The sequence below is a fragment of the Sceloporus occidentalis genome, unplaced genomic scaffold (genome assembly GCF_023333645.1).
Source record: "Sceloporus occidentalis isolate IW3139 unplaced genomic scaffold, rSceOcc1.0.p SCAF_28, whole genome shotgun sequence".
NCBI classification, from domain to species: domain Eukaryota; kingdom Metazoa; phylum Chordata; class Lepidosauria; order Squamata; family Phrynosomatidae; genus Sceloporus; species Sceloporus occidentalis.
This window is the reverse complement of record NW_028317008.1, coordinates 9,883,169-9,955,257: the sequence shown is the minus strand read 5'-3', so window position 1 is coordinate 9,955,257 and position 72,089 is coordinate 9,883,169. Positions and strand designations below refer to the sequence as shown.

The following is a 72,089-nucleotide window of genomic DNA, read 5'->3' as shown; positions in this document are numbered from 1 at the left end:
TTGAATCCCCATTGATTTGGATAACAAGGCTGAACTTAAAGGAACATTTCATGGACCCTAATTTCCAAATCTCAGTTTGTCAAGTTATAAAAGCCTAACAGGGGACCCGGCAAGTTTTGTCTCTCTTATGTGTACAATAACTCTTTTAAAAACTGGGAAATTTTAAATAAATATATCCCCAATAGGCTGCCATAAGGTGTTTTAGAACTTATTACTGAACGTTTTTACAGGTTGAACCAATACCACAAGTGCGTGATCGATAAATTTAGATCTATAAGAAATGCCAAATTTGTATTTATCTGTTCATTTTGTAGTGTAAACATGATTTTTTTCAATACGTTGTCTTTCATGTTACAAACTGCATTAGTGCCTATTCAGCTCATTTGCGACCTCACCCAGACAGGTAAAAAAGATTTCCTGTTAAAATCCTATTATGTACATTGCATGTCAAGAGTGTTAACTCAATGCAAAACAATGTAAAAAAAAATACATTACACGGCACTATGTGTAAAGTGCAACCCTTTAAACTGTCCACTCTGTTTCAGAGCCTCGTTTCAAAATTTTGCAGTGTTCTATGCTATAGAAGTTGCTGCTTTAGGGAATTATCCCTACTTAGCTCAGACTCCGATACTTAATATTGATACATTGGATACTTAGCTTTCATTGGTATTCAGCATTAACAACTCACTTAACCCGTTTGAAACAAGAGAAAAAAACGGTTTTATGAAAATCTCGTAAAAAATTTTCTCACCATAAAGGTTTACTAATTAAACTAGGGATCTGCATGTGAAAAGAAAAACTCACTTTATTATTTATTGTTTAATATATAGCTGAATCATATTAAATAGAACTTTATCATAAGGGTAAACACTGTGATAAGCTTGTCCTCCAAGAAGGGCTTACTCTTCATAATACATTGTTTAAGTAACTTCGTAAAGATTTTTTTTTTGTTATTATTATTATCTGCCCCAGAGTGGTCATTTGGCACTTTTGGCAAATGCCTGGTAGGCGGCTGGCTGACAGCACCCTATTGCTTACAGAACCTTCAAAAGTTACCCAATCTCTGCACGAGTATTAAAATGTGACACATACCCAGGCAATTCAGGTACCAACCTATCTCAGTAGGCGGCCACTGGCCATAAAGTGCCAGGGCTGCATAGTCAACCCCAGTCTGGTCCTTGCTATTATTAGTTATTTAAACAAAACCTGAACATATTTGCCAGTGAGACTTTCCTATGTAGCCTCACCTTTCCCATTTAAGGAAATAATATATACAGTCTAGCAAGAAAAGCAAAAGCTGTGCAATTATTTTACATAGTTCTAATGAAGCTATTGTTTGGCTGCCAAGTTTAAGGGAATATTCTTTTCCACATGTGAGACACTCAGATTTACTCACAAAGAAAAATCACTTCAAAGTTTGCTTCCTTCCTGCATGCTACGTGTATGAGTATTTGTAGAACATGACATAATACAAAAATGTCAACAAATGTAATCATCACAATCTCATCAGCTCACAATGAGCATTGCCTCATAAATGGACGACAATGTATTGTATTCAAATGTATTGCGCACACCTTTGCTTCCTTAGCAAATGCACCTCAGGGCTTTCTACAAGGGTTTTTAGGCCCTCCAGGGGGAAGAGGCACATGACCAGTGGCTTAACATAGAATTCAGGGTTCCCTCCATATGTTATGCTTAGTGGTCCATGTATATATCTTATTTTAGGTTTAATTGGCTGTGTTTTGGAAAAAAAATAATTTGTTTCTCCTGGAACTTTCAAGTACCTCCCGGGAAGTGGAGGCAAGAGAAAAAATCATCAGAGAAGGCTTGAAAGGTTGGTGCAAAGTATGGAAAAAACACCACATAAGACATCCACACAGCATAAGTCTGTTCTTAAATTAAATCAATAAGGAATTCTTGGGTGAGGCCACTGCTCAAAGCCAAACATAAAAAGTCACAGATAGATCTTTGCTAAAACCAACCTAGTGAAGCCACAATCATTTTAGGAAAATGTTCTACGGACAGATAAAACCAAAGTAGTGCTCTTTGGTTGTGCAGATCATTGCTATGTTTATAGGCAACACAGTGAAGCTTATAAGGAAACAAATATCCTACCTAATGGTAAATATGGTGGAGGATCCATAATGTTGTGGGGCTACCTTGCTGCCTCTGGTACTGGAGACCTTGAATGTATTAATAGAATCATGAGGTCAAAGGATTAACAAGGCATTGTTAGGTGAAATTAGTTACCCAATGTCAGAAACCTAGATATGTGTTGAAGATCATTGGTCCCCCAGCAGGACAATGATCCAGAGCACACATTCAAAAGCACAAAAGAATGGTTGAAAAGGAAAAATAGACTGTTTAAGATTAGCCATCAATGAGTCTTGATATAAAATAACATTGAAAACCTTTGAAAAGAGATTAAATCTGCCATTGGGAATTGTGGCACTGGGTGTCACAATAATCCATACAGTACAGTAGCTTCAGTGGCAGAACATTGTCGACAATTTTACTGGCACATATTCAGCTTCAGATATCAAATCAGAGCTGATGTTGCTGATTTGACAATTTCATAACTATATTCCATGGATTTCGGGCTTCAAATCTCTTTAATCTTTAATTTAATATTTTTAAATTTTTATTAAGTGTTCAGTGTATGAAGAACTAAAACAAAATGTAGTTTTCTCTCCTATCTTTTTACATTTATGAATCCTAGCTATATAATATAAAAATAATAAGGTGGGGCATATTTTAAATGTGTTGAGGCATACTGAGGAAAGCATTTTCGCAAGAGTTTGAGAAAACGGTGAAAAGTATAGGCATATTTGGATGGTTTGCTACAATATTCAAATAAAGATTCTAAGTATATTGAGAAGTTGAGGATATGGAAAGGTTTTAGACAGGATTCTTTCATGAATTTGACAGGTTCGTTTAAGAAATGTTAATGCAAATGTGTCAATTATCCAAATCCTAGATGATTTGCTTTCTTAAAGTAACTTGTCTGGTAGGTTTTCTTTCCTTGCTGGATAAACTGATTTCTAGAGATTTGCCAATTCAGTTGAGCAACTGTATTGCTTTAAAGAAAAATTCTGCCTAAGGAAATGTCATGTTTTCTTTGGATAAAATATACTTTTGCAACTCTTCTGAATATCAAAGACTTTACTCTGTCATGACACTAAACAGTAGGAAACTAGATTTACTTCAAAGCTTATTAAGAGTACAACAAGTACTCGTAACTCTTTGGTTTTATTATACATGTATGCTGTCAAACGACCCTTTTTATATTGTTGTTCATTAATTTTACATTTTTACATAATGATTGTTTGTTTGTTTTTTTGTTCATTTCATATACAGCTTCACACATATGCTGATCACTGAACTACGCACCGGAATACAATAAACACACATTGCTATACCATTCTTTGACAAATATACAAAATAAAGTACCTCATTTATGCCTAAAATAATATATAATCCCCAACTTGACCACCAGCTCAACGGAAAATGTGACTCAATAAAGTTTTGTGAATTAACTAAGGACAGCAGCCGCAGAAAGGACCAACGGCAATGCTGAAGATAAATGCATTGCTGACTGTCCAAGCTTGGGCTTTTCAATATGGCACTTTAACTATTCTCTCCTTCACCTTCTAATTCTATCCATTTTATCTAATCTAACAAGGTAATTCTAACATAGACTGCTCCAACAGGATAGCATATCACATCATCAGTCCTTCTCTTCATTCAGACCAAGAGAGATCAAAAGCATGAGGAAGAGCAAAAGCATGAGGTGCAGGACATGTGTCAGGAGCCCCACTTCTTCCTGTTTAAAGGGGGTTTGCAGTGCATAATATGTGATAGACAGTTGCCATGCAAGACTGGGCGTGCTTTAAGTCCTACATTCAATTTTAAGTATGTAATTGATTACCATCGTTGTGAAGCATGGCACATTAAAGTCATTTAGTGTAGTAATATGGCAACAAGTAACTGTGCAGACATAAATTTGATATGTCTAATGTCATTTTAAAAGAGGTTGAAGTAATAAAGTTTTAGAGTTTAGTAACAATGTATAAAGAGCTTAAATGTATCAACGTCTGCAGGTGGTGAACCTCCTTTAAGTCTCATTTATTGAAAAAGGAATTAAGAAGTGCCTGATCTAACCATCTCGCAATAATTCTGCTTTAAAATGAAGACATAAATACACAAGTGACATATAGGAGACATTTTAATATGCTGCGAAAGGTGTTTTACATCAGTGATGTTTTACTTTGTTATTGTACAGAACCCATTTATCTGTTTGAAATAAGGCACCGTAGAGTAACAATGTCTTGTTGCACAACCACATCCTTGAGAGCCATGCATATTAACCCATTAGTGAAAATGTTATTTCCTGGCATAATGAAATGAGCTTTTTTGGTATTTTAACTACATATTTATATAACCATAAGTTAGCTTTTTCATGTTTAGTTTACACCATAGTTTTTTACATTACATTTTATTTATGAAGCACCAGCCGATTCAGTAGTGGTTTTATAGTAGGAGAGAGAAAATATTAATTACACTAACACTAACAAAATATAAAACAGACAATAACATTAAAGGGACAGTATAATGTCCCATATAGCCTCCCAATGAAAAATACTTTGTGAGAACATTAAAATTAATTCTTTATGTGTAAAATTTATAAAAGATTTACATTGTTAAAAGTACCTCCGCTGTCCACATTTCTCAAAATCTCATACCAACCAGTAGGGTCGTAACTAGATACCACAGGGCCCTGAAGCAAAAATTCCCCCAGGCCCCCAACTTCAACAGCTAGTCTGTGCCATCATTGCCCCTTGCCCCACACACATCCATGCTCACATACACACAATTACACATCCATGCTCACATACACACAATTACACATCTATGCTCACATATACACACAATTACACATCCGTGCTCACACACACAATTACACATCCATGCTCACACATACACACAATTACACATCTATGCTCACACAATTACACATCCGTGCTCACACACACAAAAGTACACATCCATGCTCACACACACAAAAGTACACATCCATGCTCACACACACAATTACACATCCATGCTCACACACACAATTACACATCCATGCTCATACACACAAAAGTACACATTCATGCTCACACACAATTACACATTCATTCTCATACACACAAAAGTACACATTCATGCTCACACACAATTACGCATTCATGCTCAAACACACGTACACATCCATGCTCACACACACAAGTGCACATCCTTGCTCAAACACACACATAAAGATATACATACATCCCATACATCATACATACATCCCATCTCCCGCCCCGCTTATATTTTACTGATCCTGCAGCTTTCCCTCTGGCTGCTCGCGCAGCGTAATTTGTTATGCGTGCTTCCCATATATCTCTGCTGTTTAGTGTCCAATAAGCCTCTCACTGGAGAAGTATCTTGGATCAGTCCACACGTCTAAATTACAGTCTAGTGATCATTTGGGACATAATAGTACATCTTATCTTTATTAAGTAATTCCCTAGTTAACACGTTATGTACAGGAAGAGGATTTTGTATAACTAATGTGAACAGTTTTTCATGTTTAGTTTTCATGCCATACTCTGTACAAAGTATATCTAGTTTTCTAATTTTCTGATTGTCAGTCCTTATCATCTTTCATTTCTCTCTCTCTCTCTCTCTCTCTACAGTGTTTAACCTTTAAATCCATTTCACAGTTATTTTAGATTTTCATTTACTCCTCATCCTCATTTATCTTCCATTTTACTCAAGTCAAAAGTACTACTGTTGCAAATATCAAGTAAAGAGGAAAATAGATTAAAATTGCTGTAATTTCGTTTTCTCCTTTACATTATCTACTTTTAATTATTACAGTATTTATTTTACAGATTTGTTCATCTAAAAGCAGTTCATTAATGTTTGTTTTCAATTTATATCTTTCTTTGCATTCTTGCAATTAGTTTGGGAATGACATCTATTATTAATGAAAAATTGCACTTCCCAGCGTTTAATTCATATAAAATGTCTTCACGATTTAATGTACAGGAGCAACAGGTCAATGAAAGCAGATCCTAATAGCTAGTAGATGGAAATTAAAAATGATTCAGCACTCAAAGAATACGTGTGATTGAGGAGGTAAAATGTGTGCACCTGCCCAAATATTCAATTGTATAAAATAAAATAAAAAGAGAAGAGAGTATAAAACAACTACTTCTAAGCAGAAGCTCCCAGTGACATATAACATGGTATATAAGTAGAGGCAGATGTGTCAAACCAGTCCTCAGAAAGACCAACTTTATCCCAAGTCCAATAAGCCCTACCAGATATAATCAATACTCTTCAGTGTTAATACAGTGTTAGAGACTAATTCCCATAGTCTGCATCTAGGAATGATTAAGATATTGTACAATTATGACATGTTGTGGCTTTTACAGCATTGCTGTTTACATGCAATTACTGTTCGTAATCGTACAAGCAAAACTACATCTGAAGCTGTTACTATTGAAACCAGATTAATGTTACCAATAATATAACTTTCAATATAACCTTATTATTATCCATATATGTAAGAATTAAGTAAATAAAATACATGGAAGGAAGAACCATGTTAAAGGTGACAATATCTGAATTAATATTTGACATTCAAATTCAAATAAAGATCCTAAGACTGATGTACTGACATAATCTGTAACTAGACATAGCAGTTATTTCCAGACCACACATATGAAAACTATGCATGTAGATGAATGAAATATTATTTCAAATTAAATTTGCAAGTTGATACAAGAGGGTTATGTGGAAAGAGCAATTCTGATGCACAACATAAAAGTGGAGCAATTAGAATTAATAGTCCACTGGTTGCTATAGTGACTATACCAATTTGACCACTTCATGCCCCCCAACTGTCCTTATTTAGGCAGGGGCAATGGAAGGGTGAGGCAAGATCTGTACTCACCTAAGGTGCAGCTGGGGGGGGGGCACACAGCCTCCTGATCAGCAGCTGCAGTCTGCAGACTAGCTAGGAAATCTCAATCTCCCTCTAGTCAGCTCAACATTAGGGAGCACGAGGTCCGTCACTTCAGACCTCACTTTACTGCTCCCTAATCAGTACCCGCCGGCAAATAATGCCGAGCGCGGGGATATGACATCATCCCTGCGCTCTGCAGCAATAGCCGGCATGTATTGATTAGGGAGTAAGTGACAGACCTCGGGTTCCCACCAGGACAGTGTACGTTTATATATGTATGTGTGTGTGTGTAAGGGCAGTGTATGTGTATATGTGTGTTTATGGGCAGTGTGTAAGGGTCCTGGGAGGGAGGCTAACATTGGCCTTTTTTAATTTAAAAAAATCTCTGCTGCTGTGTACTACTCTTCCAATGATGCTCAGCCAGCTTTATGGTAGACACCTGGCTGGCTGAGAACCATGGGAATTTTAGTTCACAGCTAGCATCTGCAGCTTTACTGTTGCTGCACTTCCCAAGACGCTTAGCCAGCATCATGGAAGTAGTATGTCTGGCTGAGCCTCCTGGGAATTTTAAATATGCATGACTGTGCTGACAAAAACGAAGCGATGCATTGTAAAGTGCAATTTCTATCGGTGAGTTCTGTGAGAGCGGAAGTGTCCCTCTTTTACATTTTTAAATGTTGGGAGGTATGCCACTTTGCACCAGAAATGTTTTTTCTATGCCTAAGTTCTTATTTTTTAAAGCAACAGCTAACAGAGCCTCTTCTAAAGTTTTCCCTATGACAACTTCTATCAATTCTATGAAATCATGTGCAAAATATCTACCCTGTAGCCCCATTAAATGAGAGAGGCAAAGACATTTCGGTAACATATTTCTACAGAACGATTAGTAATTGGAGGCAAAAAAATCAGATTTTTCTTTAAACAAAAGTATATGATTTTGGCAACAAAATCTTACAACCGAGCTACTTTTATATCAGTCTGACTAATAATTATACCATTATAGCGAGTTACATTTTCATCAATTCTTAAAGCGGTCAAATACTTTTTCAAGAAAAAGTATGGCAAACTATTTAGCTTAACACTCAATGGGAGAGCTTTCTGCACACGCACATAGGGCCTTCTTAGACCCCTGCGACTTTCACAGAGCTAGTGCTGAAGCTGACTAAAGGTAAGTATATAACATGCAGATGTGTTTAGCTAACCACATCTCCTTCACAGAAAATACCAAGGGGTGGGGAAAGGGGAAAATGAATATGAATGTTTTCTGCAGAAACAAGGACCCCATGTAACTTTAAAATGGCCCATCAGCTATTATTAAAGTGCATATGATGGCTGGAGTGTCCCTTTAACTCGCTGTACTCAAAAAGTGTCCTTAAATAAAAATAGTTGTTTTTTGCTAATGTTTTTTCACCAAGTACCTGCAGTTATTGGTTAATTCAGTTTGCAAATTCATTTCTAAGCTTTTAGGACACAACAAATAAACCATAAAGCTTTTTGAATGTCACCTTGGAAGATTTCGAAAGGTGCTATAAATCTGTCAGTGTTGCTCAGGGTGTGAAGGCCAGGTGAAGATTTCCCTTTTCCATGACCCTAGGCAGGTGGCAGATGCACTGTAACCTAATGCACTGCTGACTCTACTGGCATGTTGAATGAGGAAATTGGTAAAAACTTCCTTAAACAAGTATAACTGAATTTATGGAGCTCCCAGTTATAGACTGAATAGATATCAGTTCAATGTGCAAGAGACCCAAAATGTTAAGTAGTGTATCTACTGAGTATATATGTACAGTATATTCTAATTAAGAGATATATATATGTACTGGGACACCTGACCATTAAACAAACACAGTGGTGACCTCCATGACATTGCATTTGTCCCTCCTTTGTAGCAATAACAGCTTCCACTCTTCTGGGAAGGCTTTTGAAGTGTTTCTGTTGGAATTCATCCAGCAGAGTATATATGAAGCCGGGCACTGATGTTGAACAAGAAGGGTAGCTCACAATCTCTGTTCCAGTTCATCCCAAAGGTGTTGGATCGGGTTGAGGGGCAGCCCCATAACATTATCTCTTCTTTACCAAACATTAGTTGGCATAATACAGTCAGGCAGGTAACCTTGACTCGCCCATCAGACTTACAAACAGAGAAGCACGATTCGTCACTCCACAGAACACAAGAGCCCAGTGGCAGCATGCTTTACACCACTCGAGCCAACACTTTATTATTATGATATAGCGCCATCAAATTCCGTAGTGCTGTACAATGGGTAGACAGGACATAACAAGTAGTATGTAACATAACAAATTGACTTACAGAGACAACAGATGAGGAGGGCCCTGCTCAAACAAGCTTACAATCTTGGCATTGTACTTGGTGATGTGAGGCCTGCATGCAGCTGCTCGACTATGGAAACCCATTCCATGAAGCACCCATTGTACAGTTTTGGTGCTGATATTAATGCCAGTGTAAGTTTGGATCCCTCAAGATTGTAAGCTTGCAAGCTGGGCCCTCTACACCTAATGTATCGGTTGTCTTAGTCTGTCAATTCTTGTGTTGTCATACCTCTTAAATCTATGTATTGTAAGAAGCACTGTGTAAAAAGATAATAATAACTCTTCCGCTATGGAATCAGAAGATCGCTGGCGACTTTTAGCACCATGGGCCTCAGCACTCGGTGACCCCACTCTGTGGCTTTAAGTGGTCTTCCTCTTTGTGGTCTTCCTCTTCTGTTCCTAAACGCCTCCATTTCCATCAATAATAACAATTACAGTTGACCGTGGAATATCACTAAACTTTTGTTACTTCCATCTGAATGGCTAGGTGCTTGATTTTAGACACCTGTGGCAATGAGTCTGATTGAAACACCTGAATTCAATAATTCAATCCTAATACTTTTGTCCATATAGTGTGTATATATATATATATATATATATATATATATATATATACGCATTGTACATGTCATCTAATGCAAATGAAAATGAGACTAGCTCAGCCAAAAACAGGTAACACTAGATAGCTTGACTCTGCTTGGATATGTGATTTTTACTCGCTTGCCATTACAGAGAAAATAATTCCCATGAGATTATCAAACTAATACCAGCTACAGCACTCTAGAACTGAAATGTGAGCCATATTCCCCTTACGCTAGTGAACCAACAACCCAGACAGACATTGAGACAAAAATGTCATCTAAAGCTTATTTCTGGATATTCTAAAACCACAATGGATTTGAACAAATAATACATCTTTAGACACTAAAAACAAACAGTGCTCTTTTAGCTCATGGCAGTATATCCTCAACAATGTTGCATTTGACACTGGCATTAGCACATCATGTGATATAACAACAAGAGCCAGTGCCCACTTGTACATGTATAGGCTCAGTTTTCATGTATACTGGCCAAAGTGTTGCTCAAGTTAAACAAACCTTTTACACCCAGCTTTTAGGAACCCCAGCTGCCAGTACACATATGCCTAGTTTTAAAAAAAAGCGTATTTTTACCTTAAATAATGACAGCAAATAAACTATAATATACATGAATTTCTAATATACAACTTAAAGTACACATTAATTTTGATAACACAAAAAGCCATTGGGATAACAGAAATCTCTTATTCACACTCCTGTTGCCTGACCATATAATTAAAACGATCGAAACACAAAAACAAAATAGGCTTGTACGTTATTTGAAAAAGAAAATTAAAATTGGTTAATACAGGAAACCTATCCTGATTAAAGAAATAAATCAGATCAGTTCAGTGACTCAAGCAGTTTCTTTTTAAGTCATGGATTCAATTTAAGTCCAGGTGTTGTAATATTATATGTTCAGGGTTGGAATCTTTGCAAGTTAAAATAAAGGAAATTATAGGGGCAACATATAAAGGTAAAGGCCACCTTTGGTGGAACTTAGATCTGTTTTACTAATGGTTCTATACACACAGGTGCAAAACAAAAGGCTTACATATGGCTTTGGGAAACAAGCCTTAGAATGTCAGTCCAAAACTATTATGTATGTTAGGTAATGTTTTAACTGCATACATTGGTAGTGTGGATTACCTAATAAAACCTTATATTCACTCATAGCGTGCTACATCAGTCAAATGTTACATGCCTGAGAAGGAGAGCAAGAAACTAAAACATCTGAAAAACAATGATACCACTAAGCATTACGACTATTTCAAAGACAAATGTAGGGTATTGAACACAGTAACTGTGAACAAACAGAATCAAAAAAGTCAATTTGTCCTTTGAGGCCTTCAAAGGGTAACAAGCAAAGATAGCCTAATGAATGGATTTATAACTCAGGCTTGAAGCTCTTAAGGACAGAATATTCATTAAAGACAAAGGAACAGCTTCATCAAAGTGTGATCACATGCCTCGCACTGTAACTGCAAATAAGGTTAATAACAGAACTGCCGTGGCGCTGTGATACATGTGGCTGCGCTTTGAACGTTGATATAGGAGAACTTCAGGAAGTTTGTTTTCAAGGATGAGTCCGAAATATTGTCAGTCGAAAAGGGTTTCCTAGAATATGAAATTCGCTAAGGAATCCAGCCTAATTGGTTACGTGATGTTCGGCTACTTATCTGTAATGAAAAGGGGAACAACACAAATCAGGATAAGCAATGCTTTATCTAGAAGGCACGACTTTATAAAGATGTCTCTGTTGTTGTACATTTTTTAAGAGAGCCTTTGTAAGGCTTTGGTGAAGATAACACCAGGACAGGAAACTGTTGTGCTAGTTCTATCACCTGTAGTCACATGCGTCACATTCTATAGGATTTTAAGTAAAATGTCTCCAAAACAATTACACTTATTGCAAAATGTAAAACAATTGCAAGCTTTAGGAATATCAATGAATTGGAATATGCTAAAATTAGTAAAGAAAACATATCCCCTCTGCTGCATGTTGACATTTTATGGTCTGTTGGAAAACGATTGCAGTTGAGCATTTTGTATAAAATACAGCAAATAAAATATTTATTGTATATATACCATAGAATGTATTTATATGTGTCTAAAGATCTGAAAATAGTTCATAAGAATCTGATTCCAAATTAGGCTACACAAAGTTATAACAGTCCTCTCTCACAGGCAGACTTGTGTCTAGCATAAACTTTATCTAGTGAAAGATATCAAGGGTTCCATTTGTCATTCTTTTAGAGCAATCTCCTTCTTCGCTTTAAGCCCATTTCTCTGATTAACACATCAAAGGATATAACTTGCAAACCAGGAAAAACCGCTTATTACTGGAAGCCATATTTTAAAGTGTTACACAAGAAACCTAAGGCTGAATTTAAATTTGATCTACCCAAACATCTATCAAAGCAAGAAAACAACCCACCATATATTCTTGTAGGAATACTGGGGACATTCAATGTTCTCTCTAATGTCCCGATTCGCAGTTTTTTAAAGCCAAAATACACAAAGACAGGCGTTGAAGCACATTTTACAGCTAACGTGAAAGTGGGTCACACTGCAGGATACCTGTAAAACATGTGAGATATGCAGTCATCAAATAAAACTAAAAACGTGGGTGAATACGTTGAAAACATTGTCCTAAAGTATTGACTGTTTGTGAGTTTTGGGGTTTTATGTTTTGGTTGTCTATGCGTGAGTGTTGGCATTAGACTAAGTTCACTCAGTGGCTACCTCCCACAAACAGAAGAGAGCTGACATAGCATTGAGACAAATTGTACATAAAATATGTCTGCACAGATGGAGCCAGAAAGGGAAAGCAATGAATCTGCTCCTTGTGAGGCAGCTGGAGCAAGACCCCAAACAACATTAATTTAACTTAAGTTACAAATAAACTATCTTAAATCCAGGATTTGACATCTATCCAGCAAAAGGAATCTGAGAACAAACAAACACATTTGATGCAATAAAACCTTTGAGAAAGAAAGAAAGAGCAGTGCTGTATGCAGAAATGTATATTGATAAAAACTTGGTTTTATTTCATTTTGCTCCAATAAGCTTACTGACCCAGAGGCTGCCATTGTTGCCAATCCTGAAAGTTTGAATGGCTTTCCATGTGCAAAGACCACACATCTCCAAATCTTTATGGCAATGCTAATGAAGCCCTGCTTGTACAATGCCTTCATAGATTTTCATTAGTCAATAAAACCAAGTATATGATTAAGACTGAGCCATTCTATTATTTACCAAACTGCAGTATGAATTGGAGTCAGGCTTAAAGGACTCTTCGACTCATGCACTATTGGGTCACTTCATGATAGGCAAACAAAACTATGATTAAAATCATAAATGAAACTTAAATTGTGCTGCTGGAAATACTTTCCTTAATATACTGGACAAGATATTAACTTACTGTTACTAACAGCCTTAGCCATAAAGACATAAAGTGTCCATTTTTTTTAAGGATTGTTGTGAAGTAAGGGTGAATTGTAGTATATTTATACAGAATATTCTGCTAGGAAGAGTGAAAGGATATTCACAATTTCTAGATATAGACATAAGAATATTAGGATACAATATTCAAACATATTCTCATTCAAAACTTTTATTTTATTAACATGCTAATTTTTGAAAGGATTCTTCATTTGCAGCATTTTTTCTCACCTTCCAAAAACTTTAGCACAGTACAATATGTCCTGTTTATGCGTTGTAGCATGCTTAAGAACATCAAGGGGATAAATAAGTCAATAAATATATTTTTACAAAAGGTGAAATGACACAATAAATAAGTAAGATAAGGCTAACCATTACTTAACTATTTCCTAGACAGAGCTCACTACCCATAATAATGATTTAAATTGTGTTACTAGGGGACTGTGCTTTACTGCAACCTTTCATGTAACTTTATTACCTATTGATAGCTACCTAAGTGTTTCAATAATGCATTGAATACACACTACATATTTTATGTTAATATAGAAAAAGGACAGCAAGATTTTGGGTTCAAAGTAGGACTGTTCTTTGTAAATAGGGACATATGCTGGTATATGCATTGGAAGGAACAGAAAACCAACAATCTGACAAATGTTCACTCATTCAAAGTAAAGTCATCACAAGTAATGAGTAAAGATACTGGCCTGGTTAAAAATCCATCTTTGGATATCATATTTTGCTTTACCCACAAAACCTGCTCTAGACCCCAAAGTGACTGTTGGGGCGATAGCTGCAGTGAGAAAGACGTTAAGGGGCAGATGTGGCAATGCCACTTACACTGGCAGAACCAGGATACAGAAAATATTTTAATAGACACTCCAGATTAGATCTGGAAAGGAAAAACAAGGTTAATCCCTAAACAAACATGCATCATTCAGATGTCCCAATTGTTTAATTAGTGTATAATTGGGTTTTGCTGTCCTATTAAGGAACACAAAAAGGTTAAGTTTTTCTTTCAGATTAAGCAATTATTAGAATGGAATTGATGATTAAAAACACTCACTACTGGGTCAGATGGTAAAGACTGATATATGCATATTGGCCCCTAGCAATGTTAAAGCTCATGCTATCAGAAAACATAGCCATATACAGGCTTCCAAGGAAAATAAGGATGTTCTAGAACTTCCTTTTTTGAACAATTGATTTAACATATTTATTCTAGGGTGAGCAGAATCTAAAGTTTGTTTTGACTCCAATCCCAAATCCAGCTTGACAGTAAAAATAAGTGTTAAACTGAGAAAGAATTTCACATTATCTTATAAATCTAATATAAATGTATGTACCTATGTTAGGATGTAGGTATGTATCTTTTTTATATTATTTACGCATTTTCATTTTATTTGCTGTCCTATTGTTATTTCACCCAATTAGAATTGATCATTTTGACAACAGCATCGTTTATCTTTCTCAGTATGACTGATGTTCTGGTATCCAGCACATATCTACCTTCTGCGCTGCCCCATCTCCTCGTCGCTGTCACAGCGTCTTCTAATGCAGACTGTATAACCGGCCCATTGGGGAGCAGGAAACCCGAAAGCCTGATCGCCTAAGAGGTCAAGAAGATACATCACTTCTGGTATGACCTTGTCTTTGATATTTGTGGTCTGTCTACCTCTGTTACGAATAATTACAAACTTATATACACATGTTTTAGAAACACTGATTGTTCCATCATGCTGCTCTACATCATCATTCATCAAGCCTTAGTCTTCTTATTGTAAGGTTTTTCTTGTTTGCTCAAATACATATATCAGACATTCTGAGTTTGAAAATACTTGTTAATTCTAAGTTTGCAATGCTAAACTCAAGACTACCAACAACTGTCCTCATTTGTACATAGAGCATGTATATACGTATGGCCTCCAATCCCAGTTGGTTTTGGATGTTATTAACTATGGGGAGGAGTAAAAAGACACAAACAAATAAAAACAGATTTGATAGCAGATAATAAAAAATAAAAATAATAGTCTGCTCATATTACCTGGTGTAAAGCCACAAACCTTAATCAGTGCTTGGTATTTTCTTACATTGAGGATACCTATATGCCTGTCCCATGAATTTTAAAATTTGCTCACTGTATTAACCTCTACCATTTCTGTTGTAAGGCTGTTCCATTTATCTTCCAGCCTCTCCGTAAAGTTAAACTCTCTTACATTAAATCTAAGACTCGGATCCACTAGTTGTAGTTTATGACATCTTGTTCTAACTGTTCTCCTGTTTCTATCACATTAATTTCCTTTATCTCCTTCAAGCTATACATATCGAAATCCCTTAGTCTTTGCTGGTCATTTCTATCCTGCAAATCATTCATCATTTTAGAGATAACTAGTCAGATATAAAGGGCACCAAAGTGACATTTAATCCTCTCTTCCTTTGTGCAGGTTTACGTCGGCATGTTATACTGTGTTGGTGTCTGTGTGTGTGAGTGTATGTGTGAATACAAGCTTTTCAGATATCGATGCTGGCAGCTTGTTTCAATTATTTTGTATGGAAACATTTGTGTATCAGCTGCCATGTGCTACATGTATTTTAACTACAATGACAAGAAGCAAAATCACACTAAGTTTTAAAAAAAAAAAGACCAAGGGTGTAAGCGTAAGTGTGATTTCTGCAGACAACTTTTGATTTTAAGCTGCCAGACACCTTAAAAAAATACAAATAAAACATCTGCGAATGTAATCATTCATTTATAGCCTCTCAAGGGCATTTAGTCACAGTAAGGTATTGACTTTACTATAAAAAAACACTATAGATAAAGGTTTAATAATCAAACTTAATTTGACACCTTGGGTTTAATAACAACATAAAAACACGCCTATTTTAGAACACTTGAAAATTACTGTCAATAGGAAACAAAGAGTTTGTTCCAGTTAGAGAAATCTCTCCACTACCTATGTTATACTATGGAATAAAAAAATAGTTTTAGCTATTGTTTGGTTGCTGGTTCACTAGGAGCCTAGCATCGCATGTTGATATCCTAGCATCTATCCTAGTATCTCAGGGCATGATTCTGGGGTCAAGTAACATGGACAACTGAACAATATGGACACCCTACCCTAAGCAAGAGCTGTGGATCAAACAAGTACAACATATGTCACTCTATAAATACTATTAAATAATAATATTAAATAATAATAAGTATATTATTATTTAATATTATTATTTAATAATAATATTAAATAATAATAAGTATATTTATAAAGCCATATAGATTGATATGTAGATGGTTATTTTCGAACACACCATATTATGCAAGGTTTTACTCATTAAATTAAGCATGTGTGCCAGCAAAGCACATTTCAAATTGTCTGTGTGTGTGTGTGCCTGTAGGTTTGCCTATAGGTTTGTCATTGTTGATTTTCATGAACTGAATTTACATTTATGTGTGTGCAGTCAACAAAAAAAAAATAATTTTTAGGTCACAATATGCCGTATTTTCAGCCCTCTGTATGTTAAGTATGCAGTGGTCTACATGGACATTGGATGTTAAAGAGTTAAGCAATGTCCAAATACCTGCCAGTGTCCTGCAAATATATATATGCTTTCTGTTTTGGGCTGCAGCCACATTCCTTTCCTGTGTTAATTCAGGCTAGGTCCAGAAGAACAATAAAAAGCATTTAGTAACAATGAGTTGTTTATAAGGCCTAAAAAGCACTCTAACAAAAAGCTACCTTTTTTCTATGCAGCTCTGGTAGCTATCATTCTTAGAGCTCCAAACTAGATTCCCATGATCCAAATCAATGTTTCTAATGCATATAAATCCATTAACAGATGAAGTTCCTTCTGTTCTTGTGGTATCCCTGGACTACCGTAACGTGCATTTGTCCATGTTAACCATTTTAATAGTTTTTAACAAACTTGCTGTGTATGTACCGTATATATTGAATACGCATACCTCTAAACATTCCACCTGGCCAAAGAGGGACACAAAGAGAGACACTTTGGTTTTAAGGGCTGTGGTTAGAGATGTGGCCAAAAGACAGGTCTACAAGATTGTGTTTTGACTGAAGGTCCATTCCCAATAACCTGCTGTTAGCCTTGATTAATGCATAGTTAAATCAATGAATCAAATAAATTATTCATTATCCAGGACCAACTCAGACCTTCTAGCTGGAGGAACCTGTTTGTGTTAGCTTTTCATTATATACAGCAAAGTAAACGAGTTGAAACCACAACTCTACTGCAAACTTCAACCAGGGGCCAGGGAGGCTGACCTGGACAGGCTCTTTGTGAAGACTTTTGGACTGTCTGGAGAGCCAGAAATGCAGCAGGGGCATGCAATATTATGTGACCTCCGGTAAAAGCTAGGCTGCTTGTGCACTGTGCAAGCAGCGAGAAAGAAAGCTGCAACTACGGGTAAGAGGTGAGAGAGGGAAGGAGAGAGGGTCGGAGTGAGTGAGTATGTGAGTATGTATATTAGAGTGAAAGTGTATGTATAAGTGTGTGTGTGTGTGTGTGTGTGTGTGCCAGCATGAATGGATAAGTGTGTGTTTAAGGGGGAGTTTGTATTAGCATGAATGTGTATGTATAAATGTGTATGTGTAAGTGTATGTGAGGATGAATGTATATGTGTGTGAGCGTGAATGTATAAATATGTGTGAGCATGAATGTGTTTGTGTAAGTATAAATGTGTTTGTGTAAGTGTGTATGTGAGGATGAATGTATATGTGTGTGAGTGTGAATGTATAAATATGTGTGAGCATGAATGTGTTTGTGTGTAAGCATGAATGTGTACGTGTAAGTGTGTGTTAGCTTGAAAGTGAATGCGCACGTGAGCATGAATGTGAATGTATGTTTGTGTGTTAGCCCTGAATGTGTAAGTGTATTGTATGTGAGAGCATGAATGCGAATGCGTATGTGCCAGTGCATATATATGAGTTACTGTGGAGGGTGAGCACAAGGGGCCGATGGGGCCCGGGCCAAAAGGTGCCAGCCCTCTCCTGTCTCTATGTCTTCCTTTAGTGAACTTTTATGCCTGTTGAACACTTTGACTTGCAGATACCCACCAAATACTCCAGGCTCCTCTTCTCGGAGGAAAGATGGACAGAGGAATTAGATTCCTAAAGAGACACTGACCCTCTTACTAAAAGTAAATACTAAACATTCAACTGTGAATTTCTTCTTCCAAGATTTCTTTGATGTTTCTTTTTACCACCCTCCCCCACCCCAGAGGCTATGAGTGTATGATATGATATCTTGATACAGTAAAACAATACAAACCTAAAAAAATAAAAAAGCAAGACCTGTAATAAGCAATAATAAGTGGAAAATAATAGCTTTTTTGAAACAAGATAGTGTGCTGTATCTGCACAATTCTCACCTTAAAAGGCTACAGGGCTTCTGTTACTTTTCAAAGCATCCGGAATCTCCATGTAAATATATATTTGCTTTTATATCCTGAGTTTAAATTATCCAATATAGTTTCAAAACCATGTGTGCAATATGAACTTGTTTTCATTTACTTTTTGTGTCCATGAACAACTGTCAGGTTGGGAGAGAATTTTATATAGTTTTTATGTTTTATTTTGGTTATTAACTGGAAAGGAAAATGTTTAGTTCAGTAAAAATGGAAATTGCACCAGTTCCAGAGAAACCAAATTGATATGCATTTTAAGTCATATACCGTATTGGCTCGAATATAGGCCGCACTTTTCCCCCCCACTTTAAGTCTTTAAAGTGGGGGTGCGGCCTATATTCGGGGTCTAGCCCCCGACGCCCGGGACATGCAGTCCCGGGCGCCGGGCAGGCAGCGGGGTTAGGATACAGATCCCCCGCAGCGGTGCAGGGGACCTGCATCCTACTCCCCGATACGCTCAGACAGCCTCCCCTGCCAGCACTTCCCACGGGGAGGGGGTGCCGGCACGGGAGGTTGTCTAAGCGCACCGTCCGCACGATGCGTTTTACCTCTGCCCCCCCCCGACTTACCGGAGCAGACTCCCGGGTGTCTTGCGGGGCCGGCGGGGGACATCTTCGCAATACGCGTATACAACTTCCGGTGCCGGCACATCCAGTACTAATGTTTGGTATCATAGTATTGATGTTACTTTAAAAAGGACTAAACCATTGGCTTTTATCCGGGGAGGTAATGATATGATATCATTATAACCAGTTAGAATTTTAGCTAGCGCTCCCACGAGGGGTGTCAGTAGGCTAATAGAAAATGTTGAGTTCATACTGGCTTCAACAAAACATCCACAACCGTATACAGATTTCATATGAATGTGATCAAGCCCTTTTCAGACAAATTTCCGACTGGAAAGGGATGCTCAAGAGCAGCGAATAAGGGATTTACTGCTTGTTTTATGATACATTAAGCAAGTAGCTAATTAATACACTTAACTTCATAGATAACTTGAGTAAAGAAGAATAAACCTTTGTTTCTTAATCACTAGACCAGGGGCGTCCAAGTTTTTTCTGCAGTGCGCCACTTCATCAAAATTGTATACGTGCGCGGGCTGCACTCAGGGCCGGACTGGCCCACCGGGATACCGGGAAATTTCCCGGTGGGCCGGCAGATTCCTAGGCCGGGCGGCTGCCCGAAATCTAATCTAAACGGCCGGCGCTACTTCAATTCTTTTTTTATTAAAGTATTAAAGCAGCGCCGGCCGGCGGCATCAGCACTCAGCGGCCGTGCGCGATGGCCGCCTACTGATGGGAGCAGCGTGAGGGGTGAAAGCCCCGCCCCCTCGCACGGACCTTTCACCTCTCATGTTGCTCCCATCACTATGCGGCCATCAGATTAATGGAAATTTTATCGAAACGGCCGATGCGTGCTGACACCGCCGGCCGGAGCTACTTTAATACTTTTTTAATTTTACTTTATATGGCAAGCCGATCCAGCATATTCAATTTAAAAAAAAAAGAATTAAAGTAGCTCCGGCCGGCGGTGTCAGCACGCATCGGCCGTTTCGATTAAATTTCCATTAATCTGATGGCCGCATAGTGATGGGAGGAGCGTGAAGGGTGAAAGCTCCGCCCCCTCACACTCAGACTGCTGGAGCATTGGATGTCCTGTCACTGACATCCTGTCAACATAGAAAACGGCGGCCTGCAGCTACCAGAGGACGGATGCCAGGATGAAAAAGCCCCAAAGTGGAAGAAGTAGAAGGTAAATAAACAAATTTATTTTTTTTAGCAAACTGGATAATATTTTTTTATATAAAAGCCTTATGCCCCCCATATGCCACTCTGCCTCCCTGATATGCCTTATGCCCCTTATATGCCACTCTCCTTCCAGAAATGCCTTATACCCCTATATGCCACTCTGTTCCATGATTGTGGCATATAGGGGTATAAGGCATTTCTGGAGTCAGAGTGGCATATAGGGGCTACAAGGCATTTCTGGAGGCAAAGTGGCATATAGGAGGTTAAAATGCATATCATGGGGCAGAGTGGCATATAGGAGGGTATAAGGCTTTTCTGGAGTGCCCCATGGTATGCCTTTTAACCCCCTATATGCCACTCTGCCTCTATAAATGCCTTTTAACCCCCTATATTCCACTCTGCCTCTATAAATGCCTTTTAACCCCCTATATGGCAGAGTGGCATATAGGGGGTATAAGGCATTTCTGGAGGCAGAGGGGCATATAGGGAGTTAAAAGGGGGCAGAGTGGCAAGCCTGGGGCAGATGTCTGGCACTCCACCAGAATTGATCTGCGTTTGTTTTCTGGATGTACCCTGCAATACGAAAAGACATCAGATTCTAATAACTTAATCAGGTTCTATTAACTTAAGTAATTGAAAGCTCCTTGACACGGGGCTCTGTGCAAAAGAAAATAAAAAGGGGGTAGAAGGGGCTGTTGGCAGGTTGGCAAATAAAAGGAAATAAAAACAAAAACAAAAAATGTCTCAATATAAAAATGTTTGCAGTAGTAAATGTTTTGATTCCATTATGTGTAATATATTTCATTTATTAGGGCCTTTTAACAGTTTTGCTTTCTGGTATTTTAATACAAATAATATGATAAAAAGAATGTTTTATAGTTATTTGTACGGCAAATAGTGTGACTCGGGTATGTATAAGGGGTGTGTGTGGGTATAAGAGCTCAATCGCGAGATAAACTATATGGGGCTGCTCTCCAAATGTTTCCAGGGCTGCTTTTCAGTCCCAGTCCGGCCCTGGCCGCACTCATTTTTCACTGTGAGAAAATATGGCCTTTAATAAGATATGCAGATTAAAATAAATAAAATGACACAAAACCTTTACTTTTCCTCTCACTGATTTCTGGGCCTAGAAAGTTTTGTGACTACAAATGCAGGATTCTGTATAAGTAAAAATAAAATAGTTCTATTTATTTTAGGGATGCACTAAAATGAAAATTCTGGACAAAAACCGAAAATTCAGGGTTCACTTAGCCGAAACTGAAAATGACTCCCCACACACTTTTAATAAAAGTAAGTTACACAACAAAATTGTACAAAAAATTATATATTATGATTGTTAACAGCAATCTCAGGCAGGGCCGGCCCGACAATGGAGCCAAGTGGGGCAACCGCTCCAGGCGGCACTTTGCCGCCCCAAGCCCTTTTTTTTTTTTTAAAAAAGCGAAATAGAGAAAGGGGCGCCGAGTGGTTTTCGCTTACCACGATGTCAGTACCCGCTCGGCGCCCCTCTCTCCTCTGCGGCGAGTCTTCCTGTTCGGTCTCGGTGCCGGCTTGTAATGCTGAGTGCCGGCACCGAGACCGAACAGGGAGACTCGCAGCAGGACTGCTGAAAGGTAAGTACAGAGGGGGGGGTGGAGGGAGAGGAAGGGTAGATAATGGGGGGGGCGGGAGGGACGGAGGGAGAGGAAGGGTAGATAAGGGGGGGGCGGCATTTTAAAATTCGCCCCAGGCAATTTTAGTGTGTAACCACACTTTTATTAAAAGTAACACACCACAATTGGACAAAAAAAAATCAACAATATGACTTGGCATGATAGGAGTGTGATTGCTAACAGCAAACACACTCTTTTTATACCCAGCCAACCAGTAAGTGCTGGAACCTTGGCATGATGGGACTGTGATTGCTGTTAGCAGATTGCTGTTAGCTGTTAGCAATCACACTCCTATCATCCCAAGTCAGCCAGTACATGCTGGTACAGGGTGGCTGTAAGTGATGTGCAGACCCCATACTGCTGGCAGCATCAATACACAAGGGGGCAGCTAGCCAGGTTTCAGCATATACTGGCTGACTTGGCATGATAGGAGTGGGATTGTTAACAGCAATCACCTAGGTTCCAGCACTTACACATCCATGCTATCACACACACATAAATTCATTCACAGATTCATTCCCTCAATCAGGCATACTCATTCAAACACACTCCCCCACCCCCTTACCTGCACTCAGGCCCGGACTGGGACAAAAAATAGGCCCGGGCATTTCAGACTGAGCAGCCCATTTTTATGAAAAAACATATATGTACATACATATACATAATACTTGGTCATTCAACATGGGAAGCCTGAAGCCACAATTTAGTGCGACTAATCCTTGAAATAAATATTATAGACTAAATAACACAATACCTTATCTTTTCCACTATTTCAGGGTGATTTCAGGGCCTTGCATGTTTTGTCCCCTGAAGTCACTACAAATTCAGGAGGGCATTTTATCTCTGGATAAGTTAAAATGAAATAGTTCCCACTGTAAATTAAGGAAACAGATAACCAAACACACACCAGGACAGGCTTTTCCCACACCGACGCCCAGACACACACACCAGGACAGGCTCTGCCACACCGACATCCAAACACACACACCAGGACAGGCTCTGCCACACCGACATCCAAACACACACACACACCTGGACAGTTAAAGAAAGAAGAAATGTTTCAGCACTCAACTCCCAGGAAGCTGGGAGCTAGCAGGAAAAAGGGCAAAACAAAAACAGAAAGCATAACAAAAATAGCAACGTTTTGGCCAAACAGGGCCGTTTGAGCTTGACAAAGACTCTGTTTGGCCGGAATGTTGCTTTTTTGTTTTGCTTTCTTTGAGTAAAGTAACCTAAGGATTGGAAGCTGATTGGCGTGCTGGGGTTCTTTTCTGTGTTCGTACACACACCAGGACAAGCTCTGCCACACCAACACCCAAACACACGCACACACACTAGGACAGGCTCTGCCACACTGACACCCGAACACACACATCAGGACAGGCTCTGCCACACTGACAAAAAACAAAAACTGTCTGCGCTTCTTACCCTAATAAAGTTGGCAACAAATATATAAACATAATATAAATGAGAGGTTTTGGTTATATGAATTGGCCAAAGCATAATTAAGCTAACCCGCCTGTGACTAGCTTAGCGCACCGACATTTTTTCTTTTCCCTGTCTGCCACACTGACACCCAGACACACACATCAGGACAGGCTCTGCCACACTGACACCCAGACACACACACCAGGACAGGCTCTGGACAGGCACACCGACACCCAAACACACACATCAGGACAGACTCTGTCACACCGACACCCAAACACACACACACACACACACACACACACAACAGGACAGGCTCTGTCACACCAACACCCATACACAAACACACACCAGGACAGGCTCTGCCACACCGACACCCATACACCCACACACACACACCAGGACAGGCTCTGCCACACACACATACACACACACCAGGACAGGCTCTGCCACACTGACACCCAATCACAAACACCAGGACAGGCTTTGCTACACTGACACCCGCATCCGGAGGGTTTCCACAGACGGTTTCACTCAGCCTGCCTGTGGCATCTTTGCCCCCATAACAGCCTGCCTGTGGCAACTTTGCCACCAAAACAGCCTGCCTGTGGCAACTTTGCCACCAAAACAGCCTGCCTGTGGCAACTTTGCCACCAAAACAGCCTGCCTGTGGCAACTTTCTCACCAAAACAGCCTGCCTGTGGCAACTTTGCCACCAAAACAGCCTGCCTGTGGCAACTTTGCCACCAAAACAGCCTGCCTGTGGCAACTTTGCCACCAAAACAGCCTGCCTGTGGCAACTTTGCCACCAAAACAGCCTGCCTGTGGCAACTTTGCCACCAAAACAGCCTGCCTGTGGCAACTTTGCCACCATAACAGCCTGCCTGTGGCATCTTTGCCCCCCCTTACACATCCATGCTATCACACATACATATTCATTCAATTGTTCACAAATATTTATTCACTAATTCACAGATAATCATTCACTCATTCAGATATTCATTAATTCCCTCATTCAGATACTTATCAATTCCCTCATTCAGATACTCATTAATTCCCTCATTCAGATACTGATTTACATATACTCATTCACAAACATTCATTCACTCACTCCTTCACAGATACTCATTAATTCACTCTTTCATTCAATCTCACATACACCATACAGCCTCCCTCACCCCCTTACCTGAACCGATGATGCACGCGCCGCTCGCAGACTTCCGCAGATCTGCACAGGGGAAGCAGACGCACAGCAGGGTCATGTGACGTACGTCACGTACGTCACATGGCTCTGTTGGATTCCTGCGTCCCCCTGGCCGTGGAAGGGACGCTGCTCGCGCGCGTCTGCCGGTAAGTAGCGGGCCCGGTCGTAGTTGCTGCAGGCTTAAGGGGCAGGTGCCCCTTTTGCCCTGCGTTAAGGACGACCGCATAGGCCCAGTCAGTCCGGTCCTGACTGGGCCTATTTTAAGGTAGGGGCCTGGAGCTGCAGCTCCATTAGCCCCTAAGTCAATTCGGCCCTGGCTGGCCCGGCCGCGGCCCTGCTCCGGTCCGGCCCACCGGGCAAATGCCCGGTGTGCCCGATGGCCAGTCCGGGCCTGCCTGCACTACAGCTCTCTCAATGCCGATTACAGACTTCAGCAGGGGGCGCGGCCTCCCTCATTCTCCCCACAGAGGAGGCAGGACTGGAGCAGAGAATAGACCCTCCCACAAGTAAGCAGCAGGGCTCTTGTGATCCTGGCTGCCGATCTCACGCGGGCCGCACCTCGAGGTCCCGCGGGCCGCATTTGGCCCGCGGGCCGCATGTTGGACGCCCCTGCACTAGACGGTTGCAAGACTGGTTCATCATCTCAGCTCTATAGAGAAGAGATTGTTGAATCTGAAACCCCTGAAGGTTCCATGTATGTGGGAGAGAAAATGGAGCATTTTGCCAATCTCCATTCCTCAAAAATAGCATAAAAAATGTATTTTTTTAAAAACTTCTTCAATATGATAACTTGCCCCTCTGCAATATCTGCAGATATCTGTTCTGGCGCATAGATACCGGTTTTGTGCACGAAATGTATCTTTTAACACATTTCCTAGTAGAAACATATGATGTTACTTTTTCTTACATTATGTTAACCTGATTCTGTACTTTGGAACACAATCATATCCGTTTTACAGAGAAGGTTCTTGTACTTCATGTATGTGCACATTCACTGAACATAATGACACACGATACTAATACTTTATCCCCATGTTAAGTCTGTTGGGTCGCTAAATGGGAAAGATGTTGGCAGAGTTACTGCAATCATGGGAATTACAGACAATGATGCTGAACCATCTGCATTTATTTTTACAGAATCTCTAGGGAATATTAGTCAGGCTGGAATAGTCTTGACTCACAGAAGATTAAACTAACATTTAAATCTAGAAAGAACTGAAGTATATCAAAGCTTAGCATGCCTTACCTGTCATTCACATGAGAGCCTTATTAAATCCAGATTACTAAAACGTCTATGTGAGGAGCAATTCAGTTCTGTTTTCACTTTATGATGCAAAACATGCCTCTGACATAAACAGAAGTAATCCTGAGATAAACTTAAATCATTATCGAACAAGTCAGCTACATACAATTATTACAGGCCTCACACTATTCGCCACTAAAAAGGTTTAAGAAAATGGTCAAAAGAATATTTGGGGGGGGGGTTTAAAAGCATAGCTCATTGACCTCTGATGAAGGCTCCTGATTTATGTCTATGTTTCAGGAACCAAATAAAATAATGAGTTTTGTGGCACTGAAGCACATGGAAGACAAAATAGTTTATAATTATAACAGCTCATGGCCATTTATTACTGTTATCATACTTTCTTCTAAAACACATCATTAGGCTGCAAATGCCAGCAGTTCCGTTATTAATGGAACTCTGTCCTCTTGTCTAGTCGCCAAACACACTTTTTTGTCCATTTGAGCCGATTTCAAATAAATGGTTTCTATGAATAAAATAAAACGTAATGTAATATACAAATGATACATTTATATCTTAAAGGATTGGAATTTATTTTCCTACTTGCCTGGCTGCATCTACCAAAAAGCTAATGCATGTGCAGTACCCTGTGGTAGACAGAATGTCTGAATCTGGACACCAGTGTCTGTGATGAGGCTTGTGAAGTAAATGTTCCTTTTAGGACGTTGAGCCAAAACAACACACAAGTATGAATTTCCATTGATTTTATCCTTGAAGAAGCAATACAGTGACCATCAAGTAACCTATATATCCAACAGTTCACATAGAGAAGGCCTCAGTTCCAATATCTTCCACTGGGGTTTCTTGCTTGGGACTACTGCATGGCTCACCCTTTTGTCTGAGTAGAAACTGTTACAAAAGAACTTGTAAATGGACCAAGTTGTATGAATATATTTCACTCACCCTAAGCTTAGGTCCAAGGAGTGAAAATACTTTTATAGAAAGACCAAGAGTTTAATTTGGGATAAAGGTCAGTTACAGCTGGCCAAGTTGACCTGCCTTCTAGCCATCAGTATTTTGTATACATCTGTACAGATTCACGTCAGGACTTCTTCTATTCAGGTGAGACTCCATAAGTATTGCCTAGGTGTTTGGATCCATGCCAAAAGGGTAGGCTCACCCATTTCTATTAGTTACAGGAAAATATCTGACTCATACTTAAAAAAATAAAATAAATAAAAATGTTTTTTTTTAATTAAAAATAGAATAAGCAGATGGGACATGGGAGTAAACAGTGTATTGATTTTACATATTTCCATCATAATGCTTATATGTAAATTGTGTTTACTAAATGTGTTTGTCTTTTTTGACAAATGAGGTGAAGTTGATAGATTTGGGTATTTTTTTCTGCTCCATTAACTGTGTAATTATTAACAGAACATTTTAAATTATAGTCTCAATGCCATGGCCACTGTGAGAAACTCTTATAGAAAGCACTATCTTATTTTCTAGTCTGTTCATTGAGAACAAATATTATGTTCATGTACTGATCATTCAAAAAAATGCAAAGTTCATTCACTCCAGGTTATCATGTCATTAGTAGAGCTTTCAAAGTATTTGGCTTTGTTTCATTAATGTTTCCTACTGCTCTGAATGGGGATTTGCAGTCCTCAGAGCTTTGATTCTGGCTCTTCGAATACACTAGAACAGATTGCAGATGCTTGCTTGCAACTCTTATGGTAACATGAAATAGATCAACATTTTGATATGCAAACCATAACGCAAACAGCAACACTTATGCCAGAATTTACACTAACAAGGGACTATACCCTATGTTGAGTTAAGACTAAAGTAGAGATCAATTATCTATATCTAACGGAGAGAATCGATGTTATTTCCCTTCATTTAGTATAATAGATTTTAAATTGTATCTATTTGCTAAATAAGATTTAATTAATTTAAAATGTTGCCAATTTCCTCCTTCGAGAGACAAAATAGCAGCGGAAAGTTTTCCTTAACTGTGGTTAATTGAGCCACTTGTTTTAGCTCAAAAAAAAACAAAAAACATATGGTCCCCATCACTGGAATGAAAAGATGCTTCTTGATAATTGTGGGATAATTTTACAGCCCCCTTGTTTGCATGTTATGGGATTAGAATTATTATTTAAGAATGCGTAGTGCTAATTTAGTGTACAAAGGTTTAGATCAGGTTTTTCTATAGAATGCCCATCCCTATAGCCAGGATTATTACACTTTAATATTTGGAATTGTATAGGGGTCTGTGTTTGCACATTTCCCAGGGAGTCTTAAATGAAACTGTTAAAAGTCAGCTCACGATGTGTTAAATCAATGATTATACTAAGGTTATCCCAAGAATTGCTGGTACTTGTGTACAAAAACCTACAGATGACTGGAATTCAAGGTCCTTTTCCTCTTAGACAAACCTTAAAGCACTCTCAACTATGTTATGCACCTATACTTTGGCAGATCTGCCATTCCTTAAGTTTAATCACATAAACACAACAGACACTTTTAAGATGCTTTGTATCGCAACAATCTATCAGTGCCTGCATTCTAGCAAATATATAAATTGAGACAATAGTGCCGCAATCAGTAGAGTAGGTGGAACATCACCTTTAATAATACATTGTAATGTCACATCTAGAGGTAGATGAACTGGCTGGTGGCATGGCACAAACCAAGTCAGGGCCAAGATAGGCCTCAGATGTGTCTTTTTCCATCTATGTACGAGGCAAGTTAAAATACTGACAAGTAAATACACACCAGGTAATTGTAGAAACATAGTTTAAATGTAGTATTCCTTTCTGCTGACAGACTGAGTAGAGATCTTTTGACCTCCGAGACAGATTTCAAGGTAGGGCTGGCCTTTACACTGGTCAAAGGGATGTTCTTCCCATGTTCAGCATTCAGGCTACCCTATGACTGATTTCCGCAGGTAGATGGAGGTGGGGGTTGGGGAATCACAGTATCACAGTATCACAGTCTGTCCAAAAAAATACATAGATTTAAAGAACTAAGAACTCGTCCTTCCCTCAGACTGCTTACTCCAAAGATGTTTGTAGTTCAGGGTCAATGACATCTGATATAACGGTACTTAAATAAAGAAGAGGTACTGTGAAAATGTATTAGACAAAGATTGTTTTATGGTTTGATAAACACCAAGACCAAGGACTTAGTCTACATCAGGATTTCTAGATGGGCCAAATGATTCTTATATGTAGTCAAATTCGATGTTTCTATGTTACACTTGTGTAACTAAAACAAAATTAAGAAGAAATCCCTTACAAAAACATCTTTAAAGTAAAAACAACATTCTTTTCAAGTTGTAAAACCTTGAAGCAAGATCCTAAAGAAAAAAAAAGAAATCACAAGATGGGAATTAAGGGTAAATAGTTCAAAACATGCCTTCCTCCAGGCAGATTTACACAGTCCAATGTAGAATAAGGATTATCCTGCTTTTTTCTTATAACACTACAATATTGCTTTTGATGTTGCATTTAGCAGCTCCCAGTACAAGGCAGGTTACTCCAAATATAAAGTACAGTACATGACAAAGGGGGTCAATGGCTGCACAGGTGGTGTATTTAGAGAAGTATTTTGAGCAGTGATTCTGTTTATTTTTAGAATTAAAGATTTGCTTTTGATTATTGCAGGGTTTGGTTCTATAAACATCAAAGCATAACACCCCATGTTGGAACATGTCATACTCACTAAAGTTGGCTGAATCAACCCAAATCGAATTACTGGAATGACTCAAAAATGAACTGTACTATGGAGATGGGCAAATATTTTGTTTCATAATACTGCTGTTACAGCCTTTGAAGATCTTTTCTTAATAATTATTCATGTTGCTAATTACAATGTATGATCTATGGTATTTAACATATGTAAATTAAGCCAGATCATTATTGAGGTGGGTGTTCCACCAAGCGAACTAAATGCTTGACCATGTTAAGCAAAGCTTAAGCAAGCAAATTTAGAGGGTTTTATATGCCATCATCCTGCATACCTGCCAATAGTTCTGCATTTCCCAGGACAGTCCTGTTTTGTGGGTCCTGACTCGTCAAATTCAGGCATAAAATACTGCCTATGCACAGAGCATTACACTGTGCATAGGCAGAATTGCTTTTTAACTGTGTATGTTTAAGACACACACTGTAAACGCTTGTAAATGATCTCCAAGCTACCCAGTATCTGTACTGGGTATCCTAGAACTCAATGCTGCAGGGTGACTAAGAGTGTGTGGCCCCGCCCCTTCAGACCCCACCCATTTATCCCAGGATCCAGGAAGGCAATGTTGGTGAGTATACTCCTGGTGATGAAGGCAGGGGCGTACCTAGAGCATTTGGCACCTGGGGCGGCTCCTGTATGTGGCACCCCCCACACACACATCATAATATACAGTCGTACAGTCAACATAAAATAATAATAATAATAATCGGCCTAACATTCTATTTCAAAGACAAGCTTTCGACAGTATCAATTAGCAATTTTTTACATAACCATTCAATTTTGCCATATCTCTTCTATTTGTTTCTCTTAGTTTCAGTTGCAGAGCCCTGATTTAATCTGGACCTGTTTAAGTCAGGCTTAATGGTCTTCCGATTAGTTTTTGGTAATCCAAAACAATTTTCTTTTTCAAAACTTTCAAATGCCTCTTCTGTGAGCTCAATGGCAAAAGGGCAGTGGTTGTGACCTGGGAAGGTTCCCTTTATTTCTATAAAGCAGATCGTCCTAATTCCTGGGTCTGCGCTTCAACCATTTCCAAATTGGTTCATGACCTGACTGTTTAACTAAAGGAAAATATTTAGGCTGAATATGGACACACAGGGGCATATCTAGAGTATTTGCACCCAGGGCAGATCCTTTATGCACCCTCCCAACTTTAAAGTGTAAACCCCTCCCCAAAAAATAGAAATCTGAATAAACGTATAAATAAGTTTAAATAAAGAATACTTACTTAACAGGTATGGTACAGCATAACTCCTATCACTATACACTGAGCCAAAGATGTCCACAAAATTTACAGCTGGCACAATAAACCAGACATTGACATAGTAGGCCTGAAACCCTGAAACCCTGCTGGTTCCACATCTGCCCTTAAAACAGCCTGTCCACGCCACCTCTGTTCAGTGGGGTTGAGGTAAGAGCTCTGTGCCGGCCAGTCAAGTTTTTCCACACCAAGCTCACCCAACCATGTCTTTAGGGACCTTGATTTGTGCACTGAGACACAGTCATGCTGTAACACTAAGGGACATTCCGGTCCCGTCACACAGTTTTTGTGCTGATGTTAAAGCTAGTAGACGTTTGGAACTCATTAGCAATAGACTCAGCAGAACGTTCGCAATTTTTAAGCACCATGCGGCTCAACACTTGGTGACCCTGCTGTGTGACTTTACCTGCTCATCCACTTCCTTGCTGAGTTGCTGCTGTTCACTATCGTTTCCAATTTCCAATAATACCACTTACAGCAGGGATGACGTTTCAAGAACTGAGTTATTGCAATGGTGGCATCTTATTACAGTACCACGCTTGAATTCACTGAGCTCTTCAAAGCAACCCATTTTTTCACAATTGTAAAAGTAGCATCACAAATACTATTCCTAGGACTGCTGAGTTTATAGTAACTTCCCAGAATCATCTAACATTTTACCTCATTCATAATTTTTGTTGAAAACACTAGTGATAGGTTATTACTCTATAAGCTGACAAGGCTTCTAAAAAGTTAATTTGGTTGTTAATGTGATGAAACCTTCATAGAGTAAAATAATAGATCTACTAAAGTTTATTTGGTTAACGGATAAGAGAGGAAAATTCTAGTGCAGTGCGATGAAGTAATCTGAGATATTTGATTGGTTTCAACATTTTGCCACTTTGAACCAGGATTTTACTTACATAACCCCCATTATTTGCCTAAATTAGTGTAATTCCTAGTGTGGCCTTGATTTTGTCAATCAATATTATTGACATATTATCAATGACACATGCAGGCCTAGAGTGACAATTCCATACTGTGATCTACTCACCTGCCGTTTACTCAGTTGTTGAAGGATATGGAGATTATCTCCTAAATGGCAAGTTGTTCAGATGGTGTGATATGAAAAATATTAGTTCATCACATTAACAGTAATTTTCTGTAGGAAGGGCTTGGCCAGACCTTCTTAGTACATAATTACAACACACAGTGGCATTGCAGGGTAAATGTTTCTTCTGTACACTATGCAAGTTAATCTGCTAGCAAATGTATAGATCAAAAGATATCCTGGGAAAGTATCCTAGGGATACAAACTACAAGTACAGACAACAGATGGGTTGAACCCCTATATGCAGACCCACAATGATTTCTGAGAGACATACATTTCATTGCATTTTGTAACTGAAGGCTCTCTATGTGGGGTCAAATCCAAGGATAGATACATTTAATAAATACATTTTTCTATATATTTTTTTTGTGGAGGTCCTCTGCTACTATAAGCACCTTACTTCACAATATGTGCACCAAGACTTACTTACAGAAGGGATTGGAACAATGCATGATGTACGTATATAATTTCATACCTAGAGCACACCCTGTGATTCATACTGTTTCACAGAACAAAAATATACACATTTACAATGAATTTGTAGACCATACACTCTGTAAAGTATTATAGACAAATCATTATTATTCTAAGTGATCTTAGTTATTTGCATTTCAGGTGCATGTAAACAATTCTAATATATGTGATTTCCATGTGTTTCCATGCACTTTTTAATGTAATATTCTCTTAAACCATGCTTTCAAAGGAAATGACCTGCAATTAAGTGTAATCCTCTAGTAAGATTGGAACATTGTTATGACATTGCACACTCTTATTCCCACATGCAAAACAAAGCATATTAGTTAAAAGCCAGCCAGAACAGTTTGTTCATAACTGCGCTGAATGAAAATATTTTGATTTGCTGAATTGAGTCTATAATTTTTTTTTGAAAGGAAATCAAAAGGTGAAATGATTCAAGTTAGTAGAGTAACAGGCATAGTGGCTGTGCCAGCCGGCGACACGACACGAGCCAAGCTGGGGACAAGCCAGATGGGCATACACATTTTTCATGTCCAGCTGCATAAGAGCCAAGATGGGCTTGCCCAAGGCATAAAGTACTAGACTAGACTGGCATATTGGTAGCCAGGGCTGCCATCGGTGAGCATAGCCAGTTTCTAAATGGAGCCGGGTGTTACAGTACCACTACACCAATTCCTTACCATTAATAATAAATGGTTTAAGGGTAACATGGGAGCTGTACTTCTTTAAAAAAACATAAGGGACCCTGGAAAAAAAGGAGTCCTGAAAAAGACAGATATGTGTTTTTTATACATGGGGAGGCCTTTTCAGTTTTTTTTTTTTATAAAGGACAAGGATGTACCTTCGGGGGATTATCATGAAAATGAGTTCATTCACACTATTTCAGCTAGAAACCTTTTCATTTTTTTTGTGATATTTAGGGTCATTATTAATATTATTTTATAAAGCACCATCAGGTTCTGCAGCATGGTAGACATAACAATTAATATATAACAAAACAAGATGACAGATACAACAGGTCAGGAAGACCATAGATACTCATATCTAGCAAACATGAGCTATCATGGTACCTACCAGGGACTGGCCCTTCTAAAGAGTGACCCTTCTCAGGTATGTAGCTTTACATATTTTATTACTCTTATACAAAGTGCCAGTTCTGGAGTAATCTGCACAATAATTCTTTTGATTTCCAAGGGGATCGCTCCTCATTCAGAACTTTTTTTTCTAGATTTTAGTAAATAGGCTCAAAGTATTCCTGCTGTTTAGAAACAAACCTAAGGTTCATTGCAGATTTCCCCAGAAATGCCCACTGTTTGCCCCGTGCATAGATCACATAGAACACTAACATAGACTAAATGAGAGGGGTTCTAACGTGTTAATAACCATCGGGAGAGGGGAGGAGGGAAGGCGTGGCCATCCCTCCAAGCTGAAGGAGGAGGGAAGTCTATATAAGCAGCGCTCGGGATCAGAGTGCACAATCCAAGGAGCTGGATAGAAGACAGGCGAACGCGGAGATTACTGGGGAGGGAGCAAAGTGACTCACTGATAATATCACTACCGGAAAACCCAATGCACGGATTAGATCAAATATGCTGGGGTTCCACGACAGATGAAAGGATATTATCCAAGATACCTGGACTGGATTGCTACATCATTTCCTTATGAAGAAGACAAAAGTAAGTAGCTGGAAATTGATGCTGTTTTAGATGCACTAGGCGTATAGATGCAAGAAGTGTCGTGCACCTTTTTGCATGCAGGGACGAGCCGGCAGAGCTATTGTAGAGAACACGCTTCATGGACTTGGATTATTGACCTGTTTATTTGATATTGATTCTTGAGAACATTGCTTTGGTTGCACTGTATTGGCTGTAAAGTATAATGGGGCAAAGGTTAAGGTAAAACTCGATTTTTAACCTGCATGTCAAGGAAGACTGCAGTCATGATTGTGCTTGCTGAGGTTACTGGATCTCTGTATAGATCTTCTTGCACCTGGATGTATATAGCATACAGAGGGCAAGAGAACGCAGCGATCCCCTGAAGTAAGGTGTCCCAGCAGCTAGGACCTGTGAGAGCAGCTATGAAGTGGTGGAGGTGCTGCCTGGCTGGGAACATAAGGAAATAAACTCAACAGATTTTATTTCGATCCAAGGGAGAGCTGCTATTTGCATTTGTTATTGTAATAATAATTATAATAATTATTATAATTATTAATATTGTTGTGATTAATAGCTCTATTCCCACTTAGGCTGATTTTGCAACAGTTTTAACTATTCTTCAGAAGCAATGCTGAGACAAAGTTATAAATGAAGAATAACCATGAAAAAATCTAATTGAAACGCATCAAGAGCTTTGCATAATCCCCTATAGATGTCACAATCATGGAAATGTAATATAGAAATATGATGGCTACAGAAGCCTATAGGCAGAATGTGTTTACATTTTTGTGTTCTATCTTGGTTTAGGGTTTTTTAATTTTAGGGGTCTTGTAACTTTTTTATAAGGAAAGTTCATTTTTTTTAAGGGCTGCCCAGATTGTTCAGACAAATCAAACTGTGGGCGTCTTGAGTAAAAGTGTATATATGTAATACAATGGGTGTGTAGTCGGTAGGCTACTATATATATATATATATATATATATATATATATATATATATATATATATATATATATATATATATATATATATATATATATATATATATATATATATAGCGTTTTGGACTGGATAGCACTAGCAGTAATCTAATTGTTTTAATCTATATAACTATTGATTGATGCGGTGCTAGACTGGGATCAAGTGTCTATTGTCGGTAAGCCGTTTAACAGTGTTGTTGCCAGATGTGGTCAACCATCTAAAATCTGGTCATCAAAGTGTTAGTTTTGAGTTATTATCTTGCTTCGCCCAGGGTCCCCTAAACAGAGTAAATCATTTTAATGAAATGTAACTCCTATCAAACTAAGCTATACAAGGCTCTATAAACACCCACCTTCCAATGTTTCTATCTGTTTTACCTTGTGAAACCCAAGGCTGTTACTCAATTCATCTAGTGGGTGGCAATTGCCTTTAAGGATGAACAGTAAATTTCAGAATGTAAATCAGTCCCCTGAAGTATTAAATAATTCAGGCATGCAATATGGAAGCGTGCATATCTGATCATAGGAGCACATGCGTGTGAACCTGCTGCTGTCTAGCACGCTCAGCAGTGGCGTTCTTGGAAAAAGACAATAGTATGCGATGGAGTCTCCACTGTAATATATATAAATATATATATATATATATATATATATATATATATATATATATCTACACATACATAAATATAAATATGAGTATACACGGAAAAATTTACGGAGAGCTAGTATATACATTCATAGAATTGACATACTAAGATGAACAGTTGCGTTAAGTAAAGAGGGCCCTATTCACAAGCTGTGCATACACACACAAGTGGTCTATAGAGAAAGAACCTTGTAAATTAATTGAGTGTTAATACAGCTATCAGAAAATTGGCGCATACAACAGAGAACAGCACTGGTATTTTATTAAACAAACAAAAAGCAAACCAGCTAGTCATGATTGCAGTTTGTTTGAGGAGGATTTATATCTGATAAAGGAAAGATCAACCGGGAAGACAGTAGGTAGTATAAATTACAGATTATATACCTACACATAGGTGTGTTTCGTTATAGAAGTTCCTATGTAACCCATGATTTATTTGAACTGACAATAATTACATTATGGCATAATATTTTCTTGTGTCATAGAGTGAAATAGCTTTGAAGTAGACTAGGCTTAAGAGTTATAAGGACATTTAAAATCCTGCATGTTTTGAAGGTTACCATCAAAGCCAGAATGTGCCAGAGGTGAGAGGTAAAAACTCACCCCCGGTCTGTAATGATCGCAAATAATTTCTGTTCCACATCTGTTGGGTGACCTAGTGTGTGGGAATGAGTTACATAGTCCAACAATATAGGGTGCCAAAGATCTTAATAGTTATAAAAGCCCTTTAGTCTTGTTGATATCCTTGGAGAAGATAAACTAGGTGCATTAGAAATATGCCAACGTGAAAGGCCTCCTTGTATTTCCTTGTCGTTTTAGATGTATTCAAAGCTGCCAGTTCACCTGGTTGTGTAGACTTTGTGAAGCATTGCTACAGAACTACAGAATATTTTCTACAACATTTTATTTAGAATATGAAAACATTTAAGTAATTCTTTCAACCAATGTAATATTTAGAATATACAGAGGTCTACTTCACTATTGTTTGCAGTCAATGGGTTTGGCTTCCTATTGGTTAAGGGAAGCAACCAATAGGAAATCCCACAACCCCAGGTTTCTGACTGCGAACGGAAATTTTTCTGTTGTAATTTCTGTCCACTGATGGTCATGACGAGACACTATTTTGTTTTAAAAAGGGAAACGCTATCAAATGAGCAAATGCATTTTAAACCAGGGTGTGAACCTGTCTGTTATAGATAATTACAAATGAAGTAAATGCCAAAAATAAATTGTATGTACCAGTAAATGCCTCTAGTCTAGTACAAAATAAAATGAGCCATCTTTCATACATTGCCACAGCAATTTTAAATCTGCGTATTTCAATTATTGTGTAATAAGTGTATGTTTTATGTCATCTAGTTAGTTTGACAATGTACAGCTTACCGTCATTTGTCAGATTTAGTTACCAAAATAGACATAATTTATAAAGTGCTAGCCAGAATCTTAAGGACTTTTTTCCGTGAACAAGAGTTTTGACTTGCTTGCAGCCATCATACTAAAACACACATATTGTGACCTTTGTTATACACAGACATGTGCAGAGCATACATTCTGGATCTAAAATGTTTAGTCTTACTGTCACACTTTAAATAAGGTATCTTCTATACAATTCCCAACCTTGGTGGAAGATCAGTGTGTGTGCAATGCAAAATCCTTAAGCCTGTGGGACAACAAGTGATATCATTCTTCTCAAGTGGTTTATGTGTCTTTCTTGTGGTTTTAACTTTAGCAAAAGCTCGTTGGAAGCTAAATTTGGAACCACACTATTATTGCGTGCCTTAGAGGATATTATTGTTTTGTTGCTTATTGCTTAATTTGTCAAGTGGTGAATCAAGAATTTTGCCGTGGTGTTTTATGTAAAGAATCTGTACATGGAAAGTGCCAGAAAAGTATGAAGCTTCCTCCAGAGCAGTACTGTCCATCTGTCCCCTCTAGTTTATGTCTTTCTACAACTCCAACTGTATATAAGAAATTCTAAGCATAGCTAAGGATTATGGTAATTGAAGTCCAACAGCAGCTAGAGGGCCTCAGTGAGACACACCTGCTCTAGAGTAGGGTTGATGAACTTTGTAGAAAAAATTTGCCATATCACTCAATCAGTTTTGACTCGGAGAACACATTTCGTAGAATTAGGGATCCCGATAGACCCTTTCAATTCAATCTGATTCTGCCAGGAGCCTTGAGGCATAAACCCACAAAGATCAATATAGAACTGTAAAAAATACACTTACAAAGTAGGAGCCATGGATACTGGGATCCTACCTGGATTTTGCTGATTGATTATGATAGGATCTGTAATCTAGTAACATCTATAGTTTAACAACCTACCCCCTCATACTAATAATAGAATTATACTGCAGTCTAATATTTTATTAGTTACAATTAGGAACTTTCTGAATTTGGCTTAGAATTTTGTTGCTTTTTTAGCTTTTTGAGTTACTTAATTGTCTTGCTTTAAACTTTTTTTCTTATATGTAAGTAGCCATTTCAACCTGTTTCTAAAAGGGTGTAATTGCCTTCTGTAAACAGGTAAAATGTGTTCAGTGGCAGATATAAATGAGCAAATGGATTCTGTGAAAAGATGGCGAAATTGATCTAGTCCCAGAGCTATTATATGCTTTGGATTTTTATCTATAATGTAACACATATTGTATATTTGCATAAGAAAAAAATGCCCATAGGCATGGTCTCACAATTGTTTTCCCGTGGACCATTTCAATGGCATGGGTGTCGGCAGACCACCTTAACAATGGTAACTAGGAGTTCTATGAACAATATGGATTGTGTTTTAAAGGAGAGTCTCCTCATTACCAAAGTGTAGTCTTTTCTCTGAAGTGGTATACTGATACTGGATACAGAAATCCTATGGCAGACAGGTGGAAGATAAGGAGGATGGAACAGTATTAGACAGATGTGTGTTAACTTGAGATTATAGATGTGTAGATTAAAGGCGCTATTCCGATTAGACAAAAAAAATTATTTCTGCCTTTAAAAGTACTAGGAGTTATGTTTCTAATGCTGTATTTAGTGTTACATTCACAGAGCAGGTGGGACAGCAGCATTACTGTTTCTGAACACTACATTAACACTGACTTAAAGATCACCCTAGAAAAGTCAGTTTCTGACACAAGTTAAATTTGTATACAAATACCAGATATATACCAAAAAGCAGAAAAAATCATAACTGAGAACGGTAGACAGACTGTATTTTTATAGTACACGTGTTTAGTTAACAAGACAGTGGACAAAACTATCCTCCCCTTTTTAATTAGACTATAGGAAACTAAAGGAGTTTATTGCTGAACTTTGTACTGGGCCATGTGTGCTGTACTCATGTACTCTCTATGTAGCTAAAAGTAAAAGAATGAACCCATTGAGTGCCAAGTAATTCATCTGTGATTAATAAGCAATAAACAAAAGTGATTCAATGTATTGACAGCCAATAGAAAGACACCAAAGGCTTTTTAGTCATGTTTAATATATAATGAATTGATGATAGAAGATAAAACTGTCAAATTATTTTTGCTACAAGCACTTGTTTCCCAAAAGATCATTGCTGTCTGCTCAGTACAATAGTTTCTCCTCTGCTGTCTAACTTTCCAGAGTTATATAGGTCCTTCCTCTGTTCTAAAAGATAAGTAGAGACCTTGGTGTGTGACCTCTTTGTACGTGGGAGTCATACTAACAGTTCTACAACATCAGGTGCAAGGGAAGCTATAGCATGAATGTAATATCCTTATTATATATTATAATTTATCTCTCGCTTAAAATACATTCGTTTTTTTTCCTCTTTACATTTTACATGTCCTCTTTAAGAAGATCCCCCTTCGCTTCCCTGCAAGTTTCCACATTCCTGTGCAGCTACGGTCTCCTCTTGTTACAGTGAATTTGAGAAAAAAACATTGTCTGTTAGAAGGCTTACTTTTCCAACATGATTCCAATCAATCCTTAAGCCTCTAGATTGTAAGCTTGTGGAGATCCTTCCTTTTGTGTCATATAGTGTGGAATATGATGGCGCTATATAAAAGAATAAATAATAATGGTAATAATCAGAACAGTAAATACAAATATAAAATTACATGTACACAAAGATATTAGAGCAATTTAATAGCTGTTTTTGTTTTCTTCATAAAATATTGAGTTTTTTAGTTCATAGCAGATAAACTGCAAGATGATGTCTTTGTGCCTCTGTGCCTTACCACCCTACCTCTGTTTGGCATTCAGGATAGTTTGTGCATGGAACTTTAGATTTTCAATTTCTGAAATAAGATATATCAGATTTAAAAGTAAAAAAAAATCTGCCTTGTCAAAATCCTTTGTCTATCCTATTACTTATGTTATACTGATAATAGGCAAATAGGCTGTTTTTACTGCCATAGTGGTATTTCCTACTGAGTGTCCCTCACATCAATCTTAGTCTTGCAACCATATCCCCAGTTGCATCACTTTCCTGCCAAATACTGGTAGGGATTATGTGAGAATATCCAGGGAATTTTCTAGTCCTGCAAAATGTATATGTTCTATATGATTTAGGTTCCTGAAGCTGATTCTCTGTCAAGACACATATTCAACTCCTCCTCTCTCTTTGGTCGTCTAACTATAATATAGTTGTTCACCTAATTTATGCATTCGTTTGTTCTGTAAGTCACTGTGGGCATCCCAACCCACTATGTAAAACAAACTGAAACATTATCACAGTACCTACAGATCTACAATCACACGTGACAAGCTTAGAAATGCAGTGAGCCAAAGACAAACCACTTTCTACATAGCTGGTGCATTGGCACATTATCCATATTATGCTGGGTGCGTTACCAAGAATTGCTTTCAGCTATGCCCATTTTAAAAGGTTTATACTATCGGCTCTTGCTGATGCCAAGCTGGAGTAAGCATTCTATGAGAAATGAATTGGCAGCTCATCTGCTTCTACTCCCACACATGCTGATTCCAAGGAAAAGCTGTCTTCTCCCTTGAGTGGCTTTATGGTTTGTCGTTTCAATTTAAAGGGAAACATCTGAAATCTATAGACCTGGATTTGTCAGTATTACTTTTACTGGCATTTCAATCATTGCAAATCACATTATGCAACATCCTGCTGCTCAGGGAAAGTTTGAACTATAGTAGCCTTTCCCAATATTCTTTTCCTGGGTATGGTGGCTTATTGAGTTAATGTTCAATGTTTGCCTAGTGCATGATTTTTATTATTGCTTTGCTATGGGGGCCACATAATAATTATAGAGCTGTTATAAGTTTGATATCATTTTTATCATTTATTTATAACTATTAGATTTTTCATAATAAATGTAACAAGTCCTGCATAAAATTGTAAAGTTCTCATATTACGAAATATTTCTTTCGTTTTTGTGAATTCAGGATATACCTGTACAAACAATTGGTTTATTTCATTGCAAGGGCAAGTAGACAATGTAGTCACCAACAAACCGTTTATATTTGACAATCTTAAGTTTGCATTTAATATCTTCAAGACTCTAGATATATAAATAACACCACATGTTCATGACTTGGAAATTTTACTTAATAAACCATAAGTCCATGCTTTAGAAACACTGAGAAAATACTTTGCAGACCATAATAAGGAAATTGTTATCTTTGTTAAACTGTACACATGTGTACACAAAATTCTTGTGGTTATGTGTTACGTTTCTTCTGATAATCCTGCAATAATGAGCAAAACCCCTGTTTTAAAACAAGAAAACAAACAAAACCAAGGAATTCTAACCAGTAACAAAGTGATAAAAAATGTATGCATAAAAATGCTGTTGAAAAAAATATGCTAGGATCTTTTGACTGGCTTATCAAAATAAAGGTTAATTCAGGCAAATGGTTAGCAAAGTATCTGTTTTTTAATGCTTGTCAGGTTTGTGTGACACCATAAAACAACTTTAACCTTCGAGGCTTAGGTTTGTTGCAATTAGTCAAAAAATATTTACCACTTGAGTGTATTTAAGGCACATCACAAAAGCAAAACCCAATCTGTAAATGCAATTGAATCGGTTTTATTGTGGCAAATTAAGTGCTAGGGCCACCCAAAGGAATTAAACCCAGATTTAGATTTTTTTAAAAGTGCGGGTTTGTGGTAACCGTAATAAGTACACTGGAAATTGTATGCCCACTGGAGAAGCAGTGACATTAATTGCCGTAATGACTTGTTCCAGCTGACTTCAATTATATAGGCAGTTCTGTCTTGGATCATTTCATGTAACAAATCCCATATCTTTATCAGCTGCCCTGGGAATCGGGGAATGGATTGAAGTAACTCTGTTTAAAATGTCTGTAACTTGGACTATTGTAAAAGCTAATCGTATAGCTTACAAACCATTCTTTTTAATACAGTGCATCACTTGAAGCCGCAGTCATAGTACAGCCATGCCTTGATAGCCACTGTTCCTGCTCTAAAGGGTCTTTAGCACATTACTGAAAAATACAATAAGCATTGGTATAATGCTTGTTGTGGTATTAAATATTATTTATGTATATATTAGAGCCCACCACAATTCTGACCCAGTTATCAAAAAAATACTTGTGCCTTGGTTTAAAAGGAAACTCTTTCAGTAGCTTCACAGTGGCCCATTATTACGCAATACAGTTACACTGGCAATGGAACAAAATAAATGCCCATGTTAAAAAAAATAAAAAATAAAAAGTATACTACGTACAAAATTATATCTTTTCAAACTGCTTATTTTATTTATACATTTATTTTCTTAAAATATAAAAAGAGAAGATATATAAATAGATAAAAAAGGTTCTTTGCAAGCAGGAAAATTAGTTACAAGTGCTATTATTTAGATTATAGGGATTGTAGTTTAATCCGGTGCATGCCTAGAACATGGAAAAAACAGGACATTCCCATGATGTGTAGTCAACCATACACTAGTTTAGCATTCAAATCCAAATCTGCTAATATCGTGCTCTGCATTGTTCTTTCACTGATATTCATTTTAGTTTACTTTTGTACATTCTAAAATAAAATAAAACTCAGCCACAAGCTGTCTGCTTATGGGTTTCCTACTTCTAACTGCAGGTCAGGCATCTATTTACAGTAACATTGCGATTAGGTAAGTTGTTCTGGCTGTTACTCCAGGTTGTGTATACTTTATAAATGGAAAAAACAAATACAAATTGAGTTTTGCATGTGGTTGTTTTGCTAAATTCATGTGGCAATATTCTGTTACTGGATGTGAGGTTTGCATTTTATTTTACTATGCAGATTTTTTGGAAAACCTTACACAAATATGAGGCACATCTGTTTTGTAATTATTTAATCTTATAAATGGAGTCTACTTACCCCACAGAAGGATATAAACCTTAGTGAACAGCGGTTGGGCCTGATCATGGCTAACATGGCTAAAATTGGAATCATATGATGTACTGATTTTGATTTTTCACTTAAACATCAATGACTTGCTGAGTTATGGCAAACCTGTCTTTAATTTTGTAATTTGCATGCATGTATTGAGTTTCTATTTGCTTTGTTAGTAGTGCATACATATCTACATATTTTTTTGGATGCAGCAGTAGTATGGTTTGGGGGTGCTTCCATTACTTAGTGCACCTGAAAAAAAAAAGTTGGGAACAACTGATTAGCTGGACGCACGACTGAGGAGTAAATATTTTTCGCCCGCTAAACTAGTTCTAGAGTGCCGGAAGCTGTATTCGACGTCAGTAAAACATTCCATCTGAAGATAAGGCACTTTCATGTCCGTAATTTGAGAGTATGCTGGAGGAACAAGTCAAGTAAATTAATACGGGTTTAAAAGGATTAAATATTTTAGACTCATTTTAACATAATTTGCAGAAATTAAGAGATTATGACAAGGCCACAAATTAAAGCAATTCTATATATATATATATATATCACCTTGTTAGGAACAGTGAAATAATTGTGAATTATTTTAAACTTGAGCAGTTTTATGATAAATGAAAAATAGAAACTCTGTAGATGTTGGTTCCATCTTCAGTGGCAGAGGATGGGGATTGTCACAACCATATTGACACCATCAAGTAGAGGATGGATAGATGAAACACTAAATACCTTAAAATCAATGTTTCTTTTAATCTGTGAAACACCACTTATGTACGTTTTATGTATAATGTTGCATATACATTTGTATTAAGTATGTCTATACACTCAATTTCTTGTATTTTTTTTCTACAGACCTGGATTATCACATTTATTTATCTTCAACTGCATTTCATTTGTTTTGGGAGTCCTTGCGGAAATCCAGTCACTGATGCTGTAAATGACATTGAAAAATTGGTAGGCCTATATTTTTATTTTTTTTACATTTTCTAGCAATTTGATTAAGAAAATGAATGTTGGTTTTTAAATGCTCGTTATTGGGCTTGGCTGTGATATCTTTTGAATGCCTTTCAATGTGTTTTGCTGATGGAAAAAACATAAGTATCAGAGTTCACCAAAATATCTTGTGGACGCATGTAAAAGGCTGATGTGTGTTATTTGCTGAAAAAGACAGAAGCGTGTTGGTGTGTCCTGAGGGGCCAGCAGCTTATACTGTCTGGAGCAAACAGAAATCTCTAATGGAATGTAGTGCAGCCATATGTTCAAACACCTCACATCAAGATGTACGTTCAAGAAGAAATGGTCTACGAGGATATTGGCATGTTTTGTCTTATCCCTTGTTACATAGAAAACACACTTGACCTCTCACAGTATGAGTCATTTGAATTTGTGTTAAAGGGTGGAAGAATTCCGTTAAAGAACAGATCTAGTTTTTATTATAATAGTTAAAAAAAAAATTGCTTGTAAATTGGCATCAATTGATATTTTTTAACATCCTACAGGTGATCTGTCACTAAGCTTCATATAACATTTTAGTGTTGTATTTGAGCTATTTCTCTGTCAATATACAAATCTGCTGGAATACCCACCATCTGTCATCGTTTATATGACCAAGATGCAAGGGCCAGGTTTACAAAAGTGCTCTTGTGCATGTATCCATTTCTCGCAGACTGTAAACATTAAAATGTAATTTGTTAAGTAGGTGAAATTAAGATTTGACAAATAACTAAAGTTGGCCTTGGGAAAAACTGCAAAAACAATACTTGTATCAACTCTTTTTTTGTGTCAAATATTCTGACCATATATAATAGTGAAATAGTTCCCATCAGTAATAAAACAAGTTTACATATGTTGGATGTTTACATTCAAAGTGGAATAAAAAAAAATTCAAATTTAAATGATCATGCTGGTTTTCATAACTATTAAGAGACTGGATGTACCAGATTTACCTTATAATTACATTGTGAACAAAACCATTTTAAGTTATTTCTAATGTAACTATTTTCTATTGTCTTTGTAAAAAAGAAAAAACAAACAAACAGGTGCTTCAAGAATTTAAAGTGAAGCAAATTATATATTTGTGGGAAATTCAGCCTCTAACATCTATTATAACCTATAGTTTTAGTAGCAGTTCAGCTTTCCCCTAGAGCATGTAATTAGTCACTCGGTCTTGCTTGTCTTTAGGCTCTATTTAGTACACCGTTCACTTAGGAATGCAAAATCATATTTAATGCATTCTTGAAAATTATGTTCTTGATGTGCAAATAAATAATTAATCCTGCGGTAGATCCATTGGGGTATTTTGAATTAAAATGCACATGGCCAACACTAACATAACAGATCATTGTGTAACAACATTTTGTATGTCAAAATATTTTTAATAAACTGATATATCTTATTAGTTATTGTTATACTCTATGGGGTTGATACAGAAAGATCAGTTTTAAAATGATAGATACTTATTAGCAGTTCTAAAATTCCTTCCCATCATTTCTGAGCATAACAAAGAGACTGTAGATGATAATTTATTTATGATGACTTGGGAGACAGGAGCTAAGAGCTGCAGAACAAGCCACATAGTGGTCTGATGACCTGAACTGCACAGCACTCTATGAATTCCACTATTGTCAAGCTTTCAAGAATATGGCTCTTTAGCCAAGTCTTTGAGGACTCCTTGCATCTGACCTCAGGGAAAACTTGCTGCAAGTTTGAGTGTAGCTTTTCTTGAGTTCAGTGACCTGTTGCCAGATTTGAATATAGTCAGTGAACTTTCTGCAGGACTTGTAAGAGCCTTAGTTGCACTGGCATCTGTCCGACATAAAGAATACCTCTAAGTATCTATTTCTTGGGTTTCGTTTCATAACCAATTAGTTATATACAAAATGACACAAGTGACAGTCCCACATTAGAAACAGAATTAAAATCTTCATTGACTCATTCATTCATTGGAGTTCAAGCTAAGCAAAGCCTGTTACGGAAGCATAACCTATATGGTTTATTAATCAATGACAAGACTTGTGCACATTGACAGGTTACTTTATAACAGTAGATAGGGTAAGAGGGTATGGCACTGGCAACCATTTGTTTGAATACATTCTTGGAAGCTTGGCCTGTTCCCTCTGAAATTATAGTCCTGACATGTAGAGTTGCAAACATATATTCATAATGAACGTTTTGCAGCCAAGACCTTAATCCTCAAATCTGGCTGCATTCTGTAACCATCATGAATGAAGTGTGTTGACTAACTGTTCTTCCAACAGCGTCATTTCATGCTAGGTTGAAGATGATGGCCAAAAACCAACATTTTGTTAAACATTGCGAAATCATATTAAATGAATGTGCCACATAAGAATCATAGTAAGAATCAGACACAAGTGCTGTATCGAATAAAACATCTGGTAATTAGAGGGGGCTGGTGTATCAAATAAGTAGCTTGGAATTTAGAATGACACAAGTGCACTGTTTTATTGTGTACGTATTTAAATGTTTGTGATGTCTCTTAAATTTTGATTTCCATTCCCATCGAGACTAGAAATACTACTCTAGATGGTAAGCTCGTTTGAGCAGGGCCCTCCTCACCAGTTGTCTCTAATTCAAATTGTTACATACTACTTGTTTTGTCCTGTCCACCCATTTACAGCGCTACGTAATTTGATGGCACTATATAAAACAATAAATAATATCATGATAAGTGACATCCTGCACATTTCTGTAAATCACCATGTCTACGTGTTCTGTATGCTGTTGGGCATCATTTAATTGTTTCAGATGAGTACCTAGATGTTGATCAAGGTTATATAGAACATTTGGCAGTTATGTGGGTTGTAGGATGGGACGATTAAAACTCTCTGGGCCAGTCATTCAGGACAGTGTCCCAAAAAGAAAACTGCATGATTGAGTTATCGTTTATTGTTCCTTTACCTTTTCAGAGTCTTTGACTGCATAAGTATTTTAGGTTATTTAGATTCATGTTTAAAAAAAATCACATGTTAAACCTATACCAACTTAATTTTATGTGACACAGAAAAAATTGCTGTTGTGATAGAAGTTTTAAGGACTAGAGTTTTAGGCCATGTGGCTTCAACACACTCTTCTTGGCCAGTAATACTAGATACATGCTGGTCCGTCTGCATTCTCCCCCAAAGTACTTTCTAATTTGTCAGACAAGGCACGTGGAAAAAAGCAAGAAAGCCAGAATGAAGACTCCAGGGTGTCATAAATGTAATAGTTTGTATAAAGTCTCTCTCTGTCATTATGTTTTTATTTCCCACTATCCCAATTGCACTAGGAGTATATCCAGTCCAGCAATATATATGTGCAATTTTAGTGTAGTGTTTGTTTGTTTTTTTGTTTTACACATAACCATTTGTTTCCCTGTGGCAGGAATGAATCCTTATGCAGCATTTCATACATGCTGAAGTGGCCCAGCAAGAACCAGACATACAATTATTCACATTTGCTAAAGCAGCATAGAATTCAAACACATGTTGCCATACTAATGATGTCTTCTGTGTTATCTTATGATGATATAATATATTTATCCAGATATGTTGCAGTGTTTATATTGTAAATGTTTTAAAGCATTTTTTAAAACATAAATGTGGTTATATTGAATTGCATGATAAACCACATTATTCACATGATCTGTATGAACCAGATGCTGATCCATGCACCATGAATGTCGCTTGAGGTAGCTTTGTAAGTGGCATTGGTAGCATTAGCTAAATTATTTGTAATAACTATTTTCTTTTTGTTTCATCATAGGTTGGAAATCTTCCAAATGATTACAATATGACCCTGAAATATGTTCCACTAAGTGAGGATATGGTAAGAAAATAATTTCATATTTACTAGGTGGCTAAATGAATTTATCAGTAAGAACATCAAGGGGCAGTTTTTCAGTTAGTGATTTTTTGACATCTTGTACAGTAATTGAAAGCTTGAGAAATTGAATGTTTGAGAAAAATCTTGTGTGTAGACTTGTTTGACACATATATTGAGATATACACATACACATACACATACACATATATACATACATACACATACACATATATACATACATACACATACACATATATACATACATACACATACACATATATACATATACATACACATACACATATATACATACATACATACACATATATACATATATACATATACATATATACATACACATATATACATATATACATACACATATATACATACATACACATACACATATATACATACATACACATATATACATACATACACACACACACACACACACACACACACACACACGTAGATACTGCAGAAAATAAGGCTTATTTCATATTTGGTGACTATCCCTTTGTGAGTTACAGAAATTCATATTTTAAGGGAGTCTTGTAGATCCCAGTAATTATGAGCTTTAATTCAACTCCTCTCATTACATGTTAAATAACATTGATGAGGACATCGCCATTATGTTTTGTGTTGGCACTACAGAGCATATTCTGAAAAGATTAATTCTGCTGCACAGTCTACAGGTTTGCAAAGGGATTTAAAGATTATGGTTCCATACAGATTATGGTTCTATCCAACCCACACAAATTTTATTTCAGTTCAAAGGGCTGTTTTCTCTCCACACCCATGGATTTGGAATAGACAGTGAAGATCTAAATGAGTGGAATTCTTACTATTGCTTTTATTGAGTTATTATGGTTTGAGAAAATTCCACTAAGCAATCACTTAAAGACTGGACCTTAAATAAATTACTTCTAGTAATTGTGTGCTAATGCAACATTGCTTTTAAACACATCACAGATTTTCCCCCAATGGGTGTAGACCAATTGTTTCAAGCGAATTCTCTTGTAAGACATGTTTTTTGTTAAACTCATTTTAACAAATGCCAGTATAAGTCACCTTTTGAAATTCCTAAAACTACAGGTGAAAAAAGGTAGGAATGTTTGTGGATTCCACTTTAATTGGTGCATTAAAAAGTTGACCAACAAGTTTTCCAGGTTAAGCATTTTAAAGAAAGGTTGGACACTGTTTACCATAAAAATGCTACCTACGAGGTTTAAATAGTAGAATGGAAGTGATAAAAAGCCAGTTCTCGTTTGTATGAAACCTTGTTTACTACGCATACATGAGAACCTGTGAACCCAGTTTTTTAGGCTTGATGTGTAGTACATGTGTTGCATAAGGGTTTGCTTTCTTTGCACTAATCACAAATCTTTTAAAGATTTTTGCTGTAAACATCATTTTTAACCCATTAAAATTAGTTTTGCTGGAAAATTATAATAACGATACTAATGATATATTTAAAATGTATGAATTGGCAAATCCCAAGGGCAACACCATTACCCTGCCTATTTGGTGCTTTACAACTAGAAACTAGTCACAATGTATATGTTCTCTTGCCATGATTTCAACTGATTCTAATGTGTGAAATGTTATTTAGTGCAACACTAGTTAATATAAAATTCTGCTGTAATTAGTATGGGAAATACCAAGCATGATAACATAACCCCAAATAATTATTTGCTTGGTTCCCTAGAATTTAATGCTGCTACAACAGAATCAACCTATCATATTTGGTCACTAAGAAACTGATCTTTATATTAAGTGTCCAATTCATTTTTCAATGTTAAACTTGAATAGCTTTTTGGCTTTTCTATTCAAAATCCTTGGCAAATGTCAAAGAACAAAGTTCTGATCATTTTCCCTCCTTTATAATAATTCTCCAAAGACAGTGCCTCTTCCTCATGCAAGAACATCCGGTCAGAATTAAATAATTTTGTATGGGAAAAAATAAACATCTGTGTTAACTTTCAGAAAAAGCCAGATGTTAATTGTGTTGAGCTATAATTTGAGATTTTTTTCTGACATAATGCATTAAAATAAATATAAAATCATTCTTCTATCTGCCTTTTGTGAATGTTTTGTATCAAAATAGTCCCATCACATACAATTTACATATCAATGTGTGATTCAGAAACTGTTCAACATGGTGGGTAATTGTTGTGTTTTTTTTCTTTTTTTCTATGTTTCAGCCCAAACACTGCTGGTTATACCTGATGCTGAATGAATTCTCTTTCCGCCTCGATGTGCTTTCAACCAAATTTTCCAGTTCATCACAAAATTATTTAATCTTAAATAATCTTTCTTTGATATTCCAAGGAATCAGAGATTGTGTCCAACTTAGTGACCAAATGGTAAAGTATCAAACTTGGTGTGTTTTTAAAGTGATGTAGGCAAGATATTCCAACACAAATGCTTAGGAAGTTTTGATTTTGATTAACCCTCACAGATAAACTCACCCAGAAACAATTACAGATAACTCCATATCTTCAGTAATGCCTTTAAAATTCAAAGAAACATAAGGTGTAATTATTTCACTCAAGTTAGAAAGACAACATCTACTGTAATTGTTGGAGGGTTAGAATTCTTAAGCTTGAACATTTAATTGCCCAGTGAATGTATTTTAATCTCCTGACTTCCCTGATGTATGTTTGTTTTGTAGTAGGAGATTTTAGGGCCAATTTGTGGTATATAGTGAGAAGGACTAGCAAGTCTGTAATTGCACTGATCTCTCTGCCCTCCCATTGTTCAGCCAGATTACTTACTCGGGCAACATCACTCCTGTTACTGCTACATCACCTCTCATTTATCCATGTGTAACACATAAAATACATTTGAAATAATTCACTAATACATGCAAATTAGAGTGAATTTCATAACTGGAGAAAACATCTCTGGTAATTTAATACATATTGTTCCATAGGCCGCTGTGGAAAAACAAGTGATAGTGATAGTGATCTTGGTTAACATGTTTGTCCCAATATATCAATATTCTGTGGCATGCTTTATAGGGTGATCTGTGCCCCCGCCATTATGCGCCAGAGAGGATACTACCCCCCTAAAACTAAATGCCAGTCACACAGATGAATACCAGCCACGGATCAGTGACATCTTTAAAATGTGGCCCAGTAGAAGCACTTGGGGAACAAGGGCACCTATATTAGGTGCATCAAAATGTAGATTTATTCACTTCATTATCAAAACAGTTACTCATGTAACCAGTGCCCCACACATAAAATAGTAGTCATAGTAATAATCCTAATATTTAGGATAAACCACTGTATTGGAATGTAACACTTACCAGAATTAGGCTTTACAGCACATGAAAGGCCCCCCTCTGAGTACAAAAGGTAGCTGCAGGCCAAGACTTAATTGCTGGAAGAAGTGCAACATTCTTTGCTATGTGGTGAAGTTAAGAAAAGGAACATAACCCGATGGCAACAATATATCCCCCTATGACCTTTGCAGTGCTACATGCAGAAATGACTCCATTTTACACCAGAATTTAAGAAGCTGAAAATATTTTCAAAACAGATTTCCCACAAATATGTTTTTTAACCAATCTCCATTGTGCAATCAACAACCTTGTTGTGAAAAACAATTTCACTGTAGGTGACTTACCCTCCCTGTGGTTTAATACTGAAAATGATGAAAGTTGCAATATAACAGATGCCAAAGGTTGCCCCAACCTGTACTTTACATAAGCGGCATGGCACCCAAGCAAATTGCAACCCCTTATTATGTGAATAAGTTAGTAATAATAATTAGTATTATAGTTTTTAGTGATTTCTTAAACTATGCCTATGCATTTTTGATGACCAGATAAGAGTTCGTCATAGGGTATTTCCAATGCGATACATAAAGAATGTTCTATCAGGAAGTATTGATACTATACTTCTAGAAAAGGTAATGAAAACGATTTTGGTTAGGCTGTTAATACTCTTGTGTTTTCTTTTTGCATTAACTAGGACTTTGTAGATGACTATTCGCTGCGTGAAGAGGAGGTTCCTCCAAAAAAATTTTTTAGTTTTGTAAATCAAACAATAGAAGCATTCAAAGAAATCAACAACACAGGCTATGATCAGACCTGTGTTCTACCCACATCAAGCCATCCCAACACTGGTAAGTTTAGGCATCAATAACATTATATTTTTCAGTGCTCTTCCTACATATTTCAGACAGATCATTTACACATATGTTCCCTATTGTTTAGATTACAGGAGTCATGGCACAAATCGAGAGCTCCCTTATGTCCCCAGCACCCGCACAAATAACAGCAGAATTAGTAAGTATACTTACGTAAATTACTTATCGCTGCAATTTTAAAAGCCATTTTATGAATTAGCCTTTCGCTTTGACCTAACCTTTCTCCAAGCACATGTATTTGGCACTGCGTTTTGGCAGGCCCAGTTTTCTAATTGGACCTAAATATTTGTTGGTATCATTATTGCAATCTATGCGACCTGTTAATGAAACGCCCACATTGGCAAAAATGTGTGTTTTTCATAAATGCTAATCTTAGAGACTTAAATAGCAGCAGCAAATGTACAACATACAGTATTTGGCTTGTGTAAGTATAGGCGTGAAATAGCCAGACATTAGAATGTGATCAAAATATATATCAGACATTTACAGAGACAAACGGTAGTCAGAATTCCATAAGTCTATAAATCCCAGACCCTTGTTTAGTACATTGCTTGACATAATACCTGTTCAAAAAGTATGCAACTGATCCCCTAAAACACTTGAATTTAATGATATTTATACTAAGAATATTAATGTTATACATCTCAATGTGCAGTGTTCTATATCTATCTCACTTTATTCAAATATTTACATTCTTCAGCCTATTTCTGTAATACATTTCAGTGTTCCATGCTCAAAATAGTCATTTGTGCTTTCTCTCCCTTTCTCTTTTTCTCTCATTATCAATGCAAAAATGATTTTCATGGTATTTTTCAAAGCCAAATAAGCTCAGACAGCCATAAATATTGGTGACAGTCGGGAAAAGTATTATTATTATTATTATCCTTTTATTTATATAGTTATCCAAACCAAATATATTCCAAAATGGATCCTATTCTTATCATTTTAACTGACATGTTGTAACCAGGAGATTAGATTTTTTATTTTCTTAAAAAGACATCATTCAAGCCTTTGGCACTTAAAGAGTGAATTCCTTGACAATAAAGTTCTCCCATTGTATGGCACATGTCCAGTTTAGACTTGATTTGCGTGAGTAATAGCTTTTTGCAGCATTCCATATTACTGGCTCAGGGTTCTGCACAGTTTCAAGAAAGGTTATGCGTTATTGACAATCTGCAATAATCAACATTCTAGTTTCTTGAGATGTTTATTTCTTCAGTAAACAACAGAATGGTTTGAATTGCACAAGTGTGAGAACATGTAATATTATTTCATAAACCAGCATGACAACTGATTCTGGATGATCACATGAAGAAAAAAAAGTGATTCTTGAACTATGTAATTCAGAATTGTTTGGCAGTATTTACACCTCTCATAAATAAATATGTCAGTTGCACTTGCTAATTTGTTTGAAATATGTTATTTCATATCCAAATCTGTGAACGCATTAGCAGTTAAACATTACAAGTTGCCCATCAAAACCCATTGAGCTTCCAAGGGTAATCTTTCACAGCCTCTACATGTCTGTATTTATTAATAAACAAAATAATTCTTCCAAAAGCAACATGTAGTCTCTCCCATAGCATTTTGTACTATAATAATTACCGGTATATGTACAATAATGCACTAATACATTATTACATATTATCTTGCTAGTAAATGACTATAGGTAGTCCTAGAAACAAATACTTTGATGGCAGAACCAATTGGCCCATCTATCTACCATTATTCCTGCTGTAAAGGCTTAGGTCTTAAGGCCTTGGTCTTGTATTAGATTCAGGTTAGCTATATGCATGTTAAAATTCTTACTCTGTTAACCTTTGCCACTTGGGAAGTTGTTGTATTAAATATATACTACCCTCTCAGTAAAGTAAAAGTTAATATCATTGCATCTAAGCCCCTGACTGTCTAGTTTAAATTAGCTCTTTAACTCTAGGAGAATTTATTTGAAAAGCCAAGTTGCCTACTGCATTGTGGAGTCGAGGCTGGTTCTATTCTATTGCTTAATTAAGGAAAACTATAGGCTTGCTGCTCATTGCGGTAAGTGCCAAGAATTGCGTTGCCTTAGAAAGCTTTTTTTAATTATTTATGCTGTATATCAAAGTATAGAAAGCATTTCATGAATGATTGTAAATAGTGTTATTGGTTATAATTGGCAATATTGGTAAATGTACTCTTGTTTTACAGTTTCGTCAGACAGAAAAGAGCCTAGCAGCAATACATCATTACACTGGACAAAAACAGCATCCATTGCCCTGGGCTGCTTAATTTTCGGATTTCTATTGGGAGCTCTGTGTTTATGGAAGGTATGCTATTTTATACTGTGCACAATACTTTCTTTGTTCTGCATATCTCTCGGAGGAGTGATAGGGAGGTTGGCCAGCATAAAGTTATAAAGATAATAATTTACAATCCTAGGTAGAGTCTGCATTTCAAGAAATATGTGGCAGCGTGCCCAAGTATGCTTGAGTTGTGGGTAAAGCAGATAACCCTCTGTACAATATCATTTACATTCCTCCTAATGAACCTATCAGACCAGAATAGTATCAAATAAAATATTCACGTGTAGGTTTTTCACAAACGTTTCCCGTAGATTGGAATTGCATGTGTGTTTTAATTTTTCCTACATGCATGTCAAAATCTGGCCAAGACAAGCAAGTTCGATTCATATCCATTACGAGCCATTACAGGTTGTGAGGCATAATAAAATTTACACGAAAAACAAAAATGTTGTTTATATACTATTTTTTTGTATTTATAATTTTCTGTGAAGGGGAATTCGCACTGATTCTCTATTTTCTTTTATATCTTAAATAATTAAATGTGTGCTTAACCATAGAAAGCTTGTAAGGATTAGATTGAAATTCTGTAGAATCTGTAAGTGTTCTTTTAATATGTAAACTAAAATACGCGATACTGCTTTGCAATAGTGCGATTATTACAGGTTTTCTTTCTTATTTGATGGAATGAGTGTAAAAATAAAAAGGCTGTGTTCATTTGGTGTACAGGTTAAGCACAGAGTTGCCCAAACAGAAACAGAAGTGTCTGGAACTCCATATGTATCTAAAGACGATAATACATGGTATGTGATCTTTTTGGCACAACTATCCTAAAGAAAATGTACCCACTTAACTCATTGTCTTACTGTAGCTACTAAAGAATGCATGTTCCAGTTTGCAGTAAAATGCAGCGGAGTCAATGCAAAATGGCCTCCAACATGCATTAAAAGAATACAAATCTATTTAGGGGAATAGTCTGTTAAATAGCCATATGATATCAAAGCAGACAAACCTATTCATTATACTCTGTTAAAAAATAAAATGTATTTTTACTAGAATTATTAACACTTAATTTATAATGAATTTATAAAACTGTATTACGCATTATTAATTTATATTGGCTACTTTTCTCTCTTTGAACAGAGGCTATTATAATTCAATAACTAATGCAGTTTAGATTTTATAGTACTTTTTTTAAAAAAAATACTGAATTCCTTGTCTAAATTTGATTGTTTAATTACAAAACATAAATATTAATTGTAATATTTCATTTACTATACACAATTCATTCTGTTTTGCAGCATGTTACAACAAAGAGAAAAAACACTCACTGTAATATAGATGTCTCCTTGAAGTTGCATTTTTATGATCTGGTAAGCAGATTTAGATATAAACGTTGCACTTTGTTTATTTTTTTTTACCCCAGAAATCCAAATCTGTTAAAAAAAAAAAAAAAAAAAAAAATTTAAAAAAAATAAAATACAAAAAATATCCATGGAAAGTTTACTCATTATGATCCACTTGAATTTATTTTAACAGGAGCGCTTTCAATTAAGCAGTTAAACAAAAAAAAAATATGTAAAATAAGGTTAGTTGAGGATATAGAGCACTATTCATTAAGACATTCATTTTTAATGTGCGAAGAGTGTGATTAATAAAATCCATCTTTATTTTTCTGCCATAATGATTAATGCACTTTTTTATTAGCATTTTAGTTTTAGTCACTTTTTACAGAACATGTTAAAAAATGCATGTACAAATAGCATAAATATGCATGTACAAAAGTGCAAATGGCCCTGCATGTTAGTCTATACTTTTCTGAATAGTGGGATTTCAAATCCTGTGTATTAAACTGTTTTTTGTTATGTTTTTATTACATTGTATAAATATTTCACTTATGCTTATTCTTTCTTAATATGGTGATTTCCAAAAACATTTAGTCATATCGGTCATTAGGAACTTTTAAATATTCTTGTTGTGAATTATTCCAAACTGACTGATAGTCCCTTAAATGGCTATTGCAATACTTAGAGCTCCAACATTAAAACGTGTAGGACATAGATGCCAACCACATTCTGAAAGAGGGATTCAAAAAGATACAATGAAAGGCTCAGTCTCACCTGAAAACATTCCCATAATCAAGTCTGCTGAATTCATCAGAATTGCAAATTCAATATCGTCATTCTGCTTTTTGTGAACGATAGATAGATAGATAGATAGATAGATAGATAGATAGTAAAATATTATCACATAATTGTGTATCTCAGAGCTTTACATTTTTACAATGACTTTAGAGGGGAATATGCATTGACTTCTCTTACATATGTGTTTTGCTTTTCCTACAGGTAGCAGTGCTATGTTTCATTGCTGGGGCTGTCCATATCAAACTTTTTCTCATTTGAAGCAAGATTCCCTTTGGATCCTTCAGTCTTATAGAAATTAATGAATTTGTTCCAGCAACCAAAACACTACTTAAGAGTCTGTACAACTCTGGATTGTTTTCATGCATATTCTCTTTGCCTTGACTGATAAAGAAGACCTCTTGGTACATTTTGATAGCTGGTGACTTAATTATCCACCAAAAGCTTTTTTTCCATCAATGGCCTTTTTCCTGTCAGAGTTAGAAACAAAACATAGGTTCACTGGATCTATAGACTGGTTTTGTTTCCTTTTTTGGTTACAAAATAAAATTGTGAAGATGCCTGAATGACCCTGCTAGCTATCAGCATTGCTCTACGACCTCAGATTTACACAAGATTTTGAGCAGGACACAGACTGGTGGAAAATATAAACTGTGGTCTCATGATACACTCCCAACTCCCTCTGCTTCAGGAATTTTGTCTCTTGGTATGAATGATGGCTCAGCTTAAGAATGAAGTCCATTGACAGAAGTACAAAGGTTCTTTTCACAACACGTCAGACTGTTTCTGGATCATCCAGCAATTGAACATTCTGACATGTATAATTTTTTTTTAATTCACGTATAAATATATATTTTTTATAATGGACACACATTTCTGTACATAAAGTATTATGATAAGTACCACTTAGGTCGAGTTGTGAGTTCTCTGGTGGCTAAAGAACGGGGCAAGTAGGAATAAATTAATACAATAATATGGAATAAATGACCAAAATAAGAAAAAAACATGGCCTATGCACATCAGCCGCATTGAATCTCTACGGTGATATGAATTTTTAGTTGCATAGTTCTAAATGCATTTATAATATACATTAATTATGCAGCATTTACCAGTTCTACAGTTTTGCCTTATATATCATAAGTGGTCTGTATTTATATACAAAATTAAATTATTTATTGCAACCATATGCTATAGTAGAAATTATGATCTTAAAATCTTTATTCTGAACCTGATGTCATTGAATAATTAATCTTTTTGGTATATGGCAGTAGTAACAATTGCTAACTTGTGCTTCATAAGAAACTGTTATAACATCCTGTTCATTTTCACCAAAACCATGTACACACTGAAATAATCATATTTATAACAAATCTAGTAGCCCACTTGTATTTTTTCCTGTTTCACATTGTTTTTGTATTTTTCAACAACAAATTTGCATAAAAATGTGCCAAACAAATCTACTGATGCAGAAAGTGCCAGTTTCTAAAAGATGGCCTTCAAGTTACTACAGATTTGACATTGAGAAACTCATAGATAAGTCAAGAATCAGGAACTATATATTGGCTGTTTGGGAATCTTAGATCATTTGCAAATTCTAGGGATATACTTAGTCAACGGAATGCTACTAGTTCTTCTGGTTATTGTGCTACATAGCATTTCACTTTCATTTGTCTCTCAGATACCTATTTTAATGTACAATGAATCATTTTCATTGAAATCAGCTGACCTTGAATTAATTGACAGTACTGCAGAGCATGCGAAGGAAGTGTACTCAAGTACATTTCCTGCTCAAACTTACTGGTGTATCAGTAGAGGCGGCAAGGAGGAGGAAGAAAATAACACAGAAGTCTCATTTTCTAATGCAAATAGCTTCATAATGTGAAGTGAATTATGTGTTTATTTCATTGTACACATACTGTGGATATATATTCATTAATGGTCAATAACTTCTGTGATTCACTTCCTACCCTTGCCTCCGGATTTGAAAGATATGGCCCTTTTAAGCATATTGGTGTGCCTATAGATGCTCATGTGTCTCTCTGCTAAACCAGAATCACATATAATAGATGCATTCTACACAGGTATACACACAACTGCACCGTTGGCCATGCTTATGCCGTTTGCAAAAGTTTTCATTATTGTTCACGCAGACATGTCCTGTTAAAATGTCAGCATTTTAACACGGTCTAATTTACCAAAAGTTGGTTTGGAACTGACGTGCTGACTATTTGTCAGTTCATTTTCTTTGCTGGATTATAGGTTTTGGCTAACTTTATGAATTTGCTTTTTTGTTTAAACTCGCTACATGATGCTAAAATCTCACCTTCATTTTAATCTCTGTAGTACTTTTGGAGAACTCAACTAATTAAATATTGAATAGATCACATTGGAGACGCTTAAATGTAGATGTTCTATGAATTAGAATATCGTTTTCCCCTTATTTTGGTGGCACAATAATATGTAAACAGTAGTTTTTACTTACTTGCATTGGTGGTAATATCAAAGGCAAATGCCGTAAATTAATTTGTCTTAATTTTATTGTGGTTGTCCATCATAAGTAGCATTTTTGGGTTTGTTTGATCCTTCAGATTTCCCTTTGGTTGCATTTGGTCTTTATAAGTTAATAGGTTCAACAAGTTCCAAAAAGCACCCAAGTAGTATAAACCTACTGTACTTTCACTTGTTACACATATGGCAAATGTATGTGGTATCTCTGAGTTAGTGGACCTAGTTCTTTGTGATGCATTTTGATAAGCATCCTGGTTAAAGGTCACCCTACTATAAACATTATACATCTCCAATTGTTTTGTTTTTATGAATTAGCAGTAAAAAGTTGCTATAGGTCAAATGAATAAATGTTTCTGTCTTTGATGGAAGGCAAAGCATGCGCTAATCATTTACTGTTCTTACCAAGATTGATGACAATTTGGTTTCTAAATAGGAGGGAAAACAAAATTTGGCTGCATTTACTAAATCTCTCAAATTACCAAAAAAAACCCCATCTCTGGCTGGGTGCTCAGTGAGGTTACAAGTACATAAAAAATATTTGTGGGCAGCCATTTTGTTTTTCCAAAGCACCTCATCAGGGTGAGTTGAAAATGTGCCTTGTAATGTGACTAATATTCATGAGATCATTAAATAAGCAGTTAGAAGCCATAACAAGAGGTTGTTTTCTAGTATGTGGTAACCATACCTGGGAATTTTTCTAAATGAGCTGAGACTGTTGAAATATTAACTCTTTCATAGCCCACTGTGATGGTTATATGTAATATCAGTCTTTACAGCAAACTTGACTTATTATTTAAATATGCACCTAAGTGACTCGCATGTATTCAACCAGGAATATCAGACATATAGTCTCTGCAGAAGCCCCAACTGACCATCTTATATATGACCCCTGCAGTGCAGAGATGTTTCTCAATTTTTTTTTATAAAAAACAAAAAATCTGCAACATTTGAAACAGCCTATGGCAAGCATTATATATGTTATATAAGTTTGTGTTTTTTGAAGATTGTAACCACTGAATATATTACTTCGGATGTGTTGGGGTGACATTTTGTTTTCCCAAGGGTGGTTATTATAATTATGATGTATATTTATCACCAATCACTTGATACAATGCATCAATATGTATAGTATGACACAACTTAAATGACCGTTCAATAAGGTAAACTAGCCTAGTTTAGGTTTCTAAAACGATTTGTGGTACACATGTACATATATATTTCTTAGGGCTGTAATAAAATCACTGCTACCCTGCAAGATAAATTCTAAGTATCCCAAGCTAAAAAATATCTAGTGATATTAATTTACATAAAATGCAAAGTTTACTTAGTATTGCTTATACTAACTTCATGTAGCATTGCTTAGTAACATCTAAAAAGAAAATGACTATGTAGAAGAAAAAACAAAATTATACAAATTGAATCTCCATCGAGCTACGGACATTATACTAGAAACATGATGGTCAGAGAGAAAGTTCTTACCTGTACAAACCACGGCCATAATATCAACCTATAATTTTGTGGTCATTGAATACAAAATTCAATTAGATTTTTATTTCTTTTGTGCAGTTTTATAGGTTTCAATGATTGATTATATCATAATTGCAGGTAAAATTGGGGTTTCTCTTGTACCTACCTCTACTTGTCAATCACTTGCAACCAGTGGTCTTACTCCTCTTATAGATTACAATTTTCATCCTGCTCCTGCCTTTGATAAAAGTTGCCTACTTCAGATGCACTTAGTACAAAGCTACCATAGTGACGTAATATAATGGCCAGTACTCTTAAAAGGAATATGGATGTAAAAACTTTAGACTCCGGCATACACAAGATATAATCTTTCCGACTGTTTACTGTATAAAACATGGTATATATCAAATATATTGTCTTTAGAAACTTTTACGTTTTAAACCCGGTGTATATAAAATGTATTATTGAGAAGGACTGCGGAAGTACAGTTCTTTTTCGTTCTCTGCATCCTCCCGGTGGATTTCACTGGAAAGCATTCAGTTAATCAGGAAGTGAAAAGGGACTGAGTTGTTTAATCTAACCGTGCTATTTCAAGTATTTTGCTCAGCCAAGGTATGGGAATTGTTGCATAAACATTGGTGCAATGTGAATTTTAGGGCTGTGATTTGTCTTGGTACGTTAGTCTCAAAGAATATTGGTTGTTATTGTTAACTCACTAGATCTGGAACATAGTGAACCGCAGAGGAATATGCTAGTAGAATGCAACCTGGTGATATTGTGGGTTATGTGTAGCAATCACCAGAAATAAAGCTGGGCTAACTATTGACTAGTCCTAATCTTTCTCAAACCCCTCTATTCTTAAGACCTTTGGTCCTTGCAAGTGTCCAAGATTTTTTGTTAAGGTTAAGACAGCCTGGGGTTGGGTTCTGCTGAGGCTCAGCTCATGGCTTGGTTGACCTTAACCAGGAACATTTATTTGGTTGCCTTTATAGAGACATAAACCTGATTGTTTACTAATAAAAGTAAATTATATCTTTAGGTATTGTCTAAAAATGACATGTTAAAATGTATATCATCATACATATATATATTTTTTTTTTGCAATGCTACAAAAAGGAAGTGTTTCATTGGAGACCTGAAAATGATGTCTAATAGATTTTGAATAGAAAAATCATTAATAGTAATATGGAAGTAACTATATGTAGGTTAACGCGAAGGGTACAGGATGTTATGCAAATGGAACAGTTTCCTTCTAAAGTGAAATTAACAATCAAAATATTTTGTGTATATATAGCATTGAATGTGAATGAAGGAGCTTGCATATTCTGGATACAGAAATACATTTGTTAACTTAAAATACAATACAGATATATTTTAATTAAATATATATATATATTAACACAATTTCTGTACTTTCCCGAGATTAAAACATGGTTTCATTTTGTATTATGCAACTTGCATAAAAATGTAAATTAAAATAGCACAAAACTTTTTACTATTGATTACATTTATTTTTATTAATATGGTTTACAGTACCAAAACATAAATGATGTTTAATATCATAGCTATGTATCCTAGCACATCCAAAATATTGTCACTCGACTGTGACAATTGGTTATTTGTGTGTGTGTGTGTGTGTATGTGTGTGTGTATATATATATATATATATATATATATATATATATATATATATATATCTCTACATGTGTACATGACCATGTGTTTACAGCAACTGTGCAGGTAACCTAAATATGACCATTTTTACTGATAATGTTTAAATGATGTACACCAGGCCAAAAGAAATTATTGAAAAAAAACCCACCTTTTATATAGTGTGATATGTATATATTTGTTTAAACATTTTATGTCCTGATTGTTTTTTACTGGTTTGAATTTGGAATTTGCTCTGTATACTTTATTGTTATAAATAAAGAATTCTATGCACTGCCATTAAACCATTGTTTCCCTAAGTCTAAGTATGGGAGTATTGATAACATAACATCATTCCTTTCCTTTCTATGGTCACAGTTGTACCCATGTCCCCATAGTAGCTGAAATACCTACCTCTAGCCTTAAAAAGAAGGCAGTTCTCGTCAAACAATGTATTTGTTTTTTCTACTCTCTTTAACACCAACTAATTTGAGCTCATAAAATATAATTTAGTTATGGTTTAATTTTGTGTTGTCAGGGCCCATAAACATGTCCCTATTGTAACTACAAAGGGTTCTAACCGATGATAGCAAGACTAGCAGGAACCCATGACCTCTCAGCAAGTCCTATTGAAATGTATTAAGCTTTGATAGAAGTTGCACTGTACTCCAGCTTCTTGCAGCAACTTTGGAGTTATCCTCATGGGAAATAAAATTGTAGTTTCCATTCCTTTGCTCACTGATCAATTAGCTTTTAAAACTTAAACTTAGATTAGCTAACACAAGATGCCATAGGAACACAGGAGTGACATACATGCATATTGTACCTACATACACATGCATATGTATTTGCAAAACATTTATAAATTAACAACCTCTGCACCATATGCAATAAAGTCTGCTTTAGACATCCCATTTTAACCATGTAATGTGTACATAAGGACGTGCCCAGCACCCAGATTACACACAGGCTAAGGATTTACCCAGTATCCAGACTGCACCCACAGAATTTGTGCAAGCACCCAGATTACACGCAGACACTGGATTTGCACAGATTGCATCTACCGGATTGAGCCACCACTCAGATTGCACCCACAGTGCTCTTGTTTCAGGTCTCCTCTTACTCTGGCTAATGTGCACCCTTTTTTTTTTCCCCCACTCTATATGCTTTAGCCCGTAACAGTAATGGGTAGACTGTCAAAATACACACATGCATCTTACCCTTACAAATGCATGCCCATAAACACATACATACAAACACATTCATACCTGTCCTTGCACATAAACATCCTGGCTTACACTTGCTTTTGCATCCACATACTTGCTTGCACTTATACATAGGTGCTCTAACAAAGACTTTCAAAACACAAACACACACTCTCTCTACCCATACCGTATCATTATCTCTCCTTATTCTTATCTCTTCCCTTTCTGCCCATTTCTTGCCTTTCTTGTCACCCTCTTAATCTATTCTCTTTCCATTTTATATTTCTCCCTTTTCTCCCATTTTTTTTTTACCCCCTTTCCTTTTGATCTTTTTGTTCTCTTTATCCCCTACATTTCTCTTTATCTGTCCTCCTCTTTGTCTTTATGTCTCCATGCCTCTCCTTTCTGTTTATCCTTCTAGAGATTTTGCCAAATTTATCTGTCCTTTCTTTTTATTTCCCCCCGCGCTCTCTCTCTCTCTCTCTCTCTCTCCTTATGATCTCTCGTCCTCTATCTCTCCTCTTAGCTTTTATCTTTGTTCTCTATCTTCCTGTCACTTTTCTATCGCTCCATTTTATCCTTTCTCCCACTTATTATTATGTCTCCCCTTTCTCACCATCTCTCTCCTTTTCTTCTCAGTTTAAATAATGCATTTATTGTCTTGTGTTTTCGTTAGTGTTTTTGTCTGCCACGTTTGTTTTAATAACTAACCCAGCTATTAATAAAGAAAGAGAAATAGGTTGCAGTAACTGCTTTCTATCTAGCTTCAAATTCTTTAATCTTCAAGGATTCGTTGGTTACGTTAAAGATAAGGGTTTGAGTCATAGAGAATTCTTTTGCCTCTCTGATAAAACGAAATGTTTTTTTATATTGTAGATTTTATTTGATATATGTAGTTTTTAGGAACGTGCTGATGGATACAGGGTTCACACTTGGTACATTCTAGTTCTACATTGGTCCCCATCACGTTTATGGGTCACCAGTTATCATGGTATACAACATACAGTGATTGTAAAAGGTCATGATATACATCACTGTTATTACCTATAGGGAGGTACTATCATGTACCAGGGTCTGTACAGACCACTGGATATTTACTAGTCAAGATGTGAATCCCAGTCCCATGATAACATATGATGACTTTATATACTTATCCCATTATGGAAAGCAAATGATTCTGTATATGAATAGTGTCTGCATCAGAGAATAGCTATTATACTATATTCTGCAGCCATCCACTCAGTAGTCTTCTGTTTACATTGGCCGTCATTGAAAAATGTCAAATGGTCTTAAAGTGTTCCTCAGTACATGTGAAAATTATTAGTTAGATATTGCACAGTTCTGTACAAAAGAATGCTATCCATACATTGAAGCACATAGAATTGAATAGCTGAACAGTGTTCCCAATGTTTTTTGGAAAATATATAAAGGTTCCCTTAGATACTGAATACCTTTGAATAGCTGCATAATACATTTTGCTCTGTTTTATTTCTGTGTGTCCTACAGAACAAAAATAATAATAATAATAATATTCCTTCAACAAGAAAAAATTTACTCTGATAAAATGTGGGCTACACTAAAATAGAAAATAGCCCTAGACATAGTTAAGTCGTAATGTGAAACAGTACATTCCTACATAGTAGGGTAACCATTAGAAAAAAAGCTGGAAAACGTCCAGGGATCCATGTTTCCTTAGAAATACTACTAATCTATTACTGAGTGTTTCCGTCCCTTATTGTGGTAATATCAGTTGTACTGCACATGCTCTACATTATTACACAAGTATATCGAGAGTTTGAAGCTTGCTGCAAACAGTTTGTTCCATTAGCATATTAGCCTGCTAAACCGTAAAAGGAACAGACTTGGGAAAATGTAACGGTTCCTATTTAACGAAGAATAAAATGTAATATGCAAATATGTAAAACAAATATTCATAGACGTGTCCCACTCTGTGAATGGGTTTACAACACCAAATATTGCAAAACAGAGTTCTGAACTCTTCTTCATTCAAATTTAGGCTCAAAGCATGCTAGACATGCCCATATAAACTGCTGTTCAAGAGTTTGGAGTCACTTTGAAATGTCCTTGTTTTTTAAAGAATAGAAAATCGTGTCCATTAAAATAACACCACGTCGATAAGAAATACAGTGTAGACATTGTTTGTTATAAAAGAATTTAATGGAATATCTTCATAGGCTTACAGAGGCTCTTTATCACTCCTGTGTTTCATTGGGACATTGTGTTAGCAAATCCAAATTTACATTTAAAAGCCTAATTATGTTTTGTAAAAATGTCAGCACAGCTAGAAATGTCCTTGTTTTCCATGAAAACAGCTAAGTGACCCCCAAACTTTTGAACAGTAGTGTATATACTGCTTAATTTAAGTGTATATTTTGGTTCATTTGGTCTACTTAAATGTTAAAATGTATACAGTACAGTATAATCATTTGTTTTTACATCAATGTTTAGGTAAATCCATATGCAGAATGAGGGAAAACAGATGTGTAAGTGAATATGATCAGCATTACTGAAAAATAGGTCATTTATATTTTTCCAAAACCCCAATGAGCTACTCCTGTAAAAAGAACTAAATTGGCCCTCCAACATTACCTATGAATTCTAAACTATTCCCAGATATAACTATTCATTATACAGGGCCATTTCTGCCCTTTCTGCGTTCAAACATGATTTCAGGGAATTAAACTGTTCCTGCAAATTTCTTCTACACTGAAAAGAACCCAAGGGAGGGAAACACAAAGTGAAATGTTGCTTACTATCCCACCTTAAAACTGTGATTCATATTAAAGTAATTTGTGATTTTATAGTATTTTAATCTGGCTATACACACAAATAATTTATACATTTCTGTGCATTTTAATCCATGCAGTCTAATGGATACAAATATCTGATCTTAGTCTGTAGAAGGGGAGACTTTGCTTTGGTTCTGCTTACTTTAGTTTCCATTGCGGGTTTCATAGAGTTGTTAAATAACTAACAGAAGTCAATGTGTGCAGTGAGCAGAAATGTTATGCAGAACTGACAGGCTTGTCCTGGATTTAACTTGCTTAGTATAGAGACCAAGTCCTGGCCTCATACCTAATTTTTTGTTTGATATGTTTTTCTTTTTATATTGTAAACTGATTGTACATTATCGAAATAATTATGGACACAGTCGTAGTTTTCTTTTGGAATCCTGAGTATTTTTTTCCTTTTTTTTTTATTTATTTTTTTTTAATGTGGATTGTGGGGGGAAAGACTGCTGTGAGGACACAGTAAGTTTACACTAGAAATCATCAAGAGTGTGTACAAAAAAGTAAACATGCCTGAAAAGATTTGGCCATAATGTAGTGTGGCAACTGATCACCAGTGATTTTTAGTCCAGAAGGGTAGTACAAGACAGTAATGGTTAAATCAGAATCTATATATTTTTTTATATCTATAATCTAGATATACTCTAGTGAAGTCCAGTGAAGTCCAAAGAGAAAATCTTTTGTTTTATGATTTACTAAACAAACAAGCATTCATTTTTACACAACTAACTATGTCAACTTTATTTTTGAAAGGTAAAATATGTTCCGTTTGTAACATCAAATATAATCGGGTAAGTCCCCCGGAGCAGTATCTTAGTTGGCTGTGTCTATAAATATTTCTCATTCAGTAAATTATACACTTCCTAAGAAACACAATTTACTGGCCTAGCCTGTATCCTTTTTGAGGAGGTTTCATTGTCATTTCAAATCATGTATTAAGACTTTACATCTCAAGATGAAAAAGCATGGAAACTTTGCTGTTACAGTAGTTTACCTCTGGCCACTTGTTTAATTACTGTGAAGATTTATCAATATATTTTAAACCTCTGTTTGGTCACCTTTAACCAGTACAGACTATTTTATAATGAAAGACTGTGAAGTGCCATTAGAACACATAATTTTCCAATTACCGTATTTGCTCGATTATAAGACGACCCCGATTATAAGACGACCCCTCAAATTTTGGATCTTATTGGGGAAAAAAAGAAAAGGCCTGAATATAAGACGACCCTAATGGGAAAAAAATCAAAACCACTGTTTTTGTGTTTTTTTCTTTTTTCTTTCTCACCTGTCAGTGGGAATAGCAGATCTATATGTCCCATCAACATGTCCCATCAACTTGTCCCATCAACATGTCCCATCAACATGTCCCATGCTCCTCAGTCACGCTTAAAGGGGTCTGGGAATCATGGGAAATGTAGTTCACTAGGTTGTGCCCCTAATTGAACCAGCTATGCAAATCATTCCTACCTGACAGTCTATGCTCCTCTTCACAAATTGTGAACAGGAGCACAGACTGTCAGGTAGGACTGATTTGCATAGAATCATAGGCACAAAACGTAAAAAACGAAGCTGGGTCAGGTGAGAACAGCGCGACCCACGTGACCCGCGCATCTGTTATGGTCACAGCTTCCGATTCGGCCGCATCGGAGGATGCTGAAGCCGCGGATTACGGAGGCGGCGGCTGCTGCCGCGGATTACGGAGGCGGAGGCGGCGGCTGCCGCGGATACGGAGTCGGCGGCTCCCGCGAATACAGAAACGGCGACGGCTGCCGCGAATACAGAAGCGGCGGCGGCTGCCGTGAATACAGAAGCGGCGGCGGCGGCGGCAGCTGCCGCGAATACAGAAGCGGCGGCGGTGGCTGCAGCTGATACGGCGGCGGCGGCTGCCGATGGAATTGTGAGGTATCGTGGGGGATGATCTGAGGCCTGATTACAAGACGACCTCGATTATAAGACGAGGTCGGTTTTTCAGAAGTTTTTTTCTGGAAAAAACCTCGTCTTATAATCGAGCAAATACGGTATATTAGTTCAAGAACATGCTCTGGCTCTTTTAATCAAACTATGATACCTTTTGTAACGTGAAACCTGTGGAGAAAGTAAAACCTTTGTGCAGTCACATTTTCTACTGAGTTTAAAGTTTTATAGGACACTATATAAGGAGAAAAAATATTTTGTTTGTATATTTGTGTTGTAACCTAAGATATAATATTTAGCTGTAAAAGTATTTATTTTGTTTCCTTTGTTAAATATTATACTTGTCTTTTTTTATTTGTTTGTCAAATAGCCATGTAACACATATCTTTCATTCCATCTCTGAAACTGGCATGGTTGCAGTTTATTACTTTTTATCAAGGTCAGCATATCATTGTCTGTTTACGGGGATTTGTTTCTGAATAGGACTGTCCATTGTAATGTTTATTGCAGTGCAGTAAGAGAAAGCTTTTAATAGGCTTTCTCGTCCGATGAGTGATTGCCATTTTATACATGTACAATGTACGGGCTTGAGAAAATTGTCTTCGTGTCGGAAATCTTTTTTTATGTACCATTTATAGGTGAGAAGGTAAGAATGGCGATATAAATGGCATCCTGTTACATGCCTTCGATTGAACACATTGTGCCAGCTGAAGGTTTTACTATTAATTTTGCTAGTGTTGATTGAAATAATTCCAAGCCACATTTCAAAGCAATGTGTTGGTAGAAAGGGGTCTTGTAGTTTTTCCATGTCTTTTTTGTACTTGACATATATATTTTATTGTTAGAAATAAAATGGCTGCCACTTGATTCTAAGTTTGCAAGCAGGGCCCTAATGACCTAATCATCCAGTTGCCTGGATGGTATACTATACGATATTCAAAGGGACATATTGGCACACATATACCCTGCATTTTCATAGATGCCCTAGAACTACAGTACTAGAAAAGTGCTTACACCAAAGAGCTGCTGTGTGGCCAGGCTGATAAGGAGCTCAACTGGTCTGGAACAAACATAGTATGTGGGGAAAATACATGAAAATGCATGTGTTTTCATTACTATAATACTGGGATATTTGGCTTGGGATGGCCTCTTGATCAAAAGCAAATACGTGTGATTTGATCCATAGTCTGATATTTCAAAATCCCTAGACAATTTGTATTATATTTCTGTACCAGTATGTCTTAACATGTGTTAAACTTATTGTAAAGATGTATCTTGCCAATTTTAATGTTGTTTTCATTGTTTACTTTCCCCCTACTGTATTAGCACTATGTAATCTGCTGGTGTTCTATTAATACATGTAGTGTAATGACTTCTAGTTGAAAATATATTTTGAAAAAATATATTTGTGTACTCAAATTTAACCCATGAGACAGTAGTTGTAATGTCTGCACACCAAAACTCAAATCACTAAATAATAAAAAAAATTATAATAATAAAAAAATAATGTTCCTTTGTCATAACCAAACTGTTGGTCCATTCATCTATTATTATTTGATTTGTTTATCAAGGCAACAGATGGATTTCCACAAGGTAAAAAAAGTTAAGCCCATCACATGGGATAAATATTGCAGCAACACAAGATATTGAAAATCAATTGTAAATATCAGAGAAAAATTATGCCAGGTTACAGATACAAATCAAACACTATTAGGGGAATTTTCTGCATATTTATTTTTCTCCTGCCTAGGTATTACAGTTATGCTGATAGCAGGAATGGTGAAAGCATAATAAGTAAGTTCCTGGCCCTTGTTATTATTAGTACCCTACAGCAATTATTTTACTGCAGTGTAGATGCTACATTTAATCCAAATTTTGTTTCCAATATGTAATAGTCACTATTTCTGTGATTGGTTATGACAATCAAAAACTCTGTCTACTATGGTAATATATATTTTTTAGAAGAATTGCATTATTGGAGATGTACTATTTTTTACAATTTGGACCTTTGATGCCTTTATTATCCTCTGTTACACTTTAGAAAGAAATAAGTTCTTAATGGAAATACTGTAGCACTTAATTTTGCTTTCTGCACGTGGCGTGGCATGAGTCAACCTTGGACTAAGCCATAATTGCCAAGTGCACAATAGAAGCCAGGTTTGCCCACCATATAAGAATAGTACAGGTGTGCACGAAGACCAAAACACTTAAGTGGAGAAGGAATTGTAGACAGCACGTCTCTTGCTCATAGAAAAGATTTCAATTAGGTTTATCTGTCATTTATTTATTTTTTCTAGAGCATTCCTTCAGCTGTGTGGCAGGTGTTATTTGTGCTTAAACCATGACTCTCCACTGACCTTTAGAAGATGAACACAATCTTTAGATATAAAAGAAAATTCTGAACCCCCTTGTGACAGAACATTTGAACAGCCTATCTAAATTGAAACAATTACAGCAGAGGCTTTAACCACCCAGAAACTCTCTGGGCTTATCATCAAGTTAATTTGGATCTAAGACAAAAGGACAATATCCAGATAAATGTCAGAGAAAACTGGCTTCAAGCCAGAAGGAAACACAGGAACTATGTTTTATTTATTTTTTTTGCTTTGGCAAAGTCATACAGTATAATCTACATATACTTAAGTTAGCAAGCCCCAAAAAAATCCCCTCAGACTCTATAAAAGCTTTATTATTCTCTGAGTGAAATTATAGCATCCCAAACAACAGTATGTGAAATGGCGCCAGCTTAACATCCATAGCCAGAAGGCAAACATTGCGCTGTTCATTCAAACAGGAGTAAAATTATTAAAACTAGATACATTATCTTCATTGTTCAATAAAAGTCAAGTGTTACAAGTCAAGTTATTGTCATAGTTATCATTATAAAATAACAGTATTGTGAAAACAGTGCGACGTGCCTGCAGCTTAATATGTATAATGTTTGAGCATCTTCAGTAGAATGTGTAGTTTGGAGGAGACCACCACTGCATTAGATAATCTTCAGGCGCTTCCTCCCTCTTACAATAGACTTCTTTGTGAACGTTGGTGGTGCCTGAAGCTATTACCACTTTTCTGCCTATTGTATTAAGAAAAGACCTTTAAAAATCAGAGTATATTCAACAAAGCTTTGCACTGTTTTTCATTTACAATACTATAGTAATGCAACTAATTAATGTCATTGAATATATTATTCATTGATACATCTCAGTATATTTAAACAGTTTTTCAAATGCCAAGATTAGAAACACATTTCAAGATTAACTAAAATGTAAATATTAGTAATGCAATGGAAAAATATATTTCAGTATATATTTTCAGGATAAGCAGAAATTATGAAAAGCTGTAGGTCTTAAATATTCAATGTAAAAAAAATGTGCATTAGGTAGAAAATGACAATGATTAATGAACACATATGAATAATTATTTGTTCTGTCATTTATTTAACGAAAAAATCACCTTAATGGCATATCTTTAATAAATACATCATGCTTCCCAATACCTGACCAATATGATCCACAGGCATACCTTATTGTACCTTAACTCAATTTACAGTGAATCCCACATACATCATACCAACATTTTAGGCCTGGTGTCAATTTACATGGCACACACATTATTTGGTCTTTCCTTTATACAATCTAGCCACTCCAAACCAGGACACCTCTATTCAGGATGTGGCCAGAGGCAAGATGGGACTGTAGGCAGCACGGAAGGGGCTGTACCCAGGACTGCGGCTACCTACCATCCTTACCAGAAAAGCCATGGAGGGTTGCTAGGTGGTATATGTTATATCACTTGGTTCACTGAGTTAATACCGGGGAGAAGCAGAGGAAACAATATGACATAAAGTAGACGATCAAGAAGCCAAGCTGTGAAAAAGGAGATGGAGACACGAAAG

The 72,089-nt window shown here is 36.5% G+C and overlaps 1 protein-coding gene across 1 annotated transcript; it reads left to right on the top strand.

Annotated features, from left to right (window-relative positions):
- The first annotated feature begins 34,286 nt into the window (after positions 1–34,286).
- Positions 34,287–56,842, top strand: LOC149299792 (kit ligand-like). The gene is made up of 9 exons (XM_089486055.1): positions 34,287–34,301; positions 44,085–44,186; positions 47,994–48,056; positions 50,261–50,422; positions 52,037–52,190; positions 52,282–52,353; positions 54,402–54,520; positions 55,223–55,296; positions 56,839–56,842. The coding sequence occupies exons 1-9, from the start codon at positions 34,287–34,289 to the stop codon at positions 56,840–56,842; spliced, it is 765 nt and encodes a 254-aa protein (XP_089342181.1).
- Positions 56,843–72,089: the final 15,247 nt, after the last annotated feature.

Bases quoted from the DNA above. Each gene is read 5' to 3' on its own strand.
- LOC149299792 (XM_089486055.1), top strand. The intron at 48,057-50,260 runs GTAAGAAAATAA...TCTATGTTTCAG, and splicing joins TTCCACTAAGTGAGGATATG to CCCAAACACTGCTGGTTATA. The intron at 54,521-55,222 runs GTATGCTATTTT...TTTGGTGTACAG, and splicing joins GAGCTCTGTGTTTATGGAAG to GTTAAGCACAGAGTTGCCCA.